This window comes from Podarcis muralis, chromosome 2 (genome assembly GCF_964188315.1).
Source record: "Podarcis muralis chromosome 2, rPodMur119.hap1.1, whole genome shotgun sequence".
NCBI lineage: Eukaryota > Metazoa > Chordata > Lepidosauria > Squamata > Lacertidae > Podarcis > Podarcis muralis.
In genome coordinates, this window is record NC_135656.1 from 22,503,944 (window position 1) to 22,576,032 (window position 72,089).

The window sequence follows — 72,089 nt, forward strand, 5'->3', positions numbered from 1 at the left end:
AGCTCTTGCATCCCCTCCTAGGTGGATTTCACTTCAGCAATAGTGTTTTAGTCTGTGGTGATCCAGCCAGCAAAGTTTAGCAATCCCGTAACTGAAGCATTCAGCGGGAGACCAGCTTTTCAAAGCCCTCTCGCCTTCACAATGAGAAAGCTTCCCCTCTCCCTGACCAGATCTGTGAGCCCTTCTCTCCAGAGTCACTTTGGTTCAAGATGAACCAGCATCAGCGCTCTTACTGAGGATAGGTAGCTGACAGGGAGGCCAGGCACCCTTCCGTTCAATAACTTAGTCCAACAGTTACAATAAAACATGAAGTGCAATTCTATCCAACATGCAAATGAGTGTGACATGCTGGATTCATACACTTAATGTTTTTTCTGTGCTTTCTGCGCTTTTTCTCTCTCTGCAATGTTACATGCATACAACAGGAAGTAAATTAGGCAGCCCCTGTTAGTCCCCCCCCCCCCCTGGAAAACCCTTTCCTACTGAATGTTGATGGAAAAGAGTCTATACTCCTTTCATAAAATTCCAGAAAGAGGGGGGCCTCTAAAACAAGTTGCCTGCAATCTGGAAATATTCCCTTAACTCGTATTTTCGTAAAAGCAACAGTCTTCAATGATAAGGGTTGCCCAATTTCATCTCACTTTAGGATATTACCAGGCAAACAGAAACAGTACAGTACACTCAAGGGAGTATTCCTACCTTATGAGATTGCTTTTCTTGAGAACTACTGTCCCCTCAAACATCTTTCAAATGAACCCAATTAATTTCAGTGGTGAAGCCTTGCTAATGGTCTCGACAAAGGTCAACCACATTTTGTTTTATGGCTGTTGATCCAGCCTTGGCGAGACAGCAGATACACAGAGAACTAAACATCCAGAGTTTTAATGGCTCATTGTTTGCATCTTGTTGAAACCAAGCCCAGATTTGAACTGAGTGGACACAAAGATCTTTCCAAAGTCTTATGCTTAGCTGCCAGATGGACATTCTTGGCTTCCAAAACCTTTTGTCTGAATAAAAGGACATTGACCTCTTGAATACTCCAGCCCCCTTCTACAAGGGTGGACTTCGCAAACTACTTCTGTAGGTATACTTGTACCTACAAATGTAGGTATGAAAATGCATTCACTTTGCTTGATCTTAGCTGTGCCACAGACTTAAGTTGGCTTAATCAATTGATTCTCTTCAGAGACCTGCAGTTCCATGAGGGAGGCTGGCGAAGGTTGTTTCTAAGGCTGTGTATACACCATACATTTAAAGCACATTTTTTGCCCCCAAGAATCCTGGGAACTGTAGTTCAAGGGTGCTGGGAATTCTAGTTCTGTGAGGAGAAACTACAGTTTCCAGGATTCTTTGGAGGGGTAGAATGTGTCCAATGCTTCAGATGTGTTTTACATGTACAGTGTGTACACAGCCTTAAAGTGCATCTTCGAGCGCCGAGGGCCTTCTGGCGGTTCCCTCATTGCGAGAAGTGAGGCTACAGGGAACCAGACAGAGGGCCTTCTCGGTAGTGGCGCCCGCCCTGTGGAACACCCTCCCATCAGATGTCAAAGAGATAAATAATTACCTGACATTCAGAAGACATCTTAAGGCAGCCCTGTTCAGGGAAGTTTTTAATATGTAACGCTGTACTGTTTTTAACACTGATTGGGAGCCGCCCAGAGTGGCTGGGGAAACTCAGCCAGATGGGCGGGGTATAAATAATAAATTATTATTATTATTATTATTATTATTATTATTATTATTATTATTATTATTATTATTATCTTCATTCTGCAACACATGAAGAGGAGTACTGACAGCTCCAACTCAGAATATTTTTTTAAAAAAGAAAACACTTATTCCACCACCTTTTTCCTTATCTATCTGTAAAAGGGAGCGGAAACTGAGATATATATAATATCTGCAGTAGCTACAAGCTAGAATGACCAACAGTGCAGGATTCTGGACCTTAAATACTTCTGTAGAAAAGTACATTTCAATAGGAGATGCTTGCATTATAAGCTATTCCTACCCTGACTTTGCATTCTGTATGATGCTTTCCAGTAGCCCTTGAATAATTAAGTCCTCGCTGAACTCACTGAGACTTAGACTTCCAAGAAAAGGAGGTTTGTGCTTTAAAATGTTCCATAAATTTGTTTATTATTAATAATACTGTAGTAAGAAATAAAGTCCTAGCATGGTCCGAAGGATATGGGCTGAAAAGCTATTGGAACATATATATAGCACAGAGAGAATAGTAACTAAGGCTGAATTTACACACATATATTTTTAAAATGTTTTAAAATATATGTGGAATTTGCCTTTAGCTCACTGGCGCCATCTAGTGTCACATTTGTATAATGCACTTAAAACGTTATATTTGCAGCTGTATAGCTGAGTCCTAAGATGCTAAAGGTGGCTCTGTGAGGGTTCAGAGGAACTCTTGTATGGAGCATTTGTATAGGAATGTGTCCTATTCTACACAGGCCAATTTCCACAGTGCTACACTTGGAGCTTGATGGTCTTACTGGAGTGGAGAGGGCTACTTAATATGTGCTATTTCACTTACTTCAACACGGAGGAAGCCAACCCTGCTGCATTCTGCTGAATTGGGTCTTGCCCCAAAGTCCTACCCTGACAGCACAACTGACAGCTGGTCATCATCACAGAGAAGCAGATTGCTGATCTTCTCCCCATGCCCTGCAAAGCAGGCAAGGGTGGGTGGGTGGGTGGATGCAAAGACATGGTTAGACAAAGTAAGAAGCTACTGCAAAGAGAACCAAAACAGTCCTTCTGGCATAAGGTATTAAGATATTCTTTAAACCTCCACCCCTCCCAAACCTTGGACAGCTGTACCCAAAATGATGTGCATTCCAATTCCAGCTTCTAACAAAAGGGCTGGTATCCACTGAAACAAGAATGCCACTGAAACAAGAATGGACTCTATATTGTGTTTTCATTTTCAGTGTGTACACCTCGTGTGCTTACCTCGTCGCCCTCTTCCATGGATGTTTTTATCACCACTTTGAAGTGCCTTCAGCTAGCACAAGGGATGGGCTTCTTGGCCCTTTGCACAGGGTTTTGCACAGACTTTAGCCCTCACTCAGTGGTACACATACACAAGTGCTAGCACTAGGACAATCGTGGGAATGGCATAAGCCGTAGCTTTTCCCCATCATAACTTGACTCAGCTGGATGGGTTGGGCCAAACACTTCTGATAACACACACGGGCTGCTAGACACAGAATTATTGCCAGAATGTCACGCCTGGCTACAGAGAGGCTGCATCCAAGGAAAGTCACACAGACTGTTTCCAAAACCATGAAGCTCAGAGTCTAAAATTAGCTAACGGCATCACTGAAGCTTTCAACGCAGCTCTCAGTCTGATGCCTATCTAACGTCCGCACTTGTATATTCTCACACACGTGTGACAAATGTAATAAGAAAAGATTCCGCCACAAATTACATTTGAGTCAATTCTTTAATTAAATACCTCATCAAATTCAGTGTAATAACATTTGAATGGGGAAGCATGGCCAAGGTTCTCCTAAAACGCATTTGCCAAGTGTTGCAAAGAGCCTGTCACTGCTAAACTTTTAAAAAGGCGAGTCTTCAAAAGTGCAATGCAGCAACTGAAAGGAGATTAATTAAAATATATCGCATTGGCAAGAACCTGCGTGGCTCACTCTTTTTTGTGGTTCATAATAAACCTTGCTTGAAAAACAGATACCAATCCACAGAGGTAACAAGATTAGTCCCAACATCTGCCTATAGATCATTTAACACAAGGAACATGACTTAAGCCATGTTTCATTGATATTAGTGTTCTTCACTTCTTTGTTATATGTAGCTTCATGGTTTTTGTGGCTAAATACATTAATAAATTATTGACTGGTGTTATATGTGCTTGAGCATTTACACATCACTTTCTGCTGGAGTCTACGTCCTGCTTTTATGAGCAGCACAAATATCACAGTAGACAGACAGAAGAAGCTTTGCTAAAATCAATGGAAGCTTGCACCAGCATAAAGGCTGCCTTAGGATTACTGCCTTGGGAGTAAGTCCAATAAAAAGTGAGACTACTTATTGGGCTATAAGCATTGCAGCTTTTTGTATCATAGCAATCACTTTAAAATGAAATCCTTACTCTTGTCCCGAGCCAATCCACGCTACATGTTTTAAATGGAATCCTTATTATAAAAGATGTGCCACATATAAGTACAGCATTTTCATCATCTTAGTGTCTTTTAAAATTTATCACAAATAAAGGAGAGGGACATTTTGAACTGGAATTATTGAATCCTGGCTTCCCTTCCCATACCCAGGAATCATTTCTGATTTCCAGATTTCCAGAGATATATTCAAGAGAGGATGGAATGGCAAAACACTGCAAATGTAAAATCAAGGTCTGTTTCAAATCCCAACCAAGGATCTAAAGAGTGGACTATGCAGATGTAACCCTTTGGGTAGATGTAATGTGCCAGCGAGGTGGAAATGAGATCATGCCCCCACTTCCAACCTATGTTCAACGTAACTTCTGAAAAAGCTAAGCATGTACAAACTGTCTGTGTGTACCCTTTGTGCAAGCAGGAATATGCAAGTGCAGTTTGTACATGTGGAGACTCTTTTAAACCATGTGCTGAATGTCACAGAGGGTGGATACAGCAAGTGTGCTCCTGCTCTGCCCAATAATATGACGTCACAGTACTATGACGTCTTCACAGTCCTATAATGTATCAGTGATCTCTGCTTTGTGTCATCTGACTCATGGGAAGAACAGTAATTTATGCAGTGAACTATTAAGCAGCATATGAAAGAACCCTCGATGCAAGAAGTTGTTTGACAAAGAACAACTGGAGCTCACAGTTGCACTGGCATTACTCCTTTAGGAAAGTCAGAAACTTTGCACAGATATTCAACTTAAAATATAGTTATTTGGTTCAACTGTGACATGCCCAGGTCTGCAGATGAGGTTGAGTCTCAAAAACAAAAACCTGCTTTGTCAGACAGCTATAATAGTAGCACTTCTATATATATATATAAAGGCAAATCCTTTAAGGACTTAGTTATTGTACACCTTCAGAAAGTGAACGCTGGGGGCAGACAATGGGTGTTTAATATTCATTTTCTACCCACCCACCCTAGCCACAGAGCACCAAGGCATTCCATGGATGATGCAAACAGGACATGAAATGTCAATGCTACTATAAACACACTGGACATTTTTCCTGTGTGTGAAAGAGTGTCATGTTTGTAAGACACCCCTCTGTCCGGAAAAAAAACCCCACTCTGATGTTTTGCTACCAGCAGCATTTATGCCCACAAATCAATTGCCAGAGTGGCTTGCACCGTCTTCGGGGATCATAGGGAAGTGACCAGATGTAGCTTCACATTTTGGCAGGCATAGCATCTCTCCATAAGGGTTTGGAGGACTGAAAACAAGAGAGGTGGGCAAACAGTCTCCATATGTACACACACATCTGTTGATTAGAATGGCATTAAAAACAAATACAGCTCAAACGTTGGGAGAGGCTACATCACTCTGGGCTCACCCACATCCTCATGCTTGTCCGATGGATGCAAAACACAGGTCCAAGTGGTTTTCCGTTTGCCCTGCCGCTTTCCCCAGAAAAAAACCCACTCTTTACCACTAAACTGAAGCAAATGTCAATCTGTGGAAAGCCCTACTGAGGTTTGTAAAAACAGCAGGTTTCCTTGGAGGAAGCAGCAGGGCAAGTGGAAGTGTGGGTGAGCCCTATGCGAAGCAGTAGCAGTGGCAGAACAGCAGTAACACTGTATAGATGGTGCTAGGTTCGCCCCACGGGGGTTACCAACAGCTCAAGCGAAATGTGACTTCTGAGAGCACCTAAATGCTGCAGAATGTTGGGAACTAGTAGATCGTCCTCCTCCTTGTTTTCGCAGGTGTCTGTTGCCTGCTTTTCTAAGTCTCATCGGGAGAACTTTCTATTCGCTGCAAACAATAGGAAGAAAACACAGTAAGCACAAATCCAACATGTTGATCAAATATCACATCAAAATAGGACACTCCTCTGGATCCAATAAATAGGTTGCTAAAAGTTAAAAACATGCAAAATCAATTTTGTAAAGTTATGCAATGCACATTGGCATTATGCACATCGGGGAGGGGAGAGACTCCATCAGGCAAGGCCTCCTTCCACCTGCCTTGCCCCACCCTCCGGCCCTAGGAGTCCTCATAAGGGAGCTGTTCCTGGAGGAAGAACTGTGAGGGGAGAGACTCCATCAGGCAAGGCCTCCTTCCACCTGCCTTGCTCTACCCTCTGCTTCTCAATGTGTATTGTATTGTTTTATATACTGTGGCTTGCCGTTGTTTTATTGATTATAGTTTAGATATTATTGTAACTGTTGAGTGGATTTCTGTTTAACTTTTATATGTTATTATTATTTTATTATACTATTCTAATTGTTGAATGTTGCTATTTTGATGTAGGCTGCCTATTTTAAAGTTATGTTTTATTATCACATTTTTGTATTGCATTAGATTGTTATAAGATGTACATTTTTTGTTTCTTCAGCTTGTAAACCACCTTGAGTATTGTAAGATAGAAAGGCGGTATACAAATTAAAAATGATGATGATGATGATTGGCTGGGGCTGAAGGGAGTTGGAATCTAACAATATGTGGAGGGTTACAGGTTCCCCACCCCTGAATTAGAGCCTGGAATATGTTCTAAAGACCTTTGACAAAGAAGAGAGTTTTTTCAAGCATGTGTTCTTCCTTCGCTACTAGATAATAACTGCACATCTGCAATGGTGGGCAACATGAATTGGTCAGCACCATCTCCCCTCAAGGCATTTGGGGTGGCTTTTCTGCCCAGCCAACAGGTACCAATGGACATGTAAATACAGATGTACTTGAAAGTAAGGTTATCTGAGCAAAATGGACTGGTCTTTTCCACACAAAAGACATACCAAAGTGTACCTATAGTTTCCACTCTGTTGTCTTTATGTGGTTTTTAACTATGTCTCTCTTTGTGTCTCCACAACAACAGTGTAATGTTTTCCCTGGAATTTAAAATGGATGCCTTCAGCACAATAATTTGTTGTTCCATCATAAGTAGTTTCTTCTTAAAGGTAAAGGGACCCCTGACCATTAAGTCCAGTCGTGACCGACTCTGGGGTTGTGGTGCTCATCTCGCTTTATTGGCCGAGGGAGCCAGCTTACAGCTTCTGGGCCATGTGGCCAGCATGACTAAGCCACTTCTGGCGAACCAGAGCAGCGCACGGAAACGCCGTTTACCTTCCCACTGGAGCGGTACCTATTTATCTACTTGCGCTTTGATGTGCTTTTGAACTGCTAGGTTGGCAGGAGCAGGGACCGAGCAACGGGAGCTCACCCCGTTGCGGGGATTCGAACTGCCGGCCTTCTGATCGGCAAGTCCTAGGCTCTTGTGGTTTAACCCACAGCGCCACCCGCGTCCCATAGTTTCTTCTTAGGTACTGATGAAAACACTCACACCCCCTTCTTAGAGTAGCTGAGTTATTGAACAGCATCTTTGCTGCAATTCAGAATTTTCTCAAGTGGCTTGGGTTCATTTGACCACAATGGCAGCAGAAGGTGTCCCAAATGGACAGCTGTTCAAAGAGGTAGATAGTAGATATCATCTTCCAACATGGCACCCTTTAAATCTATAGTAATTTAACACTGAAAGTATGTTCTGGCTGTATTTTGCTTGTATAGCTGCAAACCAACGAGACAAAGTAATGGAGGGGAAAATGTTGATAAAGTCAAGCTGCATTGCTGAAGCAAATCAAGCACAATACCAAATTAGTATTTGAAGAAGTGGTTGCTCATTGTTAAGATATTTCCTTTTCATATGTTTTCAGAAACTGGTGGCAGCTATTAAATAACACAGAAAGATTGCCAGCTTTGATTCCAGGAAGGAAACCCCCACCCAGTTCCTTTCTGAGTAATTCAAAATTTGCCCATGATACTTTCAAAACTAGCTTGAGACAGAATTCATTAAGGGGCAAGGAGCACTGTAGAAGCATCTGCAAACAAGTCCCATGCATGACATGCAATGTTTGACATCTATAATTCTGAATTAGAACAATTAGAAGAAGACCCATGAGGTCAAACAATGAGATTATTATGGGATGCAGGGGCATATATTAAATTCCATATATCCCTGCAGCTTTAAAAGTTCAAAGCAGTGGTTCTTAGAGCTTCTGTTATAATCGATTAAAACATAAGAAAGAACTGATCCAATTTAAATTCAAAGCAGTTTGATACAATTTGAAAAGTGCAAAAAACAGACAAACAAAAACCCAGCTCTGACTGGTGTACTATAAACTATGTTGGTGGTGTTTATGACCACAGCCCTTCAACATACATTTAAAGCACATGACCTTCCAAAGAATCCTAGGACCTGTAATTTCATCCTCACAGAGCTACAATTCCCAGCACCCCTTTCAAAAGCTATAGTCTCTAATATTCTTTGGGGGAAACAATCCCGGAACACCTTGCTTGTGAGAAGCGCCACTTGATTTTCCTACCCCCCCCCCCCGCCTTAAATAAAATAAATGAAGCTTATGGCCCTTGTTTCTTGTGCACAAGCACTTGTCAAGGTAAACCCTTACGTTTCAGAAAACAGGAGGTGAAGAAAGCAAGGGCATCACCCACAGCAGCAGGGTTGCAGGATTTAAAGCTGGAGATCATTCGTGTGCCTTGAAATCTTACAATGCTGAAGGAGATAAAAAGGCAAAGGGACCCCTGACCATTAGGTCCAGTCGTGGTCGACTCTGGGGTTGCGGCGCTCATCTCGCTTTATTGGCCGAGGGAGCCGGCATACAGCTTCTGGGTCATGTGGCCAGCATGACTAAGCCACTTCTGGCAAACCAGAGCAGCACACAGAAACACCGTTTATCTTCCCACCGGAGCGGTACCTATTTATCTACTTGCACTTTTGACATGCTTTGGAACTGCTAGGTTGGCAAGAGCAGGGACCGAGCAACAGGAGCTCACGCCGTCGTGGGGATTCGAACCGCCGACCTTCTGATCAGCAAGTCCTAGGCTCTGTGGTTTAACCCACAGCGCCACCCGCGTCCCTGCTGAAGGAGATAAGGCAGTCATAATTTCTTTTCCTACCTGTTCCCTGCCTGGCACAGTCACCCACCATCCTCCCCTGCTTAAGCACAGCCTCTCCAGGTATGCCACACTGTAAGAAGGTGGCAGCGTAGGTGGGTGAGTGGTTTGGGGAGGGAATCGGTAGGAGAAGTTCAGTAGCCCGATCCCTGCCTCAGTGGGGTGTGTAAAAGTATACGGCTGTTCTCTGGTTTGGAATATGTCAACCCTAAAGACTCAGCCAAGTTAGGCACTAAGAAGTTCCATTGTCTTCAACGTGAGAGAGCTTAAGGGTCTGTTTAACTTTCCCATCGAAACAAAAAGCACTTTTCAGCCCAACCCAAAATGTGGTGACTCAGATGTAAATCTAGCTAGATTCAACTGCCCTTCCAAAATTTGGTTGACACTTTTGTCATTTTGGGAAAATCTGTGCTCCTCTCATCCCCAAATAATCTTACCAAACAAGTTCAGCTCTTTTGGGCTAAAATGGCACTATATTCTTATGGTGATGATGACAATAAATATATAGGATGTTGCCCTTACATTCTCTCTCTCTCTCTCTGATCTTTTTAAGGTCTTATAATTAAAACAGAATCTTTGAATATGCCTAAGAGGTTATAAGAAGCCAGTACAAAGGCAGAATTGTTTTGGTGAGTTTTTGTTGCTTCTGTTGTAAAAGTTTTAGAGGTCAATGCCTTGGACAAATTCTTATTTTAAAGAAGGAGTAATCGGGGCAAACTATTAAATATCTTCTCCTACAAAGCCATTTAGATAGTAACCATCAGTCACTCTTGTTTATTCTTCCACCTATTGATGTTGACCAAAAATATGCTGCTTTAGAGTCAGAGGGCTTCAGTTGAAAGAGAATTAAATGGAAGAAAATACATTTAACAACATTGTGTGGACCCTGCAAAAAAACTTGCACGCATGAGGAGCACTGATCCCACCCCACAAATACCCGCCTGGAAGCACTTTAACAATGAACAATGCAAGTCTAAGGCAACCGAGATATTAAATGCTAATCTGAAATGAACAGGGATGTGGTAACTACTGTTCCTCTGTTAAAATAGGTCTGTTTATATTCTAACAGAATCTGTGACCTTCAGTCCTGTCCCAGTCAGATATAAAGAATACAAAGAGTTTCTTCCTAATCTCAGGAGGACTCGGATGCCTATTAACAAGAACACCTATTAACAAGAATGTTTTGTGTGTGTGTGTGTGTGCACGCACACATTTTCTGTCACTGAGTGATGCAACTGATGCTATTGTGATTCAGAGTCAGGACCTACTCACATCATTATGGGGCATTTGAATATCCTGAATGTGCTATGACTCACGTGTGCTTATGGTCACGTGCGAAAGTGCAGCCAGGCAAAGGACGTGACTTCCTACATCTGTGAGGCTTCGTTTGGAGACTTCCTTGTGAAACCAGTGCCGTCTTCTGACCACACCCAAAGCTTACTGCTGTTGGTTTGCTACTCAAACAGATGCTCTCAGCATCCCACTGCTAAATATCACTCTTTGAGCAAGCTGAATTATACTCGGAGTCGAGTGTGCTCTTTATTCAGCTCATAGTGCTGAGGAGGAATGGAAGTTCCCCCAGGATGTCTGCTTTATATACATTATTTACACAATGGGCCCCACGTGATTGGCTAATTCCGGGATTCACCTGTAGGCCAATCAGGTTGCGGATTCACTTCCACCTGGAGCTGGATTGGGTGGCTCCTGTGGACCAATCAGACTGCTGCATTCTGAATCCTATTGTTCTAGGACCAATCAGACTGCTGCATTCTGAATCCTATTGTTCTAGGACCAATCAGACTGCTGCATTCTGAATCCTATTGTTCTAGGACCAATCAGACTGCTGCCTTTTGAATCCTATTCAACTCAGTTCCTCACACAAGCCAAAAGCAGTATTCCGCATGCAGAGGCACACAATGAGGAGGTCCTGGTCTGGGCAGCACCATGTGCTCAATTTCCCCCTGGCTTGTTTCTATAAACAGTGATCATGCACCAGGTGAGATAGGGGGAAGTAAAAAGATCCCCCTCAATCATATTGCTTCTGATGTTGTGATTGCCATGCTTCCAACCTAAGGAAAGCACAAGTAGCACTGTAAGAGATCGCTAAACAAGTCTTTAAAATATATTTGCAATCTGTTTCTGACTACCCACATGGCAACTGCTTCATCTGTGTTCTGTGTTAGAAAAGAAGGCTGTCTTTGTTGTAAAATAAGCATATCATATAAATAAGCATATCTTATATATGTTGTGTATGCAAACTGTCATGGTGTGCCAGAGGCAGTTTCTCTTCTAGTTATTATTATTATTATTTATTGAATTTATATGCCGCCCTATACCCAGAGGTCTCAGGGCAGTTCACAGAACAAAATCAAAATATAAAACCACAAAATGTATAATCAAAATAAAAACAACCGCCCAATAACCCCACTCCAGATCTATAAGTTGCTGTTCTCAGGGAGCAGCAAGAACTCCCTGATTCAGTCTTGTTGAAGGAATATGAACAAATAATAATAATAATAATAATAATAATAATAATAATAATAATAATGCTTCAGGACCAAGCTAATCAATATGCTAGCTATACATATCTGTGCCCTTAAGTGTAGGGTTTGTTTCTTTACACAATTGCCAGAATTGAGTTGTATGTGTGTTTTTGAGGAAGAATCTGTATCAAGACACTAATGTGGAGGATAGGGAAGATTTTATCCCCCTGCAGTGAGCTTCCAAACCAGATCAGACCCACCATACCGGCAATTTGCATTTATTTATTTTCATCCTACCTCCTCTACCTGTTTCTCCAAAGACAATCAGGGTTAATGGATGAAGCTAATGGGTGGGTTACATATTTGTGTGTTTTTAGTTGTATCTGTTTTAATTTATACTCTGGGCTACACCGGGAAAAGGTGAAGATATAAAATAAAAAAGGAAATAAAAAAAGGGATTATTAAATTCTTTTGAACATTAAAAATAACTATAATTTACAGAAGCTCTCTCTAGTTGCTTATTATTCACATTAGGTTTACCAGCTCAGTGTATACACTGTAAGGATACATTGTAAGAATGAACAAAATACAGAAAGCATTTATTAAAACAGAAATCTAGGCTTCTGCTTTGACAATCAAGTTCTTATCTCCCAAGTTCTTATGGCTGAAATAAAATGCATACTTACTGAATGTCTGTTTCCTCCAGCATCTGAAAATTTAAAAAATCTAGTTTAGGAACTGGTAAGAGAGTTAACAAAACAGTGCAAACGTACACATCAAGGTACAAACAAGAGGTCTGGAATCCATTTTTATCTGAGTGCTTTCTAGCTTTCACAGTTACATTTGCAATAAACATAACATGGAATCATAGAATTGTAGATTTGGAAAGGGACCCACAGGGTCATCTAGTCCAACCCGCTTCAATGCAGGAATCTCAGCTAGATCATACATGACAGGTGGCCTTCCAACATCTGCTTACAAACCTCCAAGGAAAGAAAGTCTACCACCTCTCATGGAAGTCTGTTCCACTGCCAAACAGCTCTTACTGCCAGCAGGTTATTCCTGCTGTTTAATCAGAATCTCCTTTTTAAAAAGCTTTTACTGTCAAAGTGGTTGATTTTAATTTTGAAGTCGAAACAAAAACTAACATTTTAATTGCTTTGCCAATTCGGTGACATTCCTTTGTTGGTAACCATGGTGTGTTCAAACATCAAACTGCTGGTCCTCTAACAAAAATATGTAATTTGTCCCATAGTACAGCTTCCACACCCAGGGACTGGAAAGTGGCCAATATGACACCAGTTTTTTAAAAGGGATCCAAAGGGGTACTGGAAAATCACAGGCCAGAAAGTGTAATGTCTATTTCTAGGAAAACTGGGGGAAAGCATTATATTTTTAAATGTATTTTGTTGTTGTTTTTATTACAGAAAATGTATCTTTAGAACAAAGAATTAACACCAGACACCTCCCACACCTGTTCCTGGGTGGAAAGCATTATAAAAGCTTATAGAAGAGCAAGATTTCTGCAAGGATACATCCATATTCACTAAACTTTTTTAGTTCTTTTGAGATTGTCAACAAGCATAGAGAGGTGATCCAGTCAACACTGTGTACAGTACTTAGAATCTCAAAAAATCTGCAATAAAATTCTGCATCAGACTCCTAAGTAAGCTTAGCTGTCACAGGATATGAGGGCGGGTCCTTTTATGGATCTGTAGATGGTTAAAGAACAGGAAGCAGAAAGTAGCAATGAAATGACAGTTCTCCCAAGAGAGGAATGGAGGAAGTGGAATCCTGACAAAGATCAGTATTTGGACCTGCCGTTTTGTATTTGCTTATAAATGACCTAAAGTTAGGGGTAAGCAGTGAAGCAGCGAGGTTTGCTGATGGCGCCACGCTGTTCTCATCAAACTACAGCTCCCAATGTTCGTTGAGGGGAGGTGTTACGGTGTGATATCTTTGTTCATTTATCCTGATTCCCTGTTTTGTGTTCATCTTACCTTGATAACATTTATCAATAATTTGAAAGTGTATTCTGTTCCATGTAAACTGCTTAGAGCTTTTTACAATGAAGCAGAAAACTAATTATGTTAAGCGAGAAGAGGAAGTCAGTAAACTCCGTTCAAAAATTATACAGTGGTACCTCGGGTTGCAGACGCTTCAGGTTACAGACTCCGCTACCCCAGAAATAGTACCTTGGGTTGAGAACTTTGCTTCAGGATGAGAACAGAAATCGCGCGGCAGCGGGAGACCCCATTAGCTAAAGTGGTACCTCAGGTTAAGAACAGTTTCAGGTAAGAACAGGCCTCCAGAACGAATTAAGTTCTTAACCTGAGGTACCACTGTAATTGTAAATGGGGAAAAAAGCTAACATAGCTTTTTACTAAAGAGCTACCTTCATATTATGCTCATTTCTCTTTCTGGGTGTAGAATAAAATAAGAAATATGGGTTGCCATATTTCAAAAAGTAAAAACCAGGACACCCCCAAAGTTGTTGAGTTTTCTTTAAACAAACGCCACCTTTTGGAAATTCCGCCTTTGAAATCCCCGTAATCTTGGACGTATGGCAGCCTTGCCCTTGCACACAGTTTCAGTGCTAATTAAATGCTCTCCCTCTATATTGTGCTGAAGTAGCTTCCAAACAGTCAGGAGTTGGCACTGATTCCAGTTCCCATTCTACGCTCTGCCCACCAAAATACAGGGTTGGTCTTGCAATGTGAAGGGGGGAGATGTGCAGGGGGGGCGGAGATGGAGTAGTTGACTCAACTCCTTAATTCATACTGACAGGTCATGATAAAGTAGGCACAACATTCGGGATTGTTGAAGTAGATGCAGTTCAGAACAGCTCCTTTCACCAACAGTTAGATCAAAGAGCCATTTGAAATAAACAAATCTGAAACAATTTATTAAAGTTACATGTGGCATGCTAAGCATTGTACTACCAGGAAAGAGGAAATTATAAATTTTGTGTATTTCGAAAGCTTCAAATGAAGGGATGTTTGTTAATTATACTGTGGCTGGGTGGGTGTGGAAACCGGGAGAAACCAACGGATATCCCATGTCTTTGTCACCCTAAATCAAAAGTCTAGGTGGCCAGCAATGTTTTACGAGTAGGTCTACAAGTATGTCTCATAGAGGTTTTTACAAGTGTGTCTTTATCTGCAGCAAATCCTTTGGTGCAGATATCCTTTGACTGTAATAAAGTGATGCAATTAAACGATTGTTTAGCCCCCAAAATCTGGCCTAAAACAAAACAAAAGCAATGGACATGGTTGCCAGGTTTCATTGCACCCTCTACAAGTCAATGAGGCATGAGTCCCAACTTTGAAAAATGAGATATGCATTGCTCACATACTATGTACAGATACAGGTAGGTAGCCATGTTGGTCTGCTGTAGTCAAAACAAAATTAAAAAATTCCTTCCAGGAGCACCTTAGAGACCAACTAAGTTTGTTATTGGTATGAGCTTTTGTGTGCATGCACATATCTGAAGAAGTGAGCATGCACACGAAAGCTCATACCAATAACAAACTGGAATGCATGAAAACACTCATACGTTCCATTCTGAATACAGTGGTACCTCCGGTTAAGAACTTAATTCGTTCTGTAGGTCCATTCTTAACCTGAAACTGTTCTTAACCTGAAGACCACTTTAGCTAATGGGGCCTCCCACTGCCACCGCACCGCCGGAGCACAATTTCTGTTCTCATCCTGAGGTAAAGTTCTTAACCCGAGGTAATATTTCTGGGTTAGCGGAGTCTGTAACCTAAAGCGTCTGTAACCTGAAGCGTCTGTAACCCGAGGTACCGCTGTATTGTGTTTCCAACAATTTATTCACTGTTATCATCACCAGCTTTCCCTCCGCTTTAAGAGAAGGGCCTAGACAACAAAACTGTGTTGAATACAATGGTGGGTGGTATTCCACTAAGGGCTAATCCACACTTACCTTTTGCCCCGTGCTTTCCTGTCGGACACGGACCTTGAAAGCCCGGACCTGTGCCTAGAAATGCAGAACAAAAGTAAGTGTGGATGAGCCCTCTTTCCACCCGTAGAAAGATTTACGCTTGTGCAATGGAATTCCACCCCATCCCCAAATCTGCCCTCCCCTAGAATAGACTTAGGGGGCATGCAGGGGGGGGGGAGAGAATGACATTCAATTGCACAACCGCAAATCCATGCTATACAGTTTAGCATTACAATGGGTGGTATTTAACTAAACATTACTCAGAGCAGACTTGTTGAAATTAATGAACCTAATGGTGCTGGAGGAGACTCTTGAGAGTCCCATGGCCTGCAAGAAGATCAAACCTATCCATTCTTAAGGAAATCAGCCCTGAGTGCTCAATGGAAGGACAGATCCTGAAGCTGAGGCTCCAATACTTTGGCCACCTCAAGAGAAGACTCCCTGGAAAAGACCCTGATGCTGGGAAAGATGGAGGGCACAAGGAGAAGGGGACGACAGAGGACGAGATGGTTGGACAGTGTTCTCGAAGCTACAAACATGAGTCTGACCAAACTGCGGGAGGCAGTGGAAGACAGGAGTGCCTGGCATGCTCTGGTCCATGGGGTCACGAAGAGTCGGACAAGACTAAACGACTAAACAACAAAACAACAACAACAGCAAATGACTAAGTTAGGGCCATTCATTCCAATACTCATTCTACACTGAGTAAAACTTAGCTCAGGTTTCGGCAAGGTTTACCTCGCCTAGGCCGGTTCACTCCAGTGGAGATCCCTTCGTGGGCCAGATCACACACGTGCCTGCGATTTCCCGCGTCTGCGCAGACACAATTTCCGGTGCCGCGGAAGGGAGTCCCCGTGCCACACTGGTTTAACGCAGCGTGCGGGGACACACCGAGTGGGCGGCTTGGTTCAAGGGCAGCTCAGGGGCCAGTTAAACGACCCCCATGGGCCTTAGGTTGCTGACCCCTGACTTAGGTGAAGGACACCCAATGTAAAGAACGGTAAAATGATCCAACTATTTTGCAAGTGTATACTCACAGATGGGATAATCTTTCGATTAGCATATGAGAAGTTTAGAGGCTCTTTCAATGGCACATACTTTACTGTGGCCTCCTGTTGGGAAACATCTCAGTTCCAACAAGAGGGCACTTTGGAGGGGTAATGTCTGGAGTCTGAAAGCAGGAAACTGGTAAAACAGGTTTCCTGAGGCACAAAGCCACTTCTAGGGTCTTATTCCAAAGTGAGAAAGGCAGCAAGGATTTCTCAAGCCTCTCTCCACTTGAGAACATTTGTTTTTCCGCAGCATATTGTGGGTGGCAATGGGACCCTGTGAGCGTTTCCTGTCTGGACACTGAAACCACCTCCCAGTAACTGACTCATTTTTCCAGTGCAAGTACCCAAGCAGAAGCTTGTTGATCAGGTTTTCCTTATCCCAGGTTATAAGGAAAAAGAAGAACGGATTTCTGCAAGGTCTGATTCTCACATTTTAGATGCATTAATTTGAAACGGCTTCAAGGGAGGAGAGAATTTAATGGGGACAGTCCTCCTTAAAAAAGGCATTCACAGGATCTTATAAGTCTGCTGGTGCACAGCAGCCATGTGAAAATCCTGGTGTGCTGGCTCCATGGTCAAGGGGAAGCGATGTACACCATTGCATGTAAAAAGTTTAGTCCCGGGTGTAATAGTGGGCAGCTGGAGTTGTGAATTGGCCCTCATTTAGGACCTCTTCACATCACAGCTGGTTTTGAAGAGCCTATGGGGAAAGTTCTTTCAGTGCTCCTCCAATGGCCTTGGGCGCGTGAAATATACTTGGAGTCGAGAGTGGATTTCATGCTCTTTATTCAGCTCATAGTGGTGAGGAGGAATGGAAGTTCCCCCAGAATGTCTGCTTTATATACATTATTTACACTATGGGCCCCACGTGATTGGCTAATTCTGGGATTCTCCTGTAGGCCAATCAGGTTGTGGTCTCACTTCCACCTGGAGCTGGATTGGGTGGCTTCTGTGGACCAATCAGACTGCTGCATTCTGAATCCCCTTGTTCTAGGACCAATCAGACTGCTGCCTTTTGGATACTATTCAACTCAGTACATAACACCGGGGTTACATGGTGCTGCGCAGGCCTGCAGTGCTAAACAGAGGTGGCAACAGTGGGATCAACAGACCAGGAAGTAGCAGCACACAGAGGCAGAGCTAGCTGCTCCAGCACCTGGAGCGGCGCACATGCTGTGCACCTGGGGGAGGGGCTACGATATCACCCCCCTCAGGGATGACACCCGGGGTAAACCGCACTCACCGCACCCCCTTCCTCCGCCCGTGGCAGCGCATAGAGCAGCATCTGCAACGCCTGGAAGTATGAGGCAGGGACATGAAGTGCCGCAATTGCTTCTCTGTATACCAGGCGGCTTCAGCAGGCCACTGCAACTTCCCACAATGTGGCCAGACGCCATGGAGTGTCACTGCAGATCAGTGATGGCATGTTGCGCCCAAGTATTTTAAGGCGCAAGGGACACAGATGCTCACCGCAGCTATCCAGCACTCAGGCAGTAGAAGAAGTAGCAGTGGCGACACTGAGAGGAGTTCTGGCGGTCTGCAGCAAACCACCATTCAACTCTCCCACCAAGGAGCCAAGGCCCTGATGTAACATTGCTGCAACATTGCTAAACGGCCTCGGTCCTGTATACCTGAAGGAGCGTCTCCACCCCCATCGTTCAGCCCGGACACTGAGATCCAGCGCCGAGGGCCTTCTGGCGGTTCCCTCATTGCGAGAAGTGAGGTTACAGGGAACCAGACAGAGGGCCTCTTGGTAGTGGCGCCCGCCCTGTGGAACACCCTCCCTTCAGATGTGAAGGAAATAAGCAGCTATCCTATCTTTAAAAGACATCTGAAGGCAGCCCTGTTCAGGGAAGTTTTTAATATTTAATGCTGTATTGTTTTTAACACTTGATTGGGAGCCGCCCAGAGTGGCTGGGGAAACTCAGCCAGATGGGCGGGGTATAAATAAATTATTATTATTATTATTATTATTATTATTATTATTATTATTATTATTATTATTATTTAAGTGACACTACTACATGGTTCCTGGATGAAAATGGCCAAATAAAACAAAGAGCCAAAAGCAGCATTAGGCTACAAGTGCATTAGAACATCCCTGCACCTTGAAAATGCTTGCTGGAAGAGACTCCAACTACAAATGGGCAATGGAATCCCTACTCCAACATATTGTCTCTTGGCAGGCAACATTCCAGACACCTTCTTAGAAAAGAGCCCACCACACGTCTGACAAATCTGGTGACATCAGAGAGAAGGGAAGGAAAGGAGGAAAGAAGGAGAGTTCACAGGTATGAATCACTTTTTCCTATTGGAATGTGAGTCAGCATCCCTCCAGGCGGAGTGGAGCTAACTTCCTGGCAAGTGGGTTGCTGTTACTTACCAAGAAGAAAATGTCAAGGCGGGGAGGAAACTGGTGTGGTGCAAACACATCAATAGAAACACCGGATTGGTTCCACTGGTGCATTTGCACCATGCTGACTTCTCTGATGCTTTTGAATTATGGTGCTGGAGGAGACTCTTGAGAGTCTCATGGACTGCAAGAAGATCAAATGCATCCCTTCTTAAGGAAATTAGCCCTGAGTGCTCACTGGAAGGACAGATCCTGAAGCTGAGGCTCCAATACTTTGGCCACCTCATGAGAAGAGAAGACTCCCTGGAAAATACCCTGATGTTGGGAAAGATTGAGGGCACAAGAAGAAGGGGACGACAGAGGACGAGATGGTTGGACAGTGTTATCGAAGCTACAAACATGAGTCTGACCAAACTGCGGGAGGCAGTGGAAGACAGGAGTGCCTGGCGTGCTCTGGTCCATGGGGTCACGAAGAGTCGGACACGACTAAACAACTAAACAACAACGACTTCTCTGACACAATACCTCTCCCCTTTTCCCTCCCTGTAAGCAACACTGACCTACCTGCCAGTAAGCTAGAAAATCAGCTGTACACTACCTGGCAAATGACTTTTGCTGCTAAGGGGATGGGAAGTATGCTCTGGGACAGGCGTCAGCAACCTGCAGCCCATGGGCCAGAAGCAGCCCGCAGAGGCTGTTTAACCGCCCCATGAGCTGCCCCAGAACCGAGCCGCCCATTCGGCGAGTCCCCACACCGCACCGCTAACCGGTGTGGCGCAGCATGGGGACCTGCTTCCGCAGCGTCGGATATTGCGTCTGTGCATGTGTGGACGCCAGAATTTGCATCTGCGCGTGTGCAGACTCCGGAAATTGTGTGAGGGGGCGCTCACGCACACTTGCTATCCGACCCCTGCTCTGGGAGGTGCCTTCAGAAAGGAAAAGGAGACATACTCTTCCCCACAGCTGATGGCTGGATCATTCAGATTTTGGCCCCCTCAACACATATACTGCAACACTGCCCCCAAAGCAGAGCTCTTTAGTTTGTCCCATAGGAAATTCATGAGAGTTATACTTCTAGAGGCATAACGATGGGAACTAAACTTGCTTCTTGCTCATATTGTTCCAATAAGTTTGATGCAAAAGCACACGAGGCCACCGCCTTGCTGAAGTTATACTAGATGAGAAGCTTTCTGGGAACCATCTTGGGTTCCATGACAGAAGAAAGCAGGGGTGTACTGTAATAAAATAAATATGAATCAACACTTTATCCAGCTGCATACAGTGGTGCCCCGCAAGACGAACGCCTTGCAAGACGGAAAACCCGCTAGACGAAAGGGTTTTCCGTTTTGGAGGCGCTTCGCAAAACAAATTTCCCTATGGGGTTGCTTCGCAAGACGAAAAAATCTTGCGCATCCCCGCGGGTTTTTTTCGCTACCCCCCCTTTTCCTAAGCCGCTAAGCCGCCTATCAGCTGTTCCGCTGATAACCCGCTTAACAGCTGATCGCGAAAAGCCGCTAGACCGCTGTAGCACTAATGCGCTAAGCAGTCAATGGGCTTGCTTCGCAAGACGAAAAAACCGCTAGACGAAGAGAATCGCGGAACGGATTCTTTTCGTCTTGCGAGGCACCACTGTAGTTCTGCCATGGATTCTTCATTGGCTACACTCTAAAGAATGGCAGAATGTTAAACAAGAGTTCTTTTGCAAGGCTCCCAATTTGGAAGAGCTTTAAATGTGTCTCCAAAGCCAGGAAATTTAGTCACCCCCATTTTTAACACCCTGCCTTCTTTATGAGCCATGCCTCATCTGGGTGTGTGCTTCTTTATATAAATGCTCTCAATAATCATCTCCATACACAAAGTCAACATGGTTCTGTTTCAGTAAGTAATGCAGTAAGCCTCCAAAATGGCTTTGCTGTTGTGTGATGCCCTGCTTATCTGTTTGAAACACTTTTCCTGTGTATCAGTCAGGAAAAGCAGGCGCAATTAGAACAATACACTGTTATTACATTTCCAAAAATAACTGAAGCTGTAGCTGAGTATGTGCAGGAGAGAAGGTGGAATGCAAGATTAAGAGGGTGCTTGCTTATCGTCAGCCTAATCCAGCTCCCACTTTTAATCAAATCTCATTTCACTGGACTTCCTGGCTCTACAACAAAGTATTGATTAAAAGGATTTTAAGTACCATATGCAAACCCATTTGAGCAGATAAACTAAATAATGATAGTAAGTTTTGTTTACTATAAAGTTTTAAAACTATAAGCTTCCCCAAAGGAGATTTATTGTGGAAGTTATACCAATTCTCACGTTGCCGTCTAATAGGGTACAAAGCAGAGAAGCATTCATTTTCTTGAGAGGCAGATCTCTAGTGCAAGCTGATTAAAATCTTGCAATTATCTTATTAGTATAGAGCTGGAAGTTGGGGGATATGTTTGCAAGGTAAGGCCCCTAAAAAACTGGAGGACAGTTCCAGACTCTCCAAATGTCCCTATTTTACAATGACACCCCTGATTTAGAGAAGCTGTCCTGGTTTCTAATTTAATCCCGGAATGTCCCACTTTTCCTTAGGATGTCGCTACAGTGGTACCTCGGGTTACATACGCTTCAGGTTACATACTCCGCTAACCCAGAAATAGTACCTCAGGTTAAGAACTTTGCTTCAGGATGAGAACAGAAATTGCACGGCAGCGGCAGGCCCCATTAGCTAAAGTGGTACCTCAGGTTAAGAACAGTTTCAGGTTAAGAACGGACCTCCAGAACGAATTAAGTACTTAACCCGAGGTACCACTTTATTTTCATTGGAGAAATGTTGGAGGATATGGAGTTATCCAACCCCCCAAGCCGTCTGAAGGCAATCCTATATAGGGAAGCGGTTTTTTTAATGTTTAAATATGTTTTTAATATATGTTGGAAGCTGTCCAGAGTGCTAGGGCAACGCAATAAGTTCTGTGGTGTATACATAGCGAAATTATCATTATGGAATGGGGACGTCGCTATTTTCATCGGAGAAATGTTGGAGGGTATGTAGTTCTTGGCAGCCTTGGAAGAATGCTGTGCTCAGTAACATTTCTTCACACGCACAACCCTAAATGTTTAAACTGGCGTATTCATCTGTAAGGTAAAGGTAAAGGACCCCTGGACGGTTAAGTCCAGTCAAAGGCAACTATGGGTTCCTTTTTGTTGCAGTCTAGTATGAACAAGAATGAATCCTAGAGTGGCCTATGCAGATGAAGAGTAGTGTCCATGTTAGGGAGCAGGCAAAATCGGCCCGTTTTTGATTGCATCGATTTTTCATTGTCCAGTCTTGAATTCAGTTCTCCACATTTCCACAATAGTTTGGTTGGCAGGAGTGGAAGATTGGCAGAACCCAGTTGGCCAAGTTGAACAGAAGCATACATTTGCTTGTTCCAGCACAACACGCTCCCCAGACCAGCATAAGGCGGGCTTGGATTGCTCTGTTAGTAGCTCTTTTGTAAGTTTGCAAATGAACTCATCATAAATGCTTTCTTCCTCAAAGAAAGAGTATTTACATATAAAAATGCCACATGGGTTCTGTATTATTTATGTGTTTGATCTTTTCCCCTGGCTTACTTACCATTAGTAGCTTTTCTGATTTCAGTATAAACCGTTTCAGGCTTCTGTACAACAGGAGCTGGGGAAGGTATCAATATAGAATCAGTTACTTTGTGTTGCGTGTTTTAAAACTACCCTGTCATCTCAAAAGAAGGAAGCACATGACTACCAATTAGGAAAATGGCCTTTACTATCTGTCCAGACCTGAAAGTGCACTATAAATAGATGCAATGTTTATCCATAACCCAGGTGCAATTTTGCATCCTGATACACAAATATGAGCAAGACGTACCTCAGTAATTTTCCAATTATTTAGCCAATCCTGCTTATGGTACAACACAAAAGCGACCATAAACAATGAAGCAAGGCTGCAGAGCCAGCCTCCTGACAGCAGCATCACTGCCACTTACCCGGGGCAGGGCAGGGGCAAAGGAAAAGTTGGAGTGGTGAAAGCACAACAGCCTGCCCACCCCAGTTGCAGTTAAGTAGCAACAATATCATTGTCAGGAGGCTAGTGCTGCAGCAGCACCCCTCCAGCCCCTTCAGGTGCAACAAAGTCAACAAGGCAGCCCTTAGTGGGAGGAAGTGTGTGAAGAGGCGGGTCTTATAGCTGACAAAATATGTGTCACTTCCGTAAATCGGATCACTGTGCTCTGTGGAAAATAACTTGCCTAGCTGAGCTGCTGGCCACAAACCTATTTTGACTGCTGAGCCAAGGAGATAAGTAACTCTACAACCTTTAGAAGACATCTGAAGGCAGCCCTGTTTAGGGAAGTTTTTAAATGTTTAATGTTTTGTTATGGTTTTTATATATGTTGGAAGCTGCCCGGAGTGGCTGGGGCAACCCAGTCAGATTGGTGGGGTATGTATTATTATTAATACTTTTGTACTGTTTTATTGTTGTTAGCCGCCCTGAGCCCAGCTTCGGCTGGGGAGGGCGGGATATAAATAAAATTATTATTAATAATAATAATAATAATAATAATAATAATAATAATAATAATAGGACATCCCTATTTTCGCCAGAGAAATGTTGGAGGATATGCTATGAAGTAGCAGAGTATTGCTGAACTTTTAATACCAACCATTTCAAGAAGTGTGAATGTTTGTTTTTAAAACACACCATTAAACATACACTTCTGTCCAGTTGTTCTAAATTTGGTTTGGTTATTTTTTACGTTTACCAGCATATCTCTGCCAAAATGTTTGAGACTGGCAGCAGTGCCAGTGGTTTTTGAGTGTTTGGGTCAAAGCAATGCAAGATCTGTGCCTCTGCCTTTTCCTGATGGTTTGCCAAAGAGGTCTTCTAACGAGCAACATCCTTGCTTCAGACAATTCATCCCCTGCCAAGTCCTGCTTTGGCTCAAGATATTGACACTGAGCAGGCCATGTAGGGGTTTTCACTTCCAGGAACAAATCCCACGGACCAAGCATGCTGCTTCGTCCATTGGGATAAAAAGTTAGTATGACACCAGACCAGACACAGGCTAATGTTACCAAGTACAGTGGTACCTCGCAAGACGAATGCCTCGCAAGACAAAAAACTCGCTAGACGAAAGGGTTTTTTGTTTTTTGAGCTGCTTCGCAAGACGATTTTCCCCATGGGCTTGCTTCGCAAAACGGAAACGTCTTGCAAGTTTGTTTCCTTTTGCTTAACACCGTTAATACAGTTGCGACTTGACTTCGAGGAGCAACTCATAGAACGCGGTGTGGTAGCCTTTTTTGAGGTTTTTAAAGACTTTGGTGATTTTTGAAGCTTTTCCAAAGCTTTCCCGACACCGTGCTTCGCAAGACGGAAAAAATCGCAAGACGACAAAACTCGCGGAACAAATTAATTTCGTCTTGCGAGGCACCACTGTAAAACTAATCAATGGTCCATGTAATGATTATATTGTGTCACAAGGACTATCATCAGTTAGACTATTTCTTAATGCCATACATGTAAGCCCTTTTTTAAGAGTAAAAGGTCAGCTGCTATTTATATGGCTCCATGCAGATGATAAGCCTATAAATCAATTTACCTGCTACACTCAGCCTGAGAATGGCATATTCATGCTCGTATTATTGAAAAAGGAAAAGTGCTGGCATGCCATTTTGCGGGGAGAGCAACATTGCAATGGCTGCTCCTTTTTGCCTACACTTCCATACACAACAGAAGGACACATACTCAGCATATTATTGTTACTGTGAAAGTGGATTGACAGTGATCTTATCTCTGTGACTGCAGAATGGATCACAATGAGTTGTGCTAGAATCAAACACTGAAGAATAAGGGCAGCCGTTCAGAAAAAAAGGAACCCAACTGTTAAGATTATCTGGGAATGCATAATAAAGCTACCATGTCTTCCCCTGTTTTCCCCTTTTCCTGTGGGATTTTTGGACTCTGGTTATGGTATGTGAGTTAGCTCGCTTCCCTAACCCATTCTTTTTTTCTAAAATACCAATTGCCTGCAGTCAACCTTGGGGAAGGATGCACCTTATGCATGCCTGCTCTCTGCAATTAGGATGGTGTTGATTCATCTATAGGGGATGCAGGGGGTATGTCAAGGGCTGCGAGCAAAACTGCATGGTTCCGATGTCCTTTCTGTATTTCTGACTATATGCAGGTGGCTGCAGTGTCCTGTTTATGAAGAAACACCTGCTGATCCTTGAAGCGGAAGCTTTATTACTTCCTGTTTACCAGTAGTGTGGAACAACGGTTTTAAGATGAATTGGGAAATTACAATTGACACCACTCAATGGTAAGCCCATTGCTCTTCCTGCTATATGTAATGGCACAAAGTCAGCTATTTAGTTACCTCTGTAAGCATCAGCAGCCGACACTTCCACGACAGTATATTCCACCTCGGAATTCTCAAGATCAGGTCCTGCCCCAAAAATAGCAAGAAGATGTTTCTTTGTATTGCACTCTGAACTTGCTGACGGCCTGTTTTTTTTGCTATCTCTGGAATAAACCAGGCACACTCCCATTGACTTTAGAGGATGCAAAAACAAAGCTTGTGTACACTACATCTGCAATTCAGATTTTTTTTAGTTTCCCCCCTCCTGCTTTGGAATCCCAATAAATGCAGCAGATTTTCCCTCCACCAGTGACCAAAACAAACCCAGAGAGTTGGACAGACTAGTAGGGACTTGCTTTTGCCATGTATGTGTGGACAGGAGGAGGAGGAAGAGAAGCCATGGTACATTTAACCCGACCTCTCCTTCCGCAGAATCTCTCCCCCCTTATCTGGGGCTCTGAAACAAGAAGTGGCAACTTCAAATACATATTTAATATTGTCATTTAATTTTAAGTAAATGTGGAACCCACCTTTCAAATAAATTGCTGCTGAAGAAGCAACCCATGAACGAGCCATGTCTGGTAACTTGCAATTAGATTTATTTATATTTATTTGTAGTTGTTACTTCTCTCAGCGGATATGTATTTATTTTAAATATATATATAACATGCAGATCTTAATTCATTCAACAATGTGCTATTTATAATTGTTTGATTAACAGGAGGCTGTGCTTAAAATTTCTTTGAGTGGGCAGTATCAGCTAATTTTAAACCAAGCAAAAAGGAAGTCTAGCACAAAGTCTGACACAACCCAATGCGTAATGGAGGTATCAGTCTTTCTAAGAGCTAGACTAGAGGATATATTCACTACCTATCTGTGCCCTTAAGTGCAGCATGTTTAACACAAATTGCAGGTGTGATCTCTCCGATCTGGACTGAGATCCTAGCATGTGGAGCTTTAGCCAATTGCCCCCTTCTCTGACTCCAGCATGGATTTAGGTGCCCATGCCTGTAATTCGTATATGGAAATAAATCTATAATGTGCCTAGTAGAATCTAGCAAGACTTGACAACAGCTAACTTGAGCTTTTCCACTCAGTCATTGGATTGGCAATCAGTATAAAACATGGCAGGGACATATCTAAGCATTAAAAGCATTTGCTCATATGCTACGCTAATAGTGTTGACCTTGTGTCAACAAAACATATGGTGGAAGTTGGCAGGTTTGCTTTGCTGTGGGGACGTTGTTGGTGGGTGATAGAAATAAGAATAGATCTCTTTGCATATTCAAAATGTCAAGTGATGTCAAAGCAGCAATGATAAAAAGAAGTGGGTAAGGATCGAAAGGTCCCTCTAAAATATTTTAACACTTGTAAAACAGGAACAAGCCTGATTGGGCTTTCTGTGGAATCTTTCAGTATCTGAATCCAAGAGGCATCCATGTAAATTGTTGTATTTTGAAATTTATCCCCGGAAAAGATATACAAGCAGAGTGAAATCACTCCAAGCTGGGATACATTCAGTTCTAATCCTCAATGAACTATACTCTCTTGAAAAGTTAGAAATACACTCAAAAATAAAATCCCAGAAATTACCTTGACCATCCTCGTTTGATTTTAAATTATTTTTTTCACCATCTTCATTATAACCTGACCCTAAAATGTTAAAAAAACAAAACAAGAGATGAGCAGACAAACTAATTAGCAGCAGTTTTAAAAACAGCTACAACTCCCTTTTAAGCACAATATTTGTATCATCACATATCACGTATAGAAAGTCTTAACCTGGGGTTTTGCCCTCCACAGACTCCAGTGTGCCCCATCCTTGAATCTTCCTTATCCTTGCCTGCTATAAATACTCACAGTCAGGCCCCTCATTTGATTCTTGAGCTATGCTCTACAGCCTGCTCCACTGATGGTTATTCCCTTTTCCTATGCCCTGCTTTTTGAGAGGCTCTCATGGGTTTTTGGTTTGTTTGTCCCATCTTTTCTGCTTCTCTTTAAGCTCCTTTGACCAGCTTGAACTAATTCAGACCCTCCAAGTGCCCCTCTTTTCCAGGGACGTCCCTGATTCAGAGAAGCTGTCCCAGTTTCTGATTTGATCCCGGAATGTCCCACTTTTCCTTAGGATGTTCCTATTTTCATTGGAGAAATGTTGGAGGGTATGGAGTTACCCAACGCCCGAGGTGTCTGAAGTCAATCCTGTATGGGGAAGATTTTTTAAAATGTTTAATGTATTATGATGGAAATGTTTAATGTATATATGTTGGAAACTGCCCAGAGTGCTAAGGCAACCCAGTAAGATGTGTGGGGTATAAATAGTAAAATTATCATTATGCAACGGGACGTCCCTATTTTCATTGGAGAAATATTGGAAGGTATGCTGATTACCTGGTGACAACTCTTCTGTGCTTTTGACTACACATCTGTATGATGAACTTTGCTTAGATTGACTATGACAGCTAAGGTTTGATCAATTTGACATTACTGGGTCTCATTTTAACAGGTAAAGACTCCAATTTAGGATCATGCCAAGCCAAGCCAACTGATATAAGAGTGTTGTGCTTAATTTCCTGTGTCTGAACATCATACTTAGCAGTCCAGTACACACAATACACAGTCCACCTGAGATTGTCTAGCAGGCTCACACCCTCCTCAGGTGTGTTTGGTCCTCCCTTTCCTGAATAAAAATTTAAAAAAATAAAAAACTGTCCAGTAGCTCCTTATAGACCAACTAAGTTTGTTCTGGTATAAGCTTATAAGCTTTTTCTTTTTCTCCCCCCCCCCCCCCGACTGCATCAGACCAACATGGCTCCCTACCTGAATCCCTCCCTTTCCTGGTTAGCAATAAATGTGGTTTACTTCGACATCTGAAACCAGTGTAATCCTAGTTACTGCTAATCAAATGCATTTTTGTATTCTTTACAAAATTCAGAGAAATGCAAATTACGAAGGCTAGCTGTATTTCGGTTTGCGGATTGTTTTAGAAAGTGCAGATTGAGTAGGTCCGCCTTTTAATTCGGACTGAATTTATTTTCTCCTCCATCCCTACTTGAGGGCCATGGTGGCATAGCAGGTTCTACAGTTGCAGCTAAAGGGATAAGGGAAGCCCCCTCCCAAGACTCTCCGACTTCACCCACATCCTTTGAAAGGTGCAGAGGATGCTTGATTTAAATCACAATTTAAATCACTAGTCAGTAAGACTTGATTTAAATCATTTATTTATTTTTACAGAAAGACTCATTCTTGCTGGTATAACCTTAATATTTACAACCAGATGAAGGTTTCATTTTTGGAATAAAAAAATTTCAGGGTAGTTTTTACAGTTATTTCAAAAATTACCAATTTGGTTAAACTATTAGAAATACATAGAAAGGTAATTATGAAATTATTGTGAGGTTTAATAAGTTAACTGTTTATTGTGAGACACTGGTGTTGAGTACAGTATAAGGTTGGGCAAGAAGAGTGGGGAGAGGCTGATATTCTTTTGCATAGTGTATGTGGTAGGTTCTTTCTATTCATTTATTACATTTCCTTGGTAGTGAGAGGTATTGGGGGGGACAGGGTGTGGTTGGTTATCTGTGCTTGGCTGCAGTGGGGATTGTTTGCATTTGTGAGGGTGGGGAGGGCTTGGTGAGTCAGGTAAGCCAGGTTGATTCACATGCTGTTGGTGGATTCTTGTTGTCTTGTTGGGCTGTGTATGTGATAAAGGGGAGCCATACTGGGGTGAAGGCGTCCTCTTCTATTTGTTCCCATGTCAGTTTCTGTTTATTAGTTAGCTTTTCTATTAAGGCCGTTTCCCATACAATTTGATACCATCGGTCCATGTTTACTCCTGACTCGTGTCTCCAGTGTCTGACTATGAGGCTTCTTTCTGGCTGCTGAGAGTAAGTGGGTTATAAAATGTATATAATGTGAGTGGTCATTATGATGGAAGAGGTTCAGTAGGGCCAGTTCTGGGGTGAGTTCTAATACCTGTTTAGTTATTTTGCATATCACTTGTAGGACTGCTGTCCAGAAGGGTTGGATTTTAGGGCATTCCCACCACATGTGGAGGTAACCTCACAGGGTTGTTGTAAGCACACAAAAAACTGAAGAACCATGTATGCCACCATGAGCTCCTTGGAGGAAAAGATGGGATATAAATATAATTAATAATAACAAAATATGTGGCCCATGTCCCTATGTAACTGTATCTATCAAAGCCAAGTGCATCTGAAAAGCAAAATACAGTCAACCCTTTTGGGTATATAAATAAGAATATTTCGTTTGGGCCAGGTTTGAATAATGGCATGATTTCAAGGTGGAGGTTCTAAGACTAGGAGAGAGAAAGGGAAAAGGAGTCTGAAGCAGACACTATCAATAAGGTCATTAGCCATAAGCTACCGAAATAGAATTCCCCTTCATTATTCTGTCGTGGTGTCAGCTTCTCACCCACTGAATTGGTTGCTGCTATAGAACTGAGAAAAGAAAAACAGAACAAAGAACAGAATATGAAGCACTGGTATTTTAACAACAGAAGGTCATCTTTTAATAAAGCTCAGTCTTCCCCTTGATCTCAGGGATATAATTCTGGGGACATGCAATCTAAAGAATCACGGATTTCCACAAATGCTTCTAAGACACTAAGCTGTTTCATAGATGTGCAAAGGCATCCTGGGATGTGCCTTTTGATGGTAAGCACCCTTATCACAGTGGGATGTGGGTGGCGCTGTGGTCTAAACCACTGAGCCTCTTGGGTTTGCCGATCAGAAGGTCGGCAGTTTGAATCCCCGCAACAGGGTGAGCTCCCGTTTCTCAGTCCCAGCTCCTGCCAACCTAGGAGTTCAAAAGCACGCCAAAAAGTGCAAGTGGATAAATAGGTATTGCTCAGGTGGGAAGGTAAACAGCGTTTTCATGTGCTGCTCTGGTTTCGCCAGAAGCGCCTTAGTCATGCTGGCCACATGACCCAGTCTTAACTGTCAGGGGTCCTTTACCTTTACCTTTACCCTTATAACAAGTCCCTGGCAATTACAATCTAGGTTGCCTTGGCCCCAGGTAGGCCATTTTTCATTGGAAATGTGATACCAGAAGAGCCTCAGATCTGAAGGACGATAAAAAGCCGAATTATTCTTATAAACTACTATTTATATTATTTTTATGTGCCATTTTTTTTGGGGGGGGTGTCCTGCTTTGCCTTTAAAGTGGCTCACAACAATATGAATAATCCAAAAGCAACATAATTATTTGGAAACAAACTAATTTGTTTGCCTGGGTTGTTGAGGCATAATGCTTCCCTGCTGCAGTTAGATTGTGGCCCCCACCCCGCCAGGCCAACTTTATATTTTATCGCATTTGTTTGCTTTAGTATTTTAACACTTAAAACCACACTAGCAGAAAGGCAGTAAAATGACTGCAGGGAGAGGATAGCACCTCGGTGGCATAATCTTCTGTTTTCTTTACTCTTCTGACGTTCTCAACACAAACTCCTATACAGTGGGACCTCGGGTTAAGTACTTAATTCGTTCCGGAGGTCTGTTCTTAACTGGAAACTGTTCCTAACCTGAAGCACCACTTTAGCTAATGGGACCTCCCGCTGCTGCTGCTGCGCTGCCGGAGCACAATTTCTGTTCTCATCCTGAAGCAAAGTTCTTAACCTGAGGTACTATTTCTGGGTTAGCGGAGTCTGTAACCTGAAGCATATGTAACCTGAAGCGTATGTAACCCGAGGTACCACTGTATCTGCTTGGATTATGGTTACCATTTCCACCACAAAAGATTTGCACAGGCAAATGACACATCTGTGGACGGGGCAGGGGTGGATATACAAACCTTATCCCCAACATCCGTGTGCTCCTTGCATTCCACCCACCCTGCCAGCCCCCAGTCTTCCTCCTGTCGTATGGGTGATGTCTGCAAAGGGCTTTTGCTGGCATTTCCGTGCATATGAATAGAACACCTCCTACTATTGCTGACTCTGATAAAGGAGGGCTTTTGATAACATAGAGGAGTCTTCTTGCGTTCAAGTAGGTATGAGAAGAACGCCATGCAGTCTGAGGAAGACGGGGGCTGGGGTGGATGGGTTGTGCGCAAGTATGTTGGGGCAGTGTTTGCATGTGAACTCCTGCTCCTGTCCACCCTTTGAGCATTTGAATGTTCAGGTGAATGCCTGAACATGCCTATGCACAGGACAGCATCAGGGACACATCGTCACCACATTTATTAGAAATAACTCACTATGAGCACGGTAAGAAAGCCAACCTACCTAGTCAACTCCAAAGGATTGCCTTTAGCTTCATAAGGGAAAATAACAGCAAGTTACTAACATATACCACATGTATAGAAAGTCAATTGCATAAATAAATGAAAAAGCAAACCATGTTAGCACATACGTTGTTGCTGCACTGATGGATGAAGAATTCTTAATACAAACAGTTCGTAGCTCACCTAGCACTGCCTTATGTCCAACAATGAGCATTGGTATTTGGTTGTTAATAACAACTCGTGGTTACTAACCCACAAAGTTATGTATACAGTATGAATGTATACTGTGGTACACAGGGACAGGCAACGTTGAATTTTATTTGTCAGCTATCGCAAATACGAATAAAATGATTAAACAAAAACAAGCAAACAGGAATCATTTAGTTAATGTAATGAGCATTAAATACCACTTTCATGAACTTCGCTGTCACACTATAGCAATCAAAAAGACCAAACCCACAGTTTTGACCAGAATATTGTTACTTTCATCAGAATAGCACTATTTAGCATTGGACTATAACTCCCATCAGCCCCAGCCAGCATGGTAAAAAGTCAGGGATGGCAGCAGTTGTAGTTCAACACATTTGGAGGGCAGCATCTAGTCTATAGCCACCCTGGGTATAGACAGAAAAGCATCTGTTCTATTCACCCCACATCTGAATGCTAAAGAAAGTATCTCACCCTTTGCCCTCTTCCGAACATACCACCAGGAAGCCGCAATGGCAATAGCAAGGAAAATCAGAATGATGATTATCACAATGAGCCATTTCTTCCATGAAGCCAGAACAACTAAAAATTAAGGGAAAAGCAGATCACGTGTCAGGCATGGTATGATATCACCACCATCACCCGCAACAACACCAATCGTTCACAAGAAGCAACAAATCTCTTCTGATGCTCAAGGGTGCATTTCCACATCAGTATGAAAAATGTGTAAAAATATTGCCACCCCCAAAATCATTCCTGTTCTCAGGTTGCTTAAGTTCCAGGTGACCTGTTTACTGAGCATTCATCCTTTCCCACTCCCCCAATCAGACTTTTTCAATAAGGAAAGTGACAGGAAGATGCACTGGAAAATGTGGGATAAATATTTGCTTGACACAAATCCGTCCAACCTCCCTGAAAACAAATCAGGATGAATACTCAATGAACAGGCCACCTGGAACTTAAACAACACTGATGTAGGGAGTAGTAATAATAATAATAAATAATAAATTTTATTTATATCCCGCCCTCCCCAGCCGAAGCTGGGCTCAGGGTGGCTAACAACAATAAAATAATACAACATTCTAAAATCATTTCATTAAAATTAATTCAACTCAAATTGATGGCAACCACTAGGCTAAAGTTCTGTGAAGATTGCCAAAGGAGGGAGTCAGGCTGTGCCCTGACCAAAGGCCTGGTGGAACAGCTCTGTCCTGCAGGCCCTGCGGAAAGATGTCAAGTCCCGCAGGGCCCTAGTCTCTTGTGACAGAGCGTTCCATCAGATTGGAGCCACAGCCGAAAAAGCCCTGGCTCTAGTAATGTTGTCAAACCCCCCCTATTTGACTTCCCTCCTTCTAACATCAGGAAGAAGCAATGTTCCATTGGCATGACACGAGGGCGCTGACAATTCACCACTAGAAACCCCAAGGTACCCTTGCCGAACGACATTTCCAGGGTTTCCTAGAACGAGGAAACATCTGCTAAAACCCCTTTAAAGTTTACACTGCAGGTGTGCCTTGAAGAGGTTTGTGAGCCTCATCCTCCTTGCTTCTGGCCACTCTTCTCTTTCCCCTTTATCCCAAGAATATCCTTGCAGAAAATGCAAATACAAATGAAGGAGGATTTGGGGCCCAAGACATTCTGTCACCACACATATTTACTGTCATGTACACAATTCTGGGGATGTGGGTGGCGCTGTGGGTTAAACCACAGAGTCTAGGACTTGCCGATCAGAAGGTCGGCGGTTCAAATCCCCGCGACAGGGTGAGCTCCTGTTGCTCGGTCTCCTCCTGCCCACCTAGCAGTTCAAAAGCACGTCAAAGTGCAAGTAGATCAATAGGTACCGCTCTGGCGGGAAGGTAAACGGCGTTTCCGTGCACTGCTCTGGTTCGGCAGAAGCAGCTTAGTCATGCTGGCCACATGACCCGGAAGCTGTACGCCGGCTCCCTCAGCCAATAAAGCGAGATGAGCGCCGCAACCCCAGAGTCGGTCACGACTGGACCTAATGGTCAGGGGTCCCTTTACCTTTACCTTACACAATTCTGGAGACCCGTGACCAACAGTAACTGTCCAAACTGGGCTACTTTGGAATACACCTATTTGGAGCCTCTGGAAATATGGGTAGCATTTGGATCAAAATGCATTAATACCTGAGGTGCTATTTAAAGAATTTCATCATTTCGAATGCTATGGCACCATATGTCCAAATAAATCAATCAATTCATGAACAGAACGTACCGTTGACAGTCATCATGTTGCTCTCTACAGGTGATTTTGCTTGGTTGTCAGCTCTGCAAAAGTACTTCCCTCCATCTTGGCTTGTAAGGCTATCTCTGTACCAAACAGCAATGCGTTTTGTCTTCTCTGTTACTTTATACAAAGGTTTGGGGTGGTTTTCTCTAAAGAAGGTGAACTCAATAGGATAAGATCCTGAACCAACAGAGCAGGAGATTGCGAGCTCTTTGCCATCTTCCACATCTCCATGTGAAGGTCTCCCCAAGCTTATGCTACCAACTGGAGCTGTGGATTAAAGTACAGAGAAAAGGCTGAACAGCAGTGGAGAAGTGCTGGCTAGATGGCAAATTATAAATGCTGGAAGTAGGTTAAGTTAAGAGCAATTATACATAGAATTCATTTCTAACTAGCATGGGAGCAACCCCTGCCAATACAACCTAGTTATTTAGTACTTTTGTTTCCTTGCTTTTGAGTTCAAAGAAGTCACTGTTTAACATAGTTGCACTGAGTTACATCTTTCCAACAATTACACAAAATTAAAATTAAAAATAAAGCAACAATGAACAGTCAGATAAGTGTTTCTGAATGTATTAAAAAGTTGTGTCGAAGTGTATATACCAAAATTATTACAATTATTGCAGATATGAAATGATGTATAGTATAGTGTATTGGTTAGAAGAATTAAAGCATTTAACATTCTAAAACAAAAACAAAGTGCCTCTTTTTAAAAAGCACCAGACACTTACCTATCACTGTAATGTTTACCCGAGTGCTTCGTTGTGGAACGGAATGGCCATTTTTAGCTTCACAACTGTAGTCTTCTGGAACATGTGCATTGGTTGCTTTGACCAAAAACTTTGCCGGTTCATTTACTTTTACTTCTGTCTTGTTAACATATATGCCTCCTCTGTACAAAGTATATGTTATAGGTAGAGTTCCATTGCTGGAATAACAATTTACAGTGAATAACTTCCCCAGTACTGCTACTTGGGAAGTCGGTGGGGAAAGTCTTGGTTTGGAAACGGGAGCTGGAAAAAGAATTAAATGAAATAGGTGCATAAGCAGCTACATGAATAATCCTGCTTAAAGTCATTTCATAAGGTGAGCAATGAGAAATGCACAAAGCTGCCAGGAAACAATGCTCTGTGCACTTGAAGAACTCTAATCACACAGAGAGCAGTCAAAATATATTAAAAAATATAAAAAATTGTCTAGTAGCACCTTAGAGACCAAGGGAAATGCACTGTGCATGTTTTCAGGAACATTCCCTCTTTAAAATGCCTTCAAGAGGGAAAACCTCACAGGCCAACGTACAGTAATACCTCCGTGAACGTCCGCCTCGTCTAGCATCCATTCTGGCAAACATCTGCAGCAAACCCAGAAGTACCGGAATGGGTTACTTCCGGATTTGCTGCTTGCGCTGCGCAGAAGCGCAAACCGCTCCATGCGCATGCGCAGAAGTGGAAACCGCTCCATGCGCATGCGCAGACATGGCAACTTGCCCTGTGTCCTTTTCAGCTAGCGGCCAGGGCTTCAGAACGGATCCCAGTCACAAAACAAGGTACGACTATGCTGATAACAACAACAACAACAACAACAACAACAACAACAACAACAACAACAACTTATTATTTATACCCCGCCCATCTGGCTGAGTTTCCCCAGCTACTCTGGGCGGCTCCCAATCGAATATTAAAAACAATACAGCATTAAATATTAAAAACTTCCCTAAATAGGGCTGCTTTCAGATGTCTTTTAAAAATAGGATAGTTGCTTATTTCCTTGACATCTGATGATACAGGAAATATGGCTCATTTTTTTGAAAACAACTCCCAAGGCTAAACCCTGATAAAGCACACTACTCTTCCAGCTCTCATTTGTAGAGGTGATTATGATGAATAATATCAGCACAGTATTCTTAGGACTGATGCAGGCTGAATGCCACCTGAGATAGAGCTGATGATGTCAGAAGAAACCCAAGGGATCTCGGGTCTTTGTGCTGTTCCTAGCATGGCTGGCCCTCAACAGGAATGTAGGTTGCAGTGGGTTTTAGTGTTCACTCTCAAGCCATACACAGTTAATTGAAAGAAACTACCAGTAATCTTAACCCACCTGTGAGCAGTAAAGGGGAGTTCCTGTACCATTAACAACCCCTCTTTTCCTTTTTCAGATTGTAAGCCGAATTCTTATTGCTCTTTGTGAGTTGCGGTGGGAGCCTATTTGACTGAAGAGCACTGTAAAAATGTGGACACGCAGCCTCCACAGCCCACATCTCCTCTGAAATCCTGAGAAGGCACCTCTGCCACCACATGCTGATGATTGGTCCACAGAGAGAGCCCCACAGTTTGAAACCCCAGGGCCTAGAAGCAGCTAACAGCTGCAGAGAAAGCACCAGTCTTGTATGGGGCCGGATGCAGTATTCAAGAGGTGGGGCCTTGAGTACCTGAACACCTAGCGCAGGCTGTAATGATCCAGGGCATTGGCTTGAAACCGTCTATCAAAAACTTCACTCTTGTGGCCTATCCCCACAACACCTAGTCACTATGGGCCCTACTAAAGCAAACAGTCTAATTGGTCTACATCTAAAAGATATCGAGCATCAGAACAACCAGGCCACTATAAGAAATTCTGTCCTTAGTACGTTCATTTTCCACCTTTCCATTTTGATTCTCTGGCCCCATATCTGCACAAACTTATTATCCCAAGATACAGACGTGCTTTTACACTTGCAAGACTGGGTGTTTTGCCATCTGCGGTACTTGAGGGTCGATTCCGAAAGATCCCACCTGAGAAACGCCTTTGCCCCTGTGGAGATGGTAGCATCGAAACAGTGGCACAAGTCCTCCTGCCTTGCACTTTTTACAAAGACCTGAGGAACGAGATCATCACCCCACTCGTACTAACTATCCCAGGGCGCTCAACCACTGCCACAATGTCCTTTCTGCTATCAAATCAAAATGAGCAGATAACAGCAAAGGTTGCTAGGTTCATAGGAGGGGCAATCAGAATAAGGGCCACCAACTGACTGCTGATTCAGGACTTAAAATTATGCTCTTATATCAAATTTCCCTTTCTGCGTATATTGTAATGTTTTATTGTTGCTATGGCCATTGGCTAATGCGAATAAAGTTTTATCAATCTATCCAGGGCATTGCTGAGACCGAGACGACTTGTGTGGCCTGTCCTAGCTGCAGGATCACTAGCTCCTTGAAACCCATACTTAGATCCCTCTCCATGTTGCTGACACTGCTTTACCTTGCCTTCTTGTCTGAGTGGGGCTACTGATCTTCCTTTTGCTGGGGCCATCACCTATCTGCATTAGTGAGCATACCCAGGAAAGCCGCCATTCTGCAAATAATTCTACTATATCGCTTCATCAGATGAAAGACTTTCATATTTCTCAATCAACTTACCATAAACATGTAGCCGCGCAGGGGCACTCTCCTTGGCAATCCCATTTATCTCAGCTCGACAAACATAGACTCCAGTGTCGCTTACACGGACCTTGGTAACAGTATAGACATCTCTGCTTGCTACTACTCTGTCGTCTTTTATGACTGAGAAATGTATTGGCAGTGAGCTGTTAACTCGACATTCAATTTGTAACAAACTGTTTTCATCCCATCTTGTTTGATTATGAACTAGAATCGGCTTGGAAAACAGTTCTGCAAAAGATATGTGGGGAACAAACAAGTTAGATATCTAGAGCCTTCCTACGTGATCCATTTATAATATAATAAATATGCAATCGTTCGATATTGATGGGGCACCTCAGAGGTCTATATAGTCCCAGGCACCTAAAAAAAGCCAAGCCTGGGACTCAGACCATGAGATTTCCAGTTCAAGGTCTGGAATTTCTTACATGTGTTAAGATAAAAGTAAAAAGGTAAAGGGACCCCTGACCATTAGGTCCAGTCGTGGCCGACTCTGGGGTTGCTGCGCTCATCTCGCTCTGTAGGCCGAGGGAGCCGGCGTACAGCTTCCGGATCATGTGGCCAGCATGACTAAGCCGCTTCTGGTGAACCAGAGCAGCGCACGGAAATGCCGTTTACCTTCCCGCTGGAGCAGTACCTATTTATCTACTTGCACATGACGTGCTTTCAAACTGCTAGGTTGGCAGGAGCAGGGACCGAGCAACGGGAGCTCACCCCGTCGTGGGGATTCAAACCGCCGACCTTCTGATCGGCAAGTCCTAGGCTCTGTGGTTTAACCCACAGAGCCACTCGCGTCCCATAAGATCAAAGTACCCTCTGCTTATTGAATACACATGGTATAAACTCAGACTGATCTTGCTTGTATGAAAGTGCCATGTTATATTGCAAGGCATCACTAATTGACAAGTGTTTCAACAAGTTATACGAAAAATGCTGTTTAATGTCACACAGCTCAGTAATGTCACAAATCATGCACAGTATGAACATTCACTTCACAGCTTTCCCTGCCCCTTCCATTTCTAATTTTCAGGAGATGCCATGCCGTGCTGCGTGGAGTCAAGATGATTAATTTTTGCTCTTTTATTACAAATGGACCTGTTCATTCACCTACTCATTTGTTTAGATGACTGTAAAAGTTTGGGTTTTAGTTTTTCGTTTTTCAGTTCACCGTTTACATTTTTTTTGTCTCCACACAAAGGCACCAAGTACATAATGCAAAACACAGTTGTTTCTAAAACTCTAAAGCACACAAATAAATCAGCAGCTATAATTGAACAGTAATAGCACATCAGACATTAAACGTGATTGAAATTCTCCCCTTGCAGCATGGCAAGGCCTGAATCAAATTAGAAGCAGGCCAGACTACATTGCAATTACTCCTAGGTGCCTGCAACTTATGTGAGATTTCTAAAAAGCACTCTTGGGTCTATTGCTTTATTTGAAATAGTCCCTAACCTAGTTGCGTTGTCTGCTAAACCCTTGGGGGGGGAAGTCTTCAGACTTCAGCTGGATAAACAGAACTGATTTATTAGTGGAGATTATACATAACCTTTGGGTTGAACCGCATTGCCTGCACATGGTTGCAGCTTGCCTGAAGGCCAGATTGCACATTACACACAAGTACATGGAACTGTGCAATCGGCTACTACCCTTTCCCCCAATTGCAATCAAAATAACACAGGAGGGAAGCCACAAGGAAGGTATGACAATTTGGAGTGTGCAAATAGGGGTGGGGGAAGGCGATGCACCTACGATATTGGCCCAAATATACGGTAAGCCGCACCCGAATATAAGTTGCGCCTTTAAAATTCAAGGGGGGGGGGGAGAAAGAAAATACCTGAATATAAGCTGCTCCCTTAAAATTCCGCAGGCACTCACACCCGTTCCATTTTATCGTATGTCTGTTTCAGCAGCAATATCATAAAAGCCAATTTTGGTAAGGTCAAGAATTTAAACTGCACTTTAACTTTTCACAGTCAGAACTGGGGGGGGGGGGGGAGTGAGGCTTATATTCAGGCCAATACGGTATTCCCCTATACTACTGCCCCTCTCTCAATCAGCTTCATCCAAAGCAACTGCAACCAGAACTTTCATCTTTCAGGTTATAAATCTAGATCTTTAGCTATTCCAACCCTGGATACTCATACAAGTCCAGACCTAGTACAAATAAAAGCATTCCATGTGTGTGAATTCACACAAGTGAGAGAAAGCTCTTACCTGCCACCACAACATTTACTGTGCTGATTTTGGACACACTCCCAAGTTCTACTTTACACATATAATTGCCATTGTCTTCCATTGTGGCTACTTTAGAGTACTGCACAGATGGACCAGACTTTGTGCTGTTAAGAATCGTTTTGTTCTTCTGGATTATCATCTCAATTTTGATTCGATCCTGGTGACGTGCGATGGTTGTACAGTCTACACGCAGGTGATCTCCTTCTGTAATGTTCTGTGGTGGGTGGACGGTTAAGGTGGGAACGGAAAACGGTTCTGCAACAGAAGTGGGGGCAGAACCAATATATATATTTAAACCACGCCTAAATAAAACAACGTGCACAGATGGTATAAGATTTACTTTTGGTAGTTTGCCATTCATCCCTACACCTGCTTTTGACTAGAAATCCTTTTAGACCTGCAGGAGTAATTATTTAAATATTTAGGGATGACAATAAAGGTTAAAAATTGACCAACTTACCAATGACAGTTACAATTCTTTTGTCACTGCGCTCTGATTTCTCAGATCGAGCTCCCAAAGTCTTATGGACCTCGCATTCAAAAAACAAAATGGTGTCCCCCGCATTAATTTGATATTCCAGTTTGGCAAAGTTTTCTGCAAATGCATGCCTCTCCCACTGCTGTTCAGAGTCACGCTGGTAGTTTTTATAAAATTTCAAAGAAAATGGGGCCTTTTCTTCTGGTGCTTTACAGCTTAAAGACACCGTTTCGCCTTCCATCACCTCTGTTTTCTCGGCAGTCAGAATGGGCTTCCTTATTCCTTTTGAAACGAAAACAAACATGAGATGTTAATCAGAACATGCTTATCTGAGGTGCAAACTAGGTGTTACTTTAAATACCCCTTGGATGGGATTGCTGGTGCCTTTTTTCTTTATCTTTTACAGAGAAAACAGGAGGAAGAGGCGTGCAAGGGGGAGCGCACCGCCCCCGGCAGCACAATCACAGCGGGGTGCCATCGCGGCTGCCCCCCCCCGCCCGCGCTGGGTGCCCGGCTCCCAGGATGCACACCCCGCCCCTATGAACAGCGCGTCACGCCCCCGGGATACGCACCAGCCCCGCCCCCACCTGCTCTTCGCACCCCTGTGCCAGAGCATGAAGCTCCGCCACTGAGAGGTGCAGGCACATGGATCTAGATCTCTCTCCATCCCAGTTTCTCACCAAAAAACTGAATTCTCAGTGCAAAGAGCAGCTGGGGGAGATTCCCCCCCCTACAAAAAATCTTGGAGTGGGCGACATAGATGTTTTCTAATCAAAACACACAGGTAATCCCAAGCAAAGGATTTGCCTACATGTTTAAAACAGTGCCTCCTGATCAGTTTGAAAGCGGAACCCTCCTGTAACTCAGTCTTTTGGGATCCACTTGCAAATGAATTCTACCTTTCAAGCCCTACTTTCCCCCTTTACAACAGAAAACACAAGACTATCCAGTCAGTTGTAGAACTAGACAAGTTTTTCTTTTCTTTTCCATTTTTCATATTAATCTAAGTAAAGATAACACAGCATGTACTGAGTAGAATTTAAGCATGTCATATAATAAGGGAGGGAGCAAACAAGCCTGTCTCGTAAAGAGGTTGCTCAGCAGTACTGTTGTGCTATAAATCTGGTGAAATCGACAAAGAGACAAAAACACTGGATACAATATAGGGGCCTGATCAGATGTTGCTTCCCCTTATCTGAATAGGCCCCTAAAAAGGTGAGTTTATGTAGACATAAACTGAAAACAGAGCTATTAGTATATCTGGGAAGACACAGTTGGAAGGTAAGCATTTTTTCCCTGGATCTTATTTGTAAATTGAAGAAGGATGGCAGTTAATGACTGGAGACAGAGCCTTTTCTGTGATGTCCTAGGTCTTTAATTTTTTCTAGCAAAATTAATATACTGCTTGATTGGAATAAAACCTCAAAGCAGTTTACAAAAAAAGTAATACATTAAAATTATTGATTAAAGACAGTTAAAAACAGGCATTCAAAAACATTCCAAACTAATTAATAAGCTAAAAACAGATTTAGACGAATCTAAATTGAAATGTCTGGATAGGTTTACCACTTGCCCAAACAAAAATATTTTAAGCAGGAAAGAGAAAGCGTAGTGAAGGCATGTGACTGGTTTCAATAGGTGGGGAGTTCCAAAGTGTAAGTGCTGCCACACCCAAATACTGATTTCTTACAAGTGTGGAATGAGCATTATGTGACACATGTAACAGTGCCAGTTCCACAGATCAAAGTGGTGGGGTGGTCATATATGGGGTAAGGTGATGTCAGAGATGCTCAAGGCCAACTCAAAACATTTTGGCACCTGGGGCAAACCACAAAATCGCACCCCGTTCCCTGCCAGGGAAGAAGGGGTGAGTGAAGATCTACATCAGGAACAGGGCAGAGAATAAAGGTCAACATCATATGTTGCCCCTGTGGATCCTGCCACCCTAGGTTGTCACCACACTGTGACTCATAGGTAGGCCAGCCCTGGATGACTAGGTTTTAGGCACTGAATCAAAACATTTTTTATTTTCCCAGCCTTTTAATGAGTGATATAATCTCTACTTATTTATAAAAAGGTAAAGGTAAAGGTACCCCTGCCCGTACGGGCCAGTCTTGACAGACTCTAGGGTTGTGCGCCCATCTCACTCAAGAGGCCGGGGGCCAGCGCTGTCCGGAGACACTTCTGGGTCACGTGGCCAGCGTGACATCGCTGCTCTGGCGAGCCAGAGCCGCACACGGAAATGCCGTTTACCTTCCCGCTAGTAAGCAGTCCCTATTTATCTACTTGCACCCGGGGGTGCTTTCAAACTGCTAGGTTGGCAGGCGCTGGGACCGAGCAACGGGAGCGCACCCCGCCGCGGGGATTCGAACCGCCGACCTTTCGATCGACAAGCCCTAGGCGCTGAGGCTTTTACCCACAGCGCCACCCGCGTCCCTTCTACTTATTTATAGCTGCTGCTATTATTGTTTTATTGATAGTATTCAATGGTATTGACTTGTCTTTGTTGTGATTTTATTTGTAATTACTGATTATGCTGTATTGTGGGAAGGTCCCTTGATGGGGGAAAAACTTAATACTGAAAGGCAAATAAGAAATACTTTAAATGAGGAGTAGGGAATCAGTGTGGTCCTCCATATGCTGTGGAACTTCAACTCCCATCAGCCCTAGTCAGCATGGCCAATGGTCAAGGAGGATGGGAGTTGTAGTCCTACAACATCTGGAGGGCCATATGTGTAAACAAAAGCAAAAAAGCAAAGAAGGGAGGAAAGGGGGAAATAGCAAAGTTGTTGAGAGAGCAAGGGGAGAGACAGATTGAGAGCAAGGTAGAAATTAGGGGGTGGAAACCCAGTTATAAATGAATTTTAAGCAGTGACAGGACATCCAGGAAGAAACTGCAGGAAGACGTGAAGAAACGATGGTGAGAAACTGAGAGAAAATAACAGAAGAAGCAGGGGTGGGGGAGCTGAAGGTCAGCTGAGTAAAAATGATATCAATGCTAAGAGACGATATAATGAAACTAAACAGAAAAAGAGTAGAGGACCAAGGAGATAATTGGGAGGGACACCAACAGAGAAATCAAAGGAAAGAGTATCAGTGATAGAGGAAACGATTACACAAAGGTAGATTGAGAATGTAGTGGTCAATATTTCATATGCATTAACCAGGTTTGGCCAACATGTGGTCCTCTAGAACTGGTTGAACTACAGCTCCCATCATTCCTGGCCATTGATCATTCTGGCTGGGTTTGATTGTCCAGGACCACAGATCAGCTACTTCTGATATACGCAAATGGTGCTATTTTATTAGAGAAAACATAGGGAGGATGAATACGAAGCACTCACCATGTACTTGAACAGCCACAGTACCACTGGCCTTTTTCTTCCCTTCCACATCCAACGCACAGCTATACTCTCCAGAATCAGAAAATCTAGCCGTTGGGATTGTATAATCTGCCCACTCTTGCTCTGATGAACTATTAACCAGAAGCAGTCCATACTTGATAAATGAAAAAGTATAATTCATCTGGAATTGTTCGCTCTTGCTGATGTCCGCAGAGCAGTTGAGGGTGACCGACTCTCCATTATTCACTTCCACAGATGGAGCAACACGGAGTGTCACGCTATTGATGGTGAACACTGGAAAGGAGGAGAAATGTTAGTGACAATTTATAATCCACTGGCAGAGAGGAGGAGGAGGAGGAATGCCTCTTCTAAGATGGTGCCTTTTGCCAGGGCTCTTGTAAATACAATTAGTCTTGTGACTAATTTGGGTCCATTAACTTCAGTGGGTCCACGCTGAGTGAGAAGAGCACTGGGTGCAACCTTCAGGCGCCTCACCATCCTTGTGACTTTCCTCTAGGTACATTCTAGTTTGCCAATATCCTTCTAAACTGTGGTGCCGTCCACAATGGGACATAGTAAAGGTAAAGGTAAAGGTAAAGGGACCCCTGACCATTAGGTCCAGTCGTGGCCGACTCTGGAGTTGCGGCGCTCATCTCGCTTTATTGGCCAAGGGAGCCGGCATACAGCTTCCGGGTCATGTGGCCAGCATGACTAAGCCGCTTCTGGCGAACCAGAGCCGTGCACAGAAACGCCGTTTACCTTCCTGCTGGAGCGGTACCTATTTATCTACTTTCATTTTGACGTGCTTTTGAACTGCTAGGTTGGCAGGAGCAGGGAGCGAGCAACAGGAGCTCACCCCGTCGTGGGGATTCGAACCACCGACCTTCTGATCGGCAAGTCCTAGGCTCTGTGTTTTAACCCACAGCACCACCCGCATCCCATGGGACACAGTACTCCCAAGTAAAGAGTCACCAGACAGATGTTTTAGAGGGGGTGCTTTCCTCATCCAGTCAAAAGTACGACACCTTCTTCCATCCCAACAGAAGCAGTGGGTGGAACTGGAGAATTATAGGTGTCAAAAGCTCCCTTCCCCCCTCTCAGGCTGCCCTAGGTGCCAAGTTATTTCGCTATCTTTATGTAGTCCATGATGGCTAAAGGAGAAACAAAGCATGCGATTGGTTGGTACACATACCCTCTATGCAGGAGCAGAAAGCAGGATAAGGAGTTAAGTAATAACAATAATAACAATAAATATATTGTATCCCACCCATCTGACTGGGTTGCTCCAGTCAGTATAAAGCAGGCATAGGCAAACTTGGCCCTCCAGAAGTTTTGGGGCTACAACTCCCATGATCCCTAGCTAACAGGACCAGTGGTCAGGGATGATGGGAATTGTAGTCACAAAACATCTGGAGGGCCGAGTTTGCCTATGCCTGGTATAAAGTACAAAGTATAAAGGAACACAGCCAAACAGAAAACATGATTCAAAATCCAAAACTGGACTGCCTTCAGATGTCTGCGAAAAGTTATAAGATTGTTAGTCTTTTTGACAATAATAAATATCACTGACTTATAGAGCAGCCTTGATGATGAAGAAGATGATGGTGAAAGTTTAGGAGAAGCACTGCAGGGTTTCCTTCCCTTTCAGTGAGAGCACATTTTGCAGTACTTATTAAAAACACAAGAAGAAACCCCATCAGTGTTGGCAGTCTGCCGGCTCCTGAAAATACCCCAGTTCAAGCATTCCCGTAACTGAATTTTTGATGTTATTGTTTTAACTGTTTAATTGTTTGTTTTAAAAAAAACCCTGTTTTGTTTTCATTGTCATGCTTTTTAAATTTTTGCTTTATTTTATATTTTAGTTAACGGCGTTTTAGCACCCAATGGAACTGTTATTGTGTATTTCCTTTTTTAATTTTAATATTAAAAATATTGATTTATTGCATTTTCATTATGTCTCATTGAGTTTGCAGTTGGAAGCCATTTTGGCACATCAGTGATAATTTAACAAATAAAGCACAAATCTACACCAGTGCACAATGGAAACAAATGGACTCCTGATCCTGAACACTGCTGATCCTGCATCTGATTTTCACAATGGTCATGTGGATTCCTGTATCCCAGTGCTTCCTGACACTATTTTGCTTTCTCTCCCAATACATGAAAGGCCTCACCTTCCAAAGATGGGTAGCAGGTTTTGGGGGGAGAGTTTTTCCCAGCTTTGGTGCTGCTCAGGTTCGCTACCTTTTCGCAATTTATTGATCAAAGAAATTTATTTATTCCAGATTCACCATTTCTCCAAAGCCTTTTTAGGTATCAGATTTTCCATGGAAATTGTAAATAATATGGGAAAGCATTTTGATGAAAATGATGTTTTGTGGATGCTGCACAAAATGTGAAAGCAGGAGCAGCACTGAGTTCACAATAAACTGCCATGCAGGAGTGATCAGCAACTGAACTTTGTAAAACAGGGTTGGGGGAGCTAAGATACTCCATAGTAAAAGGTAAAGGGACCCCTAAGTCTCACTATGTTCAGTGGGACTTATTACATAGTAAGGGTATTTAGGATTGCAGCCTAAAACTGGTATAAAATTTCATTCTTAATCAACAGATTATCTAGTGGTTGCACCAGGTCCACAAAATGATACATTTCCTCTCTGGGGTTGTGATCAGCCTGATAATAGCATGCTTCCCTTATCTGCAAAATTAAGGCTCTGCCTCAGAGCCTTTTGTCTCAGAGCCTTCACACTAATGCACATAGCAAACTCCTTGCAAACTCACAGCACTGTATAATGTAAAGTGCTACTGACTTTTGTGATGAAACCTCTGGCAGCAATTCGCTGAGCTATTATAATGTCATTTATTCTAGGAACTAAGTTGCATAATGTTTGGTTTTGACTTCTTTAAGGGAAAGTTGTTAGTTTGCACTAACACCGGTCTTGAAAGACCTACATTGGCTCCCAGTACGTTTCTGAGCACCATTGAAAGTGTTCGTGCTGACCTTTAAAGCCCTTTAAAGCCCTAAACGGCCTTAGCACAGTATACCTGAAGGAGCAGTGTCATTCTGCCCGGACACTGAGGTCCAGCTCCGAGGGCCTTCTGGCGGTTCCCTCACTGTGAGAAGTGAGGTTATAGGAAACCAGGCAGAGGGCCTTCTCGGTAGTGGCGCCCGCCCTGTGGAACGCCCTCCCACCAGATGTCAAGGAAATAAACAACTACCTGACATTTAGAAGACATCTGAAGGCAGGCCTGTTAAGGGAAGTTTTTAATGTGTGACATTTTAATGTATTTTTAATCTTTGTTGGAAACCACCCAGATTGTCTGGGGAAACCCAGCCAGATGGGCGGGGTACAATTATTATTATTATTATTATTATTATTATTATTATTATTATTATTGAACTAAAAACTCATATTTATTTTTTAATTAAATTTATATGCCACCCTTCCTCCCAAAGGAGTCCGGCCAGCCAACAAACAAGAAGGGATAAAGCAATTTAAAAAGCTATTTATAACACATATAGGGCCTAGGAACGGTGAGGAAATATGGATAGGCTGAGGGCTTGGAAACTAAGGAGGAAGTACTCCAGGAATGTAAGGAAGATTAGAAGTGGAGACAAAATGGATAAAGGAAGGTAGTGTTGGAGTAGGCAGTGCTGTAAGTTGAAGCCACCTTAGGGAAGGCTAATTGCAAGGCAAAAATCTGAGTAAAACAAGAGCAGAGAAGATAAGTAGTTGAGGCAGTGCTGTAGTTATTGAGGGTGGGTAGCTGGGATTTTTGCCCCAGATGAAGCCTCCAGAAGGGTGCCATTGAGGCTCCTAGCCCCCCTCTCTCTGTGTGTGTACGCAAATGGGTGTAGGTGTGCCAAGCTGGGTCTTTGACCCGGGTGAAATAAAGCCTAGTTTTGCCCATAGTTGAGGAAAGGAAGACCTAGTGAAGAGGGTGGTTGAGAATTTTGCTACTACTTGGCAGAGATTGGGAGTGTAGAATTGCAGAGTTGGAAGGGACCACAAGGATCACCTTTGTCCAACCCCCTGCAATGCAGGGATCTTTTTGGCCCAACACGGGGCTCAAAACCACAACCCTGAAATTAAGAGTCTCATGCTCTGCTGACTGAGCAATGCACAACTTTTGTAACAGTATAAATCGGGTGTGGGGGAACCTACATTTTAGAGCAAAAAGGGTAGGTAGGTGGGATGTGTGATAAAACTCTGGTTTACTTCCCCAAAGCGTTTCCCGATTGTCACACTTCCAGCTAGGCCAGGGGTCTGCAACCTTTAAGACAAAAAGAGCCACTTGGACCCGTTTCCGAAGAAAAAAAAACCTGGGAGCCGCAAAACCATTGCGACATTTAAAACAAATATAACACTGCATATATTGTTTCTTACCTTAATGTCCGATCTGACAGCAGGCGGGAAGGTGACGTCGGGATGGTGCATGACTAACGCACGCACCGCCCCTATGCGACGCCACAGCCAGTACAGCGCCCACCACAGTGGGGAGTGTCAGGGCGCACAATGCGCCTCCTCCCCTCGCTAGTATCTGCCCCGGAGCCGCGGCAAAGGTGTAAAAGAGCCACATGCGGCTCTGGAGCCGTGGGTTGCAGACCCCTGAACTAGGCTCTCATCCAGGCAGTGAACCCAGCTGAGAAAAAACGTGCTTTGGCATGTGTGTGTAGGGGGAGCGGGTTGCAGTTCCATCAAAATCAGCAGTAGGCAATGATGATTTAGCTCTTCTCTAAAAACCCGAATCCTCCTTCTTTCTATGTCATTGAGCCTGGCCAAGTTTAAATGAACAGGCTGGCTGCTGTTACATGTCACTTCAGTCTTCATTTCAGAGGGCAAAAGTTATCAATGACTGCTGAAATTTATTTTGAATATCTAAATTGAAAAAAATTAGTAGAATTTGCCAAGTAGAAGCAAAATCCAAGGGGTTCCAGAAGCTCACCCACGGTTGTGTTTGCATTGGGAAAATTGAGGCACAGCAGAGGTTAGCGTCTTTAAGAACTATGGTTTATTTTACACATATTTACACCTAAAGTCCTCATAGGAGGGAGTGCAGAACATTATACCCCAAGGATGTATCTCATTGCCCCTTTCATAAATTGAAAATTGTCTAAACTGCACCTTTTGTACACCAACTGCAAGCTGGTGAACAAAAAAAACAAAAACTAATATCAATACAACATTTTAAAAAATCAAAACACCACAATAAAACCATAGAAACAACAACAACTGATCTAGCCAGCTAAGGCTATATGTTACATTTTTTAAGTCTGGGCAAATAAAAGCATCTTAATGTGGTGCCAAAATAATGCAGTGTCTGTGTCCGTCTTACTCCCTTTGAAATATATTTATTGTCATTGTTAGCAGCTCAAACACTTACAAGGTTTAACTTCAATGTACTGTGATAAAACTGAAAGGGGACCCACTGAATTGATGGTAAACTGAATAGGCTAGGAGCTGCTGTTTTATTGTGTATGCTTGTATTTTAATAACTAGCATGGTTCTCTGTTATTTTGCGTGTCGTTGTGATAACCTTGGGAACAAGACATAATGTTGATGGTGCCATTGTAGGCAATGCCTTAAATCAGGCCCACGTCCCATAGGCCCATCTTTCCTGACTTCCAGCGGCCTGCTGGTGGAATTCTAAATGACTTGTGATTCTTTTCACTTCCTTGCAGGTGACCATGCGTTTTAGCACCTGAACAGCAAAATGAGTAGGCACAAAGCTCACCTGGTCACAGTCTTCCCAACTATGGTGAGAAGGGCTGAAATCCTATTTAAATGTCTAAATCTATTGCATTTATACAAATGATTCTATGCATATTTTATGTAAATCTGCGTCTTCCTTTTGCCTCTTCTTTGGGTGACCTGTTTCCTCTTTTTATTGTGATGAGGTGAAAATGGCTACCGTATAGGGCTCTCCAAGGCCAATCAAACATGGAGGAGGAAGGAAAGAATTGCTGCGTTATATCATCTGCATTGCTCCCCTTCTCTTTGGATTTACGGTGTGGTTGGCCACTGGTGGCATCATTTGCAACCTGCTGCAAACAGCCAACCGGCACCAGTATGTGAACTATTGGGAGTATTCATGTTTTTGAGTTACTCCTTCTGAACTCAGCAAGGAGTATTGGTGGGGTGGGGAGAGAGGACATAAAAAGTAAAGGGAACTGGCACATGGCTCGGAAAGTTCTTCAGGTTGTGAAAAAGAGAAAAGGGGAGTAGCTGAAAGACCTGTGGTGATGTGCACTGGATAATGAAAGTTTGAATGTGCACTGGGGAGAGAAGGATGGGAAGACTTCAAAGAGACGAGGTAAAAGATAAGAGTATGATACAGCAGAGAGAGAGAGATGATTTATGGGGAACAGGTTAAAGAGAGAACACAGCATGGAGTTTTTTGAACTATAACAAAATGGGACCCCTTATTTAGTTTGTGGTTACAGGTTTGGAGAATGCTGTTGCAGCACCAACAATGAGGTAAGATTCAGCTTCTGCTACTAACAATTTCTGTATGTGGGGTGGAGGGGCACAGCATTTTGTCCTTAGGCTGAAGTAGGAACCTATCTTTGGCTAGCCTTGGGTATACAGCTAAAGTTCCTCTTCAATGAAGTAATACGATTCAGGCTGATAATTGCACCAACCATTTTGGATTATCACATGTGACCTCAATCAGCAGATATCACATACCCATAAACTAGAAAGAGGCATATATAATTCTATGCGTCCTGTCGAAAAATTCATAGAACTCATTTGAACTTCTACCGGAACAAACTTCTTCTGTTACATACATACAAATCTAGAGCAACCAATGTTTCTCTACTTAACCCCAATAACCCCATAAGTCTTTAGACTGCAAAAACATACAATTTAAAAAGTTGGAGACTTACCATTACTTTGAGCTTTCAGCGTGCAGCCTGGAAAAGCAAAAGGAACATTGTAAAAAAAAGTATAAAAGTGAGGGTTTTGTTTTGTTTTGTTTTTACAAAAAATTGAGATGCTCAGCCCTTAACTTACAGTGCAAGAAGATTAGCAGCAAAACACAATACATCTCTTCATCGGAAAGCAGACATGAGACTCCAAAATGAAGAAATTGTCATTAGTTCTGGTAGCTCCCTTCTTCAAGGATCTTCAGTTATGAAGAACTTTCAGTTTATTTTCTGAAAGTAAAAGGTCTGGCAGTGCAGTTTCACTGAAGAAGTGAGCAGCTATGTTTTCCAGGACCCTAACACCAACTGGCTAGATATTGGTCAAGTAATCATGCCCATTACTGGAAACTGGAAGTGGCAAACAATGAGGATCTCTCTGCTGCAAACAGGCAGATTACTGCTCAGGAAATGACAGGCCTTTTCCTGAGGGAGTCAGTGAACGCATTTGCTTTGTTCAGTTTCTTAAGGTATATGGAAAACAAGAAGTACCAGTGACATTTTTCCGGTGACTCTGTTCATTAGTTTACAATCACTCTTCAACTGTTTAAAGATAGCAATGTTCTTTTTATTTCATTACATTTCCCAATGAATAATACACTGGATACTCATGTTATATATACAGTATTGTATAAAGTTTTCTTCGAAGTTACATATAGCTAAGCCATATATGCTGTTTTTGAAGCCAGTTGTTACATGAAACGGGTTGGAACTTTATAGGGAGCAATAACCAAGAATGCTTTCCGCAGTGAGGCTAAGGACAGTCTTTGCTCTAACTTTTTGAAATTAAATCACGAAGATGTGCAATGTGTTGTTGTTTTTTTAGTGTGAATACGTACAAATTGAAAGGAACACCAGCAATTTGCTATGTCCTAGACTAAAAGAAGAGTACATAGGGTTTCAAAAATGTTAAGTTTAGCAAGTGGAAACCCCAGTATCTTTTGTTTCCCTCCACACTCTCTCCCACACCCAGCATATGGCCTGGATCAAGACATGTTTGTTTTAGCTGAAGTCAATTTTTCCACAGGCTCTGCTAATCGGAGTTTGTGTACTATCACTCCCCGGTTACTTCACAACCGTTTGCAACGCCTGCGTGCAAAGTTTATATACAGCCTCTTCAAATTCATGACATGTCTCCAAAATCTACCCTATTTGAATGAAACTAAGACACAAAAAAAGACAGAAGGGGAAGAGAAGATTATCACACATAAGAGATACGTGTTCTGTTTTATGGGTCAGTGGGATAAATCCTTAAAACTACGGAACGGGTGGGATGGGAAAGAAATCAATATTTTTAAAAGCAACACTGGTCTCCTGTGCTCTCAAAAACAAAGCAAACTGAAAAAGTGCTACTGTGATAGGAATTTTGAGGTCTTAAATATATGGTTATGTTCATAAGCGTACCAACCAAGCACGTACATAGATCAGCACAGGAAGACCGACCGACCTGGAACCATTTTGATTCCTAAACTGAGCAAATGTTTTCTCTGCAAGGTCCCCATTGTCTCTTTCCTCACAAATCCTGTCTTAAGGGCACATTTAAGATATGAATAGGGTGTGAACCTGTGACATGGCCCAGGAACTAAGTATTTATCATTACCAAAGACTAGCCAGGTTACCCAGGCAATCCAATCAAGTAACCTGCCAGACAGGAGATAAACAATGACAGGAGAAAAACAACATTCAAATTTCTAGTTACAGATAGGTAGCCTTGTTGGTCTGCCATAGTCAAAACAAAAAAAATTCCTTCCAGTAGCACCTTAAAGACCAACTACGGTAAGTTAGTTCTTGGTATGAGCTTTCGTGTGCATGCACACTTCTTCAGATCAGCTCTGAAGAAGTGTGCATGCACACGAAAGCTCATACCAAGAACTAACTTAGTTGGTCTTTAAGGTGCTACTGGAAGGAATTTTTTTTGTTTATTCAAATTTCTGTTTTAAGACCGCCTTTTCTGAGATGTAGGTGTGATGTATCTGAGGGGTGGTCTTAGGTTACACCCCTTCTGTGATTGGGGAAGTGCAAAACAGTATTTGAGCCTAGTTTGCACCCAGCTTTAAACATATGTAAGTGTTTGGTTCCTCTCTCCTCCTGATTGTGCTGGGTCAGGGAAAAACCAAGCCTGACTCTAACTTATTTTCTGATAAGTGAACTCAGGCTCATACTTCATTTCTCTCCAAACAAACCACAAGTGGAAGCCTAGCTACATTCTTGACTTACCGCTTATGGTTCACTTGGAGGAAACTAACCAAGAATTCGGGCTCCCATGTCACAGCAAGCCAGAATTATAGACATAGAATTGCTTTTGCAGAAGAACCTGGTGGTGGCATGTGTGTTTCAATTTTTTTTGATATATATTCACAGTGGTTAGGTTAGGATAAAAATACAAATGCCTAGATGCATACAACTCACAAAATCCAGAAGGCCTCAAGATACCCGTTCGACCCACCCTACAAAAATACTCCTGCCTCTTGGTTCAAGAGAAGTAAACTTTGGAGAAAGAGAAAGAATGGGCTACAAACTCAAAAGGCACCCCATTAAGAGTTGAAAAATCAATATAGTTTTAAGCTGTAATGTACATTAGCCCTTGGCAGTATAAATCAAGGAAGTCTCAGAAAGCATGGCCTTTGTTCTCATAGCCTTCCGTGTTTACATAAAGCGTCCTTTGTTTCTCTTGTGCTGAGTGGGAAGTGTTCTTCCCAAATCCATAAGTTCAGGTGTAATCTGTGCTAGAGCCTTTCTGTTACACACATTTCTGTGGCATTTTGCAACAGGAAGCAGGAAGGAAATATTATGGGTAACAAGGTCTAGCAAAGTACCCTAGTCACAATTTTACAATAAAAAAATAACACAGTAGCCATAGCAATAAACGACCAGGAAGCAACTTTTGGAGGCTTGTTAGCATGATGTTTGTTCCTTATCCTGATTTTCTTTAAATATAGTTATCACACAGCTTTGAAACACTGGCCACATGCCATTCTACCTCTACACAGTGAGGCAGAAGTAAAGGAGCAGACACAGACCACCCCCACTCAGGGACAGAGGGAGAGAGCGCCATACAGTGGTTAGAGCAGGGGTAGCCAACATGGTGCTTTCCAGAGGCTGCTGGACTCCAAATCCCATTATCCACAACTGGCATTATGCACACTTACCTTTCCCTCCACGCTTTCCAAGCGCGGTTCACGCTTTAGAGCTCTGTGTCTGAACACCCACCCACCCCCGGAACTTTCCCTATGAAAATCTGCTCTTTAAAGCTCATTCAGAGCAAATGGCAATCCACTCAAGAGCAAAACAAAGGGGCACTCAGACACACAAGTGTGGACCTGTGCCTGGAAAAGCAGAGCAACAGGTAAGTGTGGATAAGCCCATAGCTAAAATAGTTCAACAACATATAGAGGGCACTAGATTGGCTTCCCCTGGCTTAGGAGTGTTTAACTAGTGTCCATCCAAATTTCCACTTAGCTATATATCTCACTGAGTGATCTGGGGCCAGTCACTATCTCTCAGCTTAGTCTACTTCACAGGGTTGTTGTGACAATAAAATGGGGAAATAGTATGTTATTGTTGTTATTATTATGATTATATTTATTGAATTTATATATAATTTACTAAATTAATTTACTGTGTTATATACAGTGGTACCTCGGGTTAGAGACGCTTCAGGTTACAGACTCCGCTAACCCAAAAATAGTGCCTCGGGTTAAGAACTTTGCTTCAGGATGAGAACAGAAATCGTGCTCCGGCGGTGCGGCGGCAGTGGGAGGCCCCATTAGCTTAAGTAGTGCTTCAGGTTAAGAACAGTTTCAGGTTAAGAATGGACCTCCGGAACAAATTAAGTTCTTAACCCGAGGTACCACTGTATTAATTTACTTTATATATAAAGTAGTTTTTATACTACTGTATTTTGAGTTCTTTGGAGGTGGGGTATAAATGTAGTAAATAAAATGCCAATTCTGTATGAAGTTCTGAACTATTTTAAAATTGCTCAAATAAGAAAACTAAACCAATCCTTCTATATAACAAATATTGAATAACACAGAATAGGTGTAGATTTTAATCTGTAAAATTCCCACTTTTTTTTTTTTTAATCCAGGCAAAAAAGAGTGGGAAAATCTGGAACTGATCTTAATGTTGCAGACACCAGAAAGAAAGGGAAATACATACAGGGAGCGCACAATTACCTCTTGCAATAACACTTCACTTCAAGCACGAAGAACAAGAATCAGAAACTTTTCCCCACTGGTAACAAGCACAAGAATGAAAAGTATTTAAAAACAATACAGATTGAGGAATGCCAGTTTCCCCAAGGCCGCTAACCTGCTGCGTGAAAACAATCGAGTACGAATCATCAGCTGGAAGCCTGAATGAGATCCGGCAGGGAGAGTTGTGCTGTTAACAAGGATTCCTGATCTGTCACCTTTAACATGTCTGCTCCAGACCATGGCTGGAGATCATGGTCACTTCCATCTGACATTGTCCTCACAACACTCAAATGGTAAATATTGGATCAAAGGGGTGGGAGGGAGATCGGATGGTGTTTTCGATAAGGATGACATTTTGTAGATCCTGTACAACTTCCACAAATGGAAATTCACAATAAGCTGCTTTTAGAGGCACCCCATGAAGAGTTGAGCGCCCAGAGTTCCAGCCAGGGAGGGAGGGAGAACGATGGTGTTGTGGAACCAGCTAGAAGGATGTTGGCAGAGCTTGCTTCCTTTGACTTTGCCCTGCTCAGCAACCCCACTGCAATGCAAACCAGCTTCTTAGCCTCCTGTACAGGATCACTTGTCTCCAGAACCTGTTTCTAGGGGGCAGAGCTGTAAGAGACTAACGGTGAAGAAGAGCAACAAAACTTCAGCATCCTTGCTTTTTACCCTGGGCTAGTAAACTAACTGAGCTCAAGGCTTTTCTCTTTTGTAAACTGTTTTACGCTTATAATAAAGAGTAACAGAGGACTCACTTTGCCTAGTAACTACAGGTGGTTCATCACTAGGGATGTTAGGAAATTATTTCCATTCCTGCCTCTATCCACCTGTTCTTCTGCAGCTCAGTTTTTCTGCCAAATACATTTGTCTCACTGTCCAATATTTTACTTAACTTACATGTTGTTGTTGTTTAGTCGTTTAGTCATGTCTGACTCTTCGTGACCCCATGGACCAGAGCACGCCAGGCACTCCTGTCCTCCACTGCCTCCCGCAGTTTGATCAAACTCATGCTGGTAGCTTCAAGAACACCATCCAACCATCTCATCCTCTGTCGTCCCCTTCTCCTTGTGCCCTCCATCTTTCCCAACATCAGGGTCTTTTCCAGGGAGTCTTCTCTTCTCATGAGGTGGCCAAAGTATTGGAGCCTCAGCTTCAGGATCTGTCCTTCCAGTGAGCACTCAGGGCTGATTTCCTTCAGAATGGAGAGATTTGATCTTCTTGCAGTCCATGGGACTCTCAAGAGTCTCCTCCAGCACCATAATTCAAAAGCATCAATTCTTCGGCGATCAGCCTTCATTAGCCTAACTATTCCATATTCACTAATTGCCCTTTTACTCATGAGGAAGGCTCATGGCACATGCAATATCATAGTTAATGGCACATGCAATATCATAGCTAGAATGGTCCCATGCGTGAGGTGGACTAATGGGGCATGCATTCAGTGCCGGATTTATGTATAAGCTAAACAAGCTATAGCTTAGGTCCCCATTCTCGTGGGGGCGCCCAAAAAATGTAAAGGAAAAAAACTTATGCATTTCCAAAATATAAGATAAAAAACAAATCAAATAAAGCCTACATATAGCAACAGTATTTTGTGTTGTGTAGGCTCCTATGATATAGGTAATGGGACCTGCCTGCTAGCCTGCTCCCTAAAACATCACTGGTTTGCTCATTTCTATATATAGGGTGCCTACATTCTGCAGGTGCAAATGGCTTTAGATACCTATTAGTTCCATAAATTACCATATAGCATATATTCAATACAAAAAACAGTGACAGTTTGTTGTTGACAAAGGACAGCTGGACATATGAAGGGCCCCATTACCTTCAGTAGCTTAGGGCCTCATCAAACCTACGGTAAATCCGGCCCTGCATGCATTACCCACATCCCTTGAAATAACAAAGGTCTCCCTTCTCTCTGATCCTCTGACTGTGGTTGAAGTTCCGTTCTGTAAAGTAAGAGTCTTGAGTTTTACTCCTCTTGTGTCTACTTTTCCCATCTAAAATCATTCTAAGGACCACAATAAGAGGCTCATTTAGTTCAGAATACTGTTCTCCCGGTAGCCAACCAGTTATCTTTGGGAAGTCTGAAAGCAGAACGTAAGTGCAACAGGACTCTCTGCACTCCTGATCTTGTATAGCAACTAGTATCCAGAGGCACACTGCCTCTGACACTGGAGATAAAATATTGCCATTGTGGCTAGCAGATAATGATAGCCTTCTTCTTCATTATCAGTGACATACATTCAGTCTTGCAGAGGCCACACTTGGATCTTCCAAAGTATGAGAGTGAATTCAATAGCTCCTGTTTCCCACTGGGCCAGGTCACAGTGCTTATCTCCTGTGAACTTGCGTGGCTGCCTTCCAGCATGCTCATTCCTTTGCTAACTCCGGACCCGGTACAAATATGCTGCGTACAAACTGCCCAGTGTTCTTTGGGTGTGGAAAACCTGGTGCCACAGCAGGAGTTTAATCTTTCTCTTTGGAAGCCTGCGTCATACGGGTTCTGTATGCAGCCCTTCTACCAACCACGGGACCATTGTTAGTTGGATGTTGTGACTGGAACAGCAGTGGGGACTTCATCAGTCAGCAACATTGTCGTTTAGATCAGTCTGTGTGACTGTGATGCAGCCAAAGGATGTGATGCAACACTTTTAAGTCCAGTTTTACCTAGAATGTCTCAAGCATGTCTCTATCACCATGTTTTAAATCATTGGTCTTTTTTTATTATTACAGTGGTACCTCGGGTTAAGTACTTAATTCGTTCCGGAGGTCCGTTCTTAACCTGATACTGTTCTTAACCTGAAGCACAACTTTAGCTAATGGGGCCTCCTGCTGCCGCCGTGCCACCAGAGAACAATTTCTGTTCTCATCCTGAAGCAAAATTCTTAACCTGAAGCACTATTTCTGGGTTAGCGGAGTCTGTAACCTGAAGCATATGTAACCCGAGGTACCACTGTATTCACTTTTTTTCCAATCAGTACAAACACCAAACTAAAAAGACATGTACAACAAAAAACCACAGTAACAATAATAGCACAAACTGACAAGACAAACTTGATAGAGTACTATCCCTAAATCATTGGTCTTTGAAAATGCTTGGTTTTGGCTGTGAAGGCACAGTGGTCACAGAAGCACTCGAATGCCTTCTACAGCTATGCTCTTATCTAGACAGGAATGACCTGGCTCCAGTAATCTATGCTCTAGTAACCTCTAGACTGTATTACTGCAATGTGCTATGTGTGGAGCTGCCTCTGAAGATGACTCAGAAACTGCAGCTCATACAGAATGTGGAAGCCAGACTGCTAAGCAAAGTGGTTTGACACAGTTCTGACACAGTTGTACTAGCTGCCTATACATTTCTGCATTCAATTGAAAGCACTGATTTTAACCTACAAAATATTACCTGGCTCAGGACTCCACAATCTAATGGAATGCCTCACCCGATAAGCCTCTTCCAAGTTGAACCAGACCATACCTAGATCTTGTATCCATCCCGCTGAATCAGACCAAAGCAGCTGGAGGAGAGGACAGAGGGTGAAGAAAGAGCTGAGAGTGGAGGGAGCGAGAAGACTTTTCTGATCCTTTGGACCCCATAGGAAACCTGCTGTACCTGGAACTGGGGGTGCAGAGTGCAGCTGAATGGGACATAAATCTGGGCAGCCTGAGGAAGTACCACCAACCTTGGTTCTGTCCATAAAAGGCAAGGCAAGAATGAGAGACTAGGGTGATGTCCATGATTTCCAGGAACTCTTTTTGTTGTGTGACTTATGGGTGAGCTGAAAGTTTGCTTGTCCCTAATGTGTGTACAGTTGTACCTTGGTTCTCAAACGTAATCCATTCCGGAAGTCTGTTCGACTTCCGAAAACATTCAAAAACCAAGGCGCGGCTTCCGATTGCCTGCAGGAGCATCCTGCACTCAATCGGAATCCATGGATTCCGAAGTTCGGCTTCCAAATAACATTTGAAAACCGGAACACTCACTTCCAGGTTTTTGAGAGCCAAAACGTACGTGTACCAAGGCGTTTGAGAACCAAGGTATGTCTGTATGTTGTCTGGGAGGAAGCAAGGTCTGTTTTTCTCAAGCAAAGTGTTACTCAAGAGGTATCAGAAGGATATGTTTCAAAATTGATGAATGGCTATTATAGAGAGATAAAAGAGGATTTACTCAGCTCGACTGTTTTCAGGACAGGTTGTAACAGTATATAAAAGCCATGATAGAAACTGGTAATTGAACAGGTGAAGTGTAGGGAGAAGGGATGAATGTATTTTGAAATGATACTTGGAAAAGTTATTTTACTGGGAGCAGAAAGGGGAGGGGAAAATAGAAGGGACATCCGGGGGGGGGGGGAGTCAGCTTTTAAATTTGTATAGAATTTGTATTGATTTGGTGACAATTTGTTAAAAATTATGGAAAACCAATAAAAATAATTGGCACAGAGAGTTTGTTTGGACCCTGGGTGAGAACACAGAGGCTGAGAGGAAGGGAGTGTAAGAAGCAACATGAATTGATTTTTATATATTTGTATATAACAATGTGGCATGTTTTATGCAGCTGCGTATTTTTGTAATGTTTTGTTTAAGTTGCCTGTTCTCGCTTCCGTTTTCTGTACACCGCTTAGAGATATTTTAAAATATATTAAGAGGTATAGAATAATCAATCAATCAGTTAGAGACCCTTCTCCAGGTGCCCCCTCTGAGAGTGGTTTGGAGGGCAGCAACAATGAAGAGGACCTTTTCAGTTTTGACCTTCACCACTCCAGCACTGCAGCGATGGAATGCTCTCCCCAGTGAAGCCTGACTGCTGCCAACATTAACATCCTTTCAGTGATAGGTTTGGACAAATCTCTTTTCCCAGGCTTTTGAGGGATTGTGATAATCATGCTTACAGCTCCTTCTCTCTGTGTGGGCCGGGGAATATTATTTTATTGTTATCTGATAGCTGTTGTATTATTTACATTGTCCAGAGGTGTGGTGCATTGTTGTTGTTGTTGTTGTTGTTTAGTCGTTTAGTCGTGTCGGACTCTTCGTGACCCCCTGGACCAGAGCACGCCAGGCACTCCTGTCTTCCACTGCCTCCCGCAGTTTGGTCAAACTCATGCTGGTAGCTTCGAGAACACTGTCCAACCATCTCGTCCTCTGTCGTCCCCTTCTCCTTGTGCCCTTGTGTGGTGCATTAGGTGACTAATAAATTGAAGTAATAATGCATCAGTCAACATCAACATAATCAGCATTGGTGTTCAATGTGCTGTTGCTTATTCAGTTTCCTTCATGGGTGCAGAAACATAAGGGGAGATCTATTTTTTGTGTGTTTTAGCAGTGGACATTAATTGGTATACCATATTGTCCTGGCAAAGATCCAAAACCTTTGTATTATCGTCTCCATTGTTGTATTCTTGTTTACATCAATAAACAACAACAACAACAACAACAACAACAAATTCCTTAAACAAGAATCTTGGGGCTCAAAGTCATAACCTTCAAATCAAGAAATTAAATCAAGAGCTTTTAAATAGCTGGGGAAGGGTAGTGTATAACCTGCCACTTGCTTGGCAAAACCACACAATGAAGAAAAACACCCAGAATAATATAAATAGAAATGCACACAATAATAGAAATTTTCCTTCATAAACATGCTGGCTAGAAGCATGCCACTATTTTAGGTTTTAAATAGCTCATCAAAAGTGATGGCCATAAAATAATTATTCTTCTCTCCTGGAGTACTCTTTCTTCTTTCCTTTCTGTTACTTTAAAGGCTTACCTTGTCCACAGCTCTAACAGGCTTCTATGATTGGGTTAATGCATTTTAAAAGCTTGACCATAAGTCTGTTAAGACTAGGAAGTCCAGTGGGGCCTAATAAGTCTGTTGAGACAATACGTCTCCTGATATTTTTGCTTGCTGCAGTGAAACTATCCATTGTCCAAATGTGGCACAATCTATAGGGTTTTGAAGTAGACATATGGTATAAAAATGTACAGAGGTGGTCTGAGGAAATAACCCATAATGTAATTGGTGCTGAAAGGAAAGGAAAAAACCAGACACCTTTTATGCCATCTGGTGGTTGTTAATTGCATTTACTGGTGAAAAGGGTCTATATAAAATACGTTATCAGCTGCATCACTACAAAACTCGGTGTCATGACAATGTACAGTATACTTCTTCCTATTACCAATCCCATGACCTGCGGTCAAGGGGAAAGGGAATCATGAAGCCTATTGCTCATCCATTCACTGTCTTGTCAGATGATTGTTTTCGTTTAGACTGAACCAAGACCAATTTCATGATGTGAGGAAACTTAAGATGCTGAAGGTCAAGACGTAATGGCTAGGATTGCGTATGAATCATCATTCCTTTTAATTGTGAACTTGGCTGTTGGAGTGCCTGTCAGATTGGAAATTAAATGGAGCCATAAAAAAACACGAGATGGTGGTTTCTAGGGAACTCAGGAGGTATGCAGAAGACATGGAGGAACAGCCTAAGTACCTGCTAAACTTATTCATGTCTGTGGAGAATGTTGAGGGGCAAAAAAGAAGAATGGAGCTGATGGGGTAGGAAAGAGAAGAGGAAACTAGCTTGCTCAAGCCCCTAAAGGTTTTGTTTTTGAGGATTTGGAAGATTTTTAAAAACCTTGCAGTATACAGGGATGTTGCAGGAGCAAGGAAAGGCAAAAGGACACATTTCTCGCTTCCAAATCACCAAGTACCCCACTCCCAGGTTCTACGATATAGCTATAAAATGCTTAGATTCAGGGCTACCTTTACTAATAAATCTGAATTTGAATATAATAAATTTATCTACATTAGTATCCCCCACTTGCCATTCACTACCTAAATAACTTGTCTGAAATATTTCAGGTGGAATCCAGCCAAAGTTAAAGCACTTCAAAGTCACATTGAAGTTTCTAAGATAGAGGACTATGTCTACACTTAACTCCCCAGTGGAAATCGATGGGCTGGAATAGCTGCTGATGCTTTTAATATATATCCCACTCTTCCTTCCAAAGGAGTTCAGGGCCGCAAACAACAGGATATAAAACACTAAAAACGTATTTAAAACGTGCAAACTAGCAAAGTGCTCTACTTAAAAGGCTTGCTGGAAGTGTTTCAAGTCCGTACCCTGGACTCAGCTTTACAGCTGCAAATAAAATGTTTTAAGTGTGTTGTAAAGTGCAATATTACAAATGCGACACTAGATGGCGATGGTGAGCTATGGCAAATTCAATAGCTTTTTTTTTTTTCTCCCCAAAACGTTTTTTTAAAAAAGCATTTTCGTAGCGTTTTTTATGTGTGTGTAGATTCCACCCCGGTTTGTTGTCAATATATATCATTGTATGCATTACTAGAGGGTACTAGAGGCTGATGTTTTATCAGCTTGCCTTAAGAACTAAGAAGAGCCTTGCTGAATCAGACCAAAAGGTTCATATAGCTCTGCATGCTGTCCATACTGTGCCCAACCAAATGCCTTTAAGAACACACCCCTTTGAAGAGATGAAAATATCCGCCAGAAATAGCAATGCCGAAAGAACACAAAATTACCTTTTGCGTGTGCTGAAATAGTCATTTTAAATCCACTGAATTGCATAATGGCACCATCTAGTGGGCAGTTCAGTGCAGCTGATCAGACCCTTTCCTTCCATAGACTGTCACTGCTAATGAGCAAAGGCAGTTTCTCCTTCACTCTCGATTGTGTGGCTGACCAAAATGGGCTGGCTGTGGTTCAGCAGTGGCTGTGCTCCTCTAATGATATAAATAAATTCTTTTCGCCCAATGGCCTAGACAAATACATAAGTCTTTAGCACCTTTGGCTGGTGTCATAAACTCAAGCGAGTGGGCACCAGTCTTACTTGGGATGAGAGGGGCTTCCACAACAGCAGGAATAGGCAAACTCCAGCCCACCAGATGTTTGGGACTACAATTCCCATCATCCCTAGCTAACAGGACCAGTGGTCAGGGATGGTGGGAATTGTAGTCCCAAACATCTGGAGGGCCAAAGTTTGCCGATGCCTGTACAACAGGGATGCCTGTACAACACCCAAGTGCCTGTGCTGACTTGAAAGTCGTTTTCTAAGCAAAACGTCATTTTCTACCCTTTCTCTTCTGTTCTCCTTTTCTTCCAGCTGCACTACAGTCCAGCTTCCCCCTTCCACATACATGCAAAATAGCTGTCTGAGCCAGCAACTCAAGCTACAAAGGGCTGTGCGGGTGAAGCAATGCAGTTTGCATCGGAGGCTGATCTTTCTCAGATCATTTATACAGTACATCACAGTCTGAGATCCCTCACAACTCACTTTCCGAATACTAGGTAGTATGTATGTTTGATCATCGGAACGATCAAGCTTGAATCTGAACACAAGAGAAATGTCAAGACTTTTCTTTCTTTCTTTCAGCAAACAGAAATCTATTTCCCCTAAATCAGCTTCCTCATATTTATTGCTCAACGTTATTCAGACAATACTTATTTAGCAGAACCACTGCTTTGAGGATGAAAACTAAACCACTTCTCCATTCTTGTTAAAAATGCTGAAGTGCTTAGTGTTTGTGTGTCTCCCTTTAGTATGTGGTATGAAACACTCCTGTTATTAGTGGTGCCTATCTCTACAATGCTGTCCATTTAATTAACCTCACTCAATGTTCTTTTTTCTTCTTTCAGCTCATTCAAGTCTACCCAACCTGGATCATGGGAGTGGTAAGAATCTTGATCAAAAAGGTAAGTTTCTCCTTCAACTTACAGTCGTGAGATTCAAAATGCTATACTAGAATAGATGGTATGTTCAACTATATGTATGTAAGATCAGTAAATTATCTTAGCCTTGGAGCATTGCAATAATTCATACTTAGTGCAATAATTCTACTTTATTTCAGTTACTTATATCTCATTTAAATTGTTTTAAAAACCCACAACAAACAATATCAAAATAGAAAAGGTCATCAGGATCCTTCCCACAGGGAAGTTGGTGGTAGAATAGCCCTGTGGTGGGGGAGAAGATAGTGAAGGTCAGTGTTTCTGAACTAGAGGACACCCTCAAAGGCGTGTATGAAGCTATTTGGGGGGAGGGGTGTTTCCAAAAACACTATAAGTACAAAATTAAAAGTCACAAAATTTCAATCCACTTGGAAATTTTAAAAAAAGAATTAGGAGAGCTAGGTTTGAAGGGCTGTGGGATATTTATGTTAGCTAAAAGTGGATGTGGGTTTTAAAAGGTTGAGAAACATTTGTTCTGGTGGAGGAAAATAAGGCGGACTGCCTCCCTCCCTCTCTCTCTCACCTGAGGTCCATCCCCCAAGAGAGTTAATGGTATATCACTTGGGGTGAGGGGTGGAGAAGTCCAGCCTATAAGGTCCTGAGGTCTTTCTTCACCTTTCTCTTTCCTGGAAACCTCCTTGTATCGAACACCAATCTGAGCAGAAAATATAGAATCATCTGCTCACATCTGATCTAAAGTTTTGATTAAGGATTACGGAAAAGGAGCTTGTCAAGTAGGGACTTTGTCTATGTGCTGGTGTTTTACAGCTATATATTGTGACATTGCTGCTGTTAATTTGTAGCATAGGCTTCAATGTATTTTATGGTTATGTATTTCTCTCTTTTTTGCTGTAAACCACTCTCTGAGTATGTCTGTACAAGAGCAGAATATAAGTGAATTACTACAATTGCTATTGCTAATACTATTCTGCCCAAGCTTTTGATAACTGGTAAAGACCTCGGGGTTGGTTACGTGCTACACACAAAGATGTACATTAAAGTTCTGAAACAGCAGGGATTGTTTCACTTTGGGAAATGTTGATTTGTGAGGGGGGATTTGAAGTAGAGCAGGGGTCAGCAAACTTTTTCAGCAGGGGGCCGGGCCCACTGTCCCTCAAACCTTGAGGGGGGGCGGACTATATTTTGGGGGGGGGGGACGAATTCCTATGCCCCACAAATAACCCAGAGATCCATTTTAAATAAAAGCACACATTCCACTCATGTAAAAACACACTGATTCCCAGACTGTCCACGGGCTGGATTTAGAAGGTGATTGGGCCGGATCTGGTCCCCGGGCCTTAGTTTGCCTACCCATGAAGTAGATCAAATACACAGGGTGTTCTACCTCTCTTCTCCCCCCCCCCCCGGGTTTACAATGTCCACTCCAACTCACTCCTGAAAGCTGATTCTCCCCCTCTGCAGTGTCTTTGCCCTTATGGAAGGGATGAAGGAAGGCTGGGTAGGGTCAGGATTGGAGTAGAGAAGCACCAGGACAGAATACGTTTGAGAATATCATTTCCCCTGCTCCAAATCCCCCCACTGCCATTTGGAATTAATGGAATTCACTGACAGAAGACACTTAGATATCTTCCAGAGGTTATCTTATCAATTCATGGTCTAGTGATATTGATCAGGATGTCTATATGGAACTACCGTGTTCCGCAGGCACTCAATGCCACAACGCAAAAACCAGCTGCTAGGCAGCAGAGCAACAGTGTCCAAATGCATTTTCCAATTCAGCACACAGCATATTCTAACGAGTTGTTTGCTTCTTGACTTCTCATTACAGATGTGCCTGACAATTTCGCTACTTGCCCAGGGTCCAAAGCTGTTTTCAGCATTTGCAGCCATCCAAACGAAACCATCATAGGCGGGAATGTGATCCTGGTGTGCTACTACTCAAAGACTGATTGGCTGCCAATTAACTACACACTTTTCAGAAACCAGACCAAGGCTGTGGGCTATGCAACAACGAACAGGACAGAAGAAAGGGCTGTGTTTAACCTCACAGTCATGTCGACCAGAGATCTGGGTGAATATAAATGTAAAGCTCAAAGATTTCATGAAACCCAGTACAGCCGTGGACTCAACATTACATTAAGAGGTATGTGTATTTTCTAATATCTCGAGAGTTCTGGTTTTAGGGTGTGATCTTGAAAAGTGTCAGTTGGGAATCCTCATTGTGTTCTCATCAATTATGAGCCTGCCGTGTTGAGAACTTACAGCTTGTAAGAACCCAAGAGCCTGTCATGACAGGTGACATTTGCACCTGAAAAGCCAGTGCGCCCAAATTCAAAAAGAAAGACCTCTGTGCACAGGGCCAGAGTCTACATTTGCCATACAAACATCCATGGCTAAAGAGCAAATTAAAGGTTAAAAGGAAAATGCACTTAAAGACATAAGAATGGGACACACACACAAAAACAACAACCTGGGACTAAACACCAGCAAAAACCAGGGATTGCCCGGCAGAGCTTTGAATGGAATATGGCTTGTATGAGAACAGTCGTCCCTACTGACAGGATTAGGCTGCACCCATGGTTAAAAAGCATTGGCTTAGGCTAACTTCCTTTCTGTGAACGGCACAGAGTTCTGCTTATGAGGAAATGGAAGTTTCTTCCCCCTTGCAGCCTCCTCACAAATCTGTTCCTAGGAATTGGAGAACTATTTGTAATGGTGTGGGGACTGTACATGGAAAGTTGCCAGAATGCCCCCTCTTGCACAAATTTTAAACAATCTAGAATCTATTTAGTTGCTGTTGTTGCTTCATTTTACTTAAAAATGCATCCCATTTGGACAGGAACCTCATCCATGTTTACCTAACATCCATATGATTATATTTCTCCCAGTGGCAGAAGAGAAAAAGAATAAAAACTTGGTAGCATACATTGTGCCTCCCTTGCTTCTGCTGCTGTTGCTGCTAGCAGTAAGTGCAGCAATTGCACTGCTGATTCTTCCTTGGTGTAAAGCAAGTAAGTATGACTCTGCTTTACCTATATGAGGATCCCTTTTTGTTGTTTTTTAGACTTTAATTTCTGATATCACACTACTGGCCATCATTCTATCTGCCTACAACACATTTAACAGTCCTGTGCAGGTTTTTCTATTAGGAAATGTTTAAATGTTATAATTAAAGTTTAGTTTTCTTTCCTGTTTTGATTCAGTGACCAAGGTTCCAAAAATTGTGATGTGCTCTTGACCCATTTTTTAACACATGCCAAAGTGCCCAGTGACCTCTTTGCTTTAGCTACCGTCACTGCAAGAGTGCAAAAGATATGAACTGCACAAATAAGCTTGAAATGTTAAGTTCATTAATCTTATTTGAGAGGTTAATTCAGGGGTAGGCAACCTAAGGCCCGTGGGCTAGATGCGGCTCAACTGCCTTCTCAATCTGGCCTGCAGACGGTCTGGGAATCAGTGTGTTTTTACATGAGTAGAATGTGTCCTTTTATTTAAAATGCATCTCTGGGTTATTCAGTGACGTAGCGTGGGTTGTCAGCACCCGGGGCAAGGCAAGTAATTTGTGCCCCCTAACCCGTGGATTTGCGCCCCCTAATCCGTGGATTTGCGCCCCCTAACCCTAACCCCCAGATGTTGCGCCCGGTGCGGCCGGCCCCCCCTGCACCCCCCACGCTACGCCACTGGGGTTATTTGTGGGGCATAGGAATTCGTTCATATTTTTTTTCAAAATATAGTCCAGCCCACCACATGGTCTGAGGGACGGTGGACCGGCCCATGGCTGGAAAAGGTTGCTGACCCCTGGGTTAAATGGTTCCAAACGGTTTTTCCAAAGGGAACCAAATGAATTGCTTTCAGATACTTCACTTCTTCAAACAAATCTGTTGTGATTTGGTCTCTTTAGTGAAGGACTTGCACATTTATTCAACCTGGCTTTTAGTCATTTTGGTGTATGCCCACAGAAACCCAAAGTTTCTCGTCTAAAAGCCCCACAGCTTCATAATGATTTTTAAGACTGGAAATTAGATTATCGACAATTACATAAAAACATCTGTCTTGAATAGATCCTTTAGATTTCTGTCACTTCGTTTCTGTCATTTCATCACGAAATGATTTCCTCTTCTTAAGGCACCTCTCTGTAAATTCTGGCTTGATGTTCATTATATTGGCAATAGCAATGCCACAGAGTAGGCATTTTGGTTTTCTTGAATTAAGGTTAATTCAGCTAACTAGCTTTTAATGTTATTGACATCAGCGGCAGTATCTCAAAGCTTATAGCAGTTTATGTCTGTAGTCAACTGAAACCATTAACTTTTACCAGATTGGTGCCATGATTATGCACTTGAATGATGTGATATATTCCAAAACACCGCACAGCACAAAAGATGTCTGTAGAGACAAATTTAGCTTATTCAAAGACTCCACAGCAATGACAATCTTATCTAAAGGAGTTGCAATTAAGCATACAGAATCCACCCATGCCCTCCAATATAGGGTTGCCATGTTTCAAAAAGTGAAAATCCAGACACAAATGTTGCTGAGCCTTTTTTTTTTTTTTTAGTTTTGCCCAAACTTTTTTTTTAAAGGAAATTTGCCAAAACCTACACTTCCAATGTGGGTTGCCATGCGTCTGGATTTTACCGCACTGTAAAGTGATTTCCGTCCAGAGACGGCTGACTCCCATCTATGTCTGGGAAATTCCAGATGCATGGCAACCCTACATGTGTATCAGAGGATGTAGAAGATTTCCAACACACTCTTTCAGAATTTCCCATCACTGGGGACTACAACAACAACAAAAATAAATAAAAAGTTGCTGCACTTTGCCCAAAAAGGTATTGCTTCCTGGCAACACTCAGCACTCCACACAAGCTAAACAACAAGCACATGATTTTTTAAAAAAGTTGCAGCATCAAATGCATTTAAAGGCAGGTGTTAGTCAAGGGTGTTAGTTTCACCTGTCTAGGTGGAAAGTGTTTTTGCAAAGCATAGCATGATATATGATATATTTTCATTTTTTATTTAACGTATCTTCTAACAACTTAAATAACGGCTTGGATCTCGATGTTCTGAGAGACCATATACTCCCATACAAATGTGCCCAGGGTTTGAGGTCTAGGTAAGAGGCCTTTCTCTTGGTCCCATCACCCTCAGAGACACGTTGGCAAGGATGCAAGAGAGGGCTTTCTCAGTGTGCTGCTGAGGTATTTTTTTTTGGGGGGGGGGAGGGTATTGGCTTGTTGTTTTTATTTTGATTATATATTTTGTGGTTTTATATTCTGATTTTGTTCTGTGAACCACCCCGAGACCTCCAGTATAAATCAAATCAAATCAACTCCCTTCCAAGCGAGGCTAGGCTGAACCCTTCCCTGGCAAGACAAACGTATTTCTGTCTAGAAAATTCATGGCGCTCCTAAACCTTCTGTGAGTCATGTACCCTAGCACATGGTACACACAAATATTAATTTAAGGTTTGAGGGAACAAGCGCTTCGCATTTGGTTTTACACTCACAAAGATGAAAAGTAAAAAAAAACCATTCTGGTGTGCTGACTGTACTGGCAAACTAATTCACAACGAAGCATTCGATAATGAGAGAGCAATCTTTCCTTACCTTGAGTAGCGCTGGTGTGGCGACATCTTTGTGCTTCGGCAGAATCCTTATCAGCTTTTCCTCCTAATAGAAGTGCTTGAGCATCTGACAGCCAGCTTTCACAATGTCACTCAGAATCACACAGCGATTTTGAAACCAAGCCTAGGTTGAATTAACTTCCCTGACCTTTCCTCACTTTTCTTTCGCCCCAGATCGCATCTGCACTCCATGTTGTTAATTTCGCCTTGAAACGTGTTCTAGGCCAAACAAGAGGCGGCGACACGCATTCTCATGCAATAAGCTTCTCTTTGCCACTGTGGCAATGTGAACTGGGGCCTAGTCATTTTGGTCTCTGTGCGCCTAATCCTATTCATAAAGGCCTGTAGAAAAACCGGGGTTTAGCAACCTGGTAGCTACCTCTCTGGTCCGCCAAGATGCCAAAATTCATCTCGTAAAGCATCGCTTGGTTTTTCCGTCTAGGCCCGGGATTTTACCCCTGTTCCTTACTTAGAACAGACCCGCTGAAGTTATAGACATGACTAACTTCGGCTGATTCATTTCAGTTGGTCTTCTCTGACTAGAATGTCACCAGTCAAGAGTAGACAACATGGTGTTAGTTGGGCCAATGGCCTGACTAGGGGTGAGGCAGTTTCCTATGTTCCTATGGGTGTGTCCTGGAGAAAGCCTTGAGACTTGTAAAGATAAGCGCCAAGGGCTGCGTTGGCACCCAAGGCCTGAGGTCCCTCACCCATGTATGTAAGACTGGTACAGTGGTACCTTGGGTTAAGTACTTAATTCGTTCCGGAGGTCTGTTCTTAACCTGAAACTGTTCTTAACCTGAAGCACCACTTTAGCTAATGGAGCCTCCTGCTGCCGCTGCACCGCCGGAGGACGATTTCTGTTCTCATCCTGAAGCAAAGTTCTTAACCTGAAGCACTATTTTTGGGTTAGCGGAGTCTGTAACCTGAAGCGTATGTAACCTGAAGCGTATGTAACCCGAGGAACCACTGTATAGCACATTTGTTTGATTGCTAAGTTGAAATGGTTCCGGTATTTAGAGCAAGGGCAGGGAACCTTTTGTTGTAGGCCTCATCCCTTGATCAGGGTGGCATACTGGCAGTGGGCAGGGCCTGTGAAGATTGACCTTACAATTAACTCTTACTGCCACCCACTTTCCCTCTTTCTGCATCTCCCTTTCCACCACCCATCTTTCTCCTCCTTGTACTAGGGGAGGGACAACCTTGGCAAGAACATGCAACCTTCAGAGGGCTTTCTCCCACTTCATCCTTCAATTGCTCATCCGTTTCAGCCCATGCACATTATTTTGTCCATGTCTCTCTGGGCTCCCCCAACTGCATTAAATTTGACCCAAATTCGTCACCCGTGACCTAGAGCCAAGAGAAGAGGATGCACTTCACAGGGGAAAGCAAGGCCTTCCTTATCAGAAACACATTTTAACCCTATCACTGTATTTTGCTTATATTTCACAGGAAAACAGAGTACAGGCAGCAAACCAGCTGTTGTCTTTTCAGCCCGTCGCCCAAGCAGTGACAACGGTGACGTTTATGATACTGGTAAAGACCGAGCAATTCCATACCCTCCCAACATTTCTCCGGGGGAAATAGGGACGTCCCATTCCGTAATGATAATTTTACTATTTATACCCCACACATCTGACTGGGTTGACCCAGCCACTCTGGAAACCAAGACAAAGTATTCTATTGAAAGAAACAAGATTTGGTTCTAGGAATTCTGACTCTATATGGCAAGGGGAATGAATATTTTACAAATCCTTTGTTGTAACATCACCACAGGGGGTAGGGGGGTGGAAACACACACGACAAATCTTTTAAGCACATGTTATAAAGGACATTATAGCTCATACGGAAGCAGCGCATGATACCCTGCAGTGTGTAGAATGACATGTGCCAATGGGCCAAACCGTATAGCCAGCTGACTATCAGGAGCTTATGCAAACAGCTTTGAAATCTGGCTGAGAGAATAAAAAACAGGACTGAAAAGAGTTGCAGTAGGCCTAATGCTGAAATCATAGTACCTCCCTGTGTTCCAAAGCCTCAAGGTAGATATTTTATGAGGGGCATTCATGGCAACTACAGGTACTTTTCTCATATAAGTGGAACATATTTCTGAAAAGAGCTAATAAGGAACTCTTTCATGTGAAGGAGTAAATGCAAAGAACTGACAAACCCAAACTCTAATAACTCTTTCCTGAAAAGGGATATATAGAAAAGCAATTTTAGCAATTCCAGAAGTACAAAATATGCCCTGTTTCATTCCTATCAATCATTAAAACCTCATCCTGGGAATCATGCAACTGAGAATTGTATTCAGTATTTCCCTGTATCTTAACAGAGATTTAATTTCAGTTTTGTTAAATAGTCCCATCACATTCCTGACCTTTCAAGACCATGAATTTAAGGATGAAGAACATAATTTCTGATTTGAGGCAGAACATATAAAAAATTGAACTGTTTTTGCAGGCCAGAAATGCCAGTTAACTCATCTTTTCACTTATTCTTTCTTGCATTCTATTCAGTATATGAAGAAAATGAGTATTGCAATGTGAAACATAAAACCAAGGAGGAAGACAACAGAAATGGTAAAGTCTATCTTGAATTCCCTAAATAAAGTAATGCTAGGTTGAATACAGGTTTGCCCTCCTGAGTTGGACAATCCTACTAAAGGCAAACTACTATATATTAGGGCATGTGCACTAGTGAGTTATACTAAACAAAGAAATAAGTGAAACAGGACTACCAGCATGCAGCTCATGCGCCTTATGGTTAAAAATAATGTCCAAACTCAACCAATATGAAAAAAAAATTCAAAACTCCATGAACTTTCATTTCATTTCAAAAATTATGTTTTACTGTATTATATATTTGATGTTAGCCGCCCTGAGCCCGGTCTTGGCCAGGGAGGGCGGGATATAAATAAAATTTGTTGTTGTTGTTGTTGTAACACAACTGTTATCTTGTGAAGGATTGCAGCCTTATTATAATGACTGCTGCAAACTGGTATCTTACAAGATGCTGTGCTCTGTTTACAACGAGTTCTTAAGGAATTCTGGCCCTACTGAAAAAGAAACATTTTACATAGAAGAAATGGAGGATTTATAAATAGGCATTGTTCCTGCAAATAGGTAGGAGAAAATTCACATAAAAATGTATT

At 42.7% G+C, this 72,089-nt stretch overlaps 2 protein-coding genes across 6 annotated transcripts in view; one reads left to right on the top strand and one right to left on the bottom strand.

Moving 5' to 3' along the window:
• Positions 1 to 3,441: 3,441 nt before the first annotated feature.
• On the bottom strand, positions 3,442 to 50,799 carry PECAM1 (platelet and endothelial cell adhesion molecule 1). 4 transcript variants are annotated; one of them, XM_028712754.2, is made up of 17 exons: positions 50,495 to 50,798; positions 50,368 to 50,394; positions 43,479 to 43,772; positions 40,117 to 40,416; positions 39,636 to 39,911; positions 37,398 to 37,649; positions 34,731 to 35,012; positions 33,988 to 34,269; positions 32,227 to 32,334; positions 31,547 to 31,574; positions 29,689 to 29,762; positions 26,899 to 26,958; positions 25,324 to 25,392; positions 22,548 to 22,604; positions 15,533 to 15,586; positions 12,273 to 12,295; positions 3,442 to 5,950 (listed from the first exon to the last, which is right to left on the bottom strand). In XM_028712754.2, the coding sequence occupies exons 1-17, from the start codon at positions 50,526 to 50,528 to the stop codon at positions 5,921 to 5,923; spliced, it is 2,250 nt and encodes a 749-aa protein (XP_028568587.2). In that variant the 5' UTR covers positions 50,529 to 50,798; the 3' UTR covers positions 3,442 to 5,920. The 4 variants fall into 4 exon arrangements, with proteins under 4 accessions (XP_028568587.2, XP_077780144.1, XP_028568594.2 ...); XM_077924018.1 differs by lacking the exon at positions 25,324 to 25,392 and having other exon boundaries at positions 50,495 to 50,799; XM_028712761.2 differs by lacking the exon at positions 15,533 to 15,586 and having other exon boundaries at positions 50,495 to 50,797.
• A 12,276-nt stretch (positions 50,800 to 63,075) lies between these two features.
• Positions 63,076 to 72,089, top strand: part of MILR1 (mast cell immunoglobulin like receptor 1) — an 11,977-nt gene continuing 2,963 nt past the window's right edge. The window contains exons 1-6 of one of the 2 annotated variants that reach the window (XM_028712788.2): positions 63,076 to 63,165; positions 63,256 to 63,312; positions 65,138 to 65,452; positions 66,198 to 66,320; positions 70,388 to 70,471; positions 71,455 to 71,517. In XM_028712788.2, the coding sequence (XP_028568621.2) occupies positions 63,123 to 63,165; positions 63,256 to 63,312; positions 65,138 to 65,452; positions 66,198 to 66,320; positions 70,388 to 70,471; positions 71,455 to 71,517 (685 nt within the window). In that variant the 5' untranslated portion in view covers positions 63,076 to 63,122. The remainder of the gene's footprint in view (positions 63,166 to 63,255; positions 63,313 to 65,137; positions 65,453 to 66,197; positions 66,321 to 70,387; positions 70,472 to 71,454; positions 71,518 to 72,089) is intronic. The other variant, XM_077924020.1, reaches the window with a different exon arrangement.

What these genes read in the sequence shown, in the direction of transcription:
- PECAM1 (XM_028712754.2), bottom strand. Translation starts at nt 50,528, where the DNA reads ATGTATTGTGTTTTGCTGCTAATCTTCTTGCACT. An exon ending in TGTGGCTGTTCAAGTACATG is followed by an intron (nt 40,417 to 43,478) that starts GTGAGTGCTTCG and finishes TCGTTTCAAAAG; the next exon opens with GAATAAGGAAGCCCATTCTG. An exon ending in AGGAAAGCACGGGGCAAAAG is followed by an intron (nt 12,296 to 15,532) that starts GTAAGTGTGGAT and finishes TTAAATTTTCAG; the next exon opens with ATGCTGGAGGAAACAGACAT.